The sequence below is a fragment of the Macrotis lagotis genome, chromosome 5, assembly GCF_037893015.1.
Source record: "Macrotis lagotis isolate mMagLag1 chromosome 5, bilby.v1.9.chrom.fasta, whole genome shotgun sequence".
Classification (NCBI taxonomy): domain Eukaryota; kingdom Metazoa; phylum Chordata; class Mammalia; order Peramelemorphia; family Peramelidae; genus Macrotis; species Macrotis lagotis.
Window position 1 is genome coordinate 272,446,476 of NC_133662.1, and position 71,755 is coordinate 272,518,230.

A 71,755-nucleotide genomic window follows, 5' to 3' on the forward strand; every position below is an offset into this window, starting at 1 on the left:
TAGGCAAAGAAGTCATGAGTTCAAATCAAGCCTCAGACACTAATTGTGTGACCCTTGAACATGTCACTTGCCCTCTTTCTGCCTCTGAGTTCTTTCTCTGTAGAATCTTGTGAGGATTAAATGAAATAATAATTGTAAGGTACTTAGCACAGTGCCTGGAACACAGTAGGAGTTTAGTAAATGCCTGCTCCCTTTTCTCTTCCCATCCTAACAGAGGATCTTCCCTTGAAATAAGGAATAAAAATGGCAAAAAATGTTGGCAAAATGACCCAACAGACTAACCTAACCATATTGCTAAGCATACTAGTTCTGCTTACTTCACCCCAGTCAGGTCTCTTCACCAGGCCTCTCTGAGATCCCCTCTTTGCCCACTCTTGGTAATCCCATCTTCTTCTGCATGCATCAATTCATTCAGCCACTTCCCAACTCAGTAAGGAGCCATGGAAGGCTCCTCCTTTGAGCCTGGTATCTTCACTTTCCTCTTCTGTCCCTCTTTTTAATTCCTCTCCAGGATCTGAAAGGTTGTTTTCCTTGTGACTCTTTCCTCTTATCCTCTCTCTGAATCCTGACTGTACCTTTCATCTCATCCTCACTGTTTCCCTATTGAACATAGTTCTATGCCACACCCTCCACTGTTTCTCCAGGTTTTAGACTTTTTTCCTATGCATCCAGTCAGGAGGAACAAAGTTCTACATTCATCTTTCTTTTTTTTACCCTTCCTTTTTTTGTTAGTGATCTCATGAAAAGTGTTGGGAAGGTTATAAAGTTCAGGATAAACTGAGGCTCTATAGGGAGCCCAAACCACTGGGACATGAGGAGGTTCCCACTGCTACTAGAGCTCATGGGCTGATGAAAACAGATAATATGATTTCTTCCAGATCTGGACAAACTCCATCCCAGTTCTGAAATGGCTGGCAGAATGGTGATGAGCCACTGTGAGTGACCTGGGGAAGACTGTGGAGAACCATAGCCCTGGTGCAGAGCTACAAGAGGAGAAATGATGGGCCAAGGCCCCAAAGAAGGTGAATAGTCAGAAAACAGGAGTTGGAAAGATTGCCTCTGATAGTCGGGAAAACCGTAGGACTGGTTATTAAAGGGCCAGGCTGTGAACATTCAGAAAAGGAAGGTGTGATCAAGAGAAGTCAGTCCAACTTCTTCAAGCACACATCTTGAAGGTCTCAGACTGAGCCTGGTAGATCAGGAGATGCTTGCAAAAGTGTGTTTAGATTTCAGCAAAGTCGTTGTCACATTCTCCCATGCTGGTCATTTTGGAGAGAGCGGTGATGCATTCTTAGATGGGACTGGTGAGTGGTCAGACCTACAGAGTAGTTTATCTTCCCAACTACAAGCACTAGTTATACTTGGGAGGGGGCTGTTTAGGAACACTAACATAATAATTACTAAAAGCAGATCAAGGAGCTCGAATAGAATTCTGGGATCATTTGTGGGTAGGAGCAAACAACTAAAAACAATCTTTGTATTATCAAAATTCAAAAAGGCATTGATCATTTAGTCAATCATCAAGTATTCCAGGCACTGTGTTGGCCTCTAGAGATGCCATGACATTTCTGGGGAAGACCTTGAGCCTCCAGTGAAGAAGATGGAGAAATGTGCAACATGTTTTAGAAAGTTTTCCTTGCCTAAAATCAAAAGCAAAAAAAAAAAAAAAAAAAAAAAAACAAACCTAACCCTTTGGAGAAAAAATTTGGGCACTTGAAGGGCAATTGAATAAATAAATTTTATTTCTCTGTGGGGGCCTGCCCTGGAAGGGAAATTATGGGATTTTGGGGATGAACTTTTTTTAATTAGATATGGAAGAGTTCCCAGAGAAGTACTTGAACCTCTATGGAGATCAGGGCATGGGTGCGTCTTGCTAAGGATATGACATAATTAATCAGTCATTGGAAGGAGCCTATTCTCAAATAAAGATATATATGAATCCCAGAAGTCAGAGCTGGCATGTCTCCTTTGTAACCCTAACCAATGGGGTTTCTGTTTGAAGGTCTCCAATGAGACCTGAGGCTACTGGGCAGATCTGATGGACAGGAGCCTCTCTTGCCTCTTCGGTTTACTGCGGCCAGTGTAGCGCCTGTAGGGCTAAGCACAACCAGTTAAATATATCTCCTGTAGGATGGTTTTTCCAAATGCTTAAAGTCGACTTGCATATCTTCCTAGTCTTCTCTGGCTCAAGAATCTTAGTTTCTTCAGTCAGCCCTTTCATGATATCTTCTCTAGTCCCCTTGGCATCCTGCTCATTTTCCTCAGGATAGATTTAAACTTTTCCACTCCTTCCCAAAATACAGTAGCCAGAATTGAAGCCAGGAAGGACAATGATCTGACCCCTGGATTGCTCTAGACTTTGTTTCTCCTTGCAGCTCCTCCTTCCTGATTCCCCTTTGGGCTCACAGTCCCCTGGAATGCTTTCCACCTCCAAATCACCAGATGTTGTCCTGCCCCAGGGCTCAGGGCCGGCTTTGGGCCTATCTGCATCTGTGATCACTCACCAGGCAGCATTCCTGGGCCCCTAACGTGAGCAGAGGCACCTGAGCTAGGATGAGGAGCCTTCCTCCTTCATGGTAATTTATTATCCCCCTTTCAAGCTTCACCTTAGACTTCTCCATCATTCAGAACTTCTACTCTTTTCATTTGGGCTCCATTAATCATGGTGCTTTGGGCACCTCCTTTACAAAGGGTTTGTGAAGGCTCCACCTGCCTCTGAGCCTGGGGGCCCAGGGGAAGAAGGCCCCAGGATGGTGGTTATTTCAAGTGTCAGGCAGGAGCTCCAATGCCACCTTGGTCCTTTGTCTCATTGACCCTGCTGAGAGAACTGTGCATAGGTTCAGAACCCAGGCAAGAATGGAGGAGGGCCTATCGTCTCAGTGGTGTGATCATCATTCCCCAATCCTCAGGGCTTGGAGGTCCCTGAAAGATATCACATGCAGGCAGCCCAGCATGAGCCTAGTCACTGGATGTCAGCACGGCTTGGCTCCCTGGGTCTGAAAATGATACAATCTGAACCAAAAAGCTGTTCCAGACCAGGTACCTTTGAACTCCAAGGACACAGAGATGAAAGGAGCTCACACCCTGCTGGGGAGAGCCCATGGGCATTTCCACATAAACAAAGTGAATTGGAGCTTCTCTAGGGCAGGAGGAAGAGAAGGGGCTTCCTGGAGCAGGTGGCATCTGACAAAACCTTGTTGCAAGAAGTGAAGGTGTGAAGGGAGGGTCCTGCAACCTGTATAAGGGCAAGGGGACAGAGACAGAATAAGGATACCATCTGGGCAGCCTAATCCTCTGAGCCCTGCCTGGTGCTGCCCTCCACCTCAGACTCTGGCAGGTGCCGTTCCCCTGGTGGTGATGTGGCATCTATTCACTGGATGCTGAGCTGGACCAGACTGTCAGACTGTGATCCCTTCAGCTCCCCTTTCCCTTGGAATCAAGGTAGGGTGAGAATCAAGGAATGATTCTTCAAGGGGGAGCTTGGATTGGAAACCAGATTATAATCCTTGACAAGTGAGGAGAGGAGGTGCAAGAGGAGGAGGAGGAAGCGGAAGGGGAGAAGGATAGAGGACTCTTTCTGGAGCCTCTCATGAAGGTGAGAAGACGCTCATCTTTCTTTGTATCTTAGCCCCTGTCCATACTGATTTCTTGCTCCATGTTTGGGGCTGGCTGGCTAAAATGTGGACAGATGCTCCAGGAGCAACCTTGCTCTGTGTTCTTACCATGGGAAGGCTTCCTGCCTGTTCTCTTCCTCAGGCATTTTCCTGAAAAGAAAGAAGGGAGAGTGGAGCCAGCCCCAGAAGGTTTCCTCCTGGTTGGTCCCAATGGGCCTCTGGAGAGGTGTTGTCTGCCCCCCATGCTGCTGCTGCTGAGACAGAAGTCAAATGTCTTCTCCTCTTGGAACCTCAAGTTTCCCAAGCTGGAAATTGGGGATGAGAACAGTGTCCTGCTTCCCTTTCAGCCAGGTGCCTTGTGAGCAGCTAGCTCAAATATCATCTACTACGTGCCAGGCCCCATGCTGGGGCAACTGGATTCAATTCTACAAGCATAGTTCTACTTTAATATTAGTAAATAGTAACAATAAAAAGCTAGTATTTAAGTAAGACTTTACAGTTTATCTGTGCTATCTCATTTGATTCTCACAACAACCTTAAAAGGTATTCTTTTTGTTTTTACAAATGAGGAAACTGAGTCAGACAGCAATTCTATAACTAGTCTAAGATCACTCAGTTAGAAATTGTCTGACATAAAATTGGAACTCACATTTTCTTGACTACATGGTTAACCCTCTATTCCCTAGCATATGCCTATTTGCTTTTTTTGTTTTTTTGTTTGTTAGATTTTTGCAAGGCAGTGGGTTTAAGTGGCTTGCCCAAGGCCACACAGCTAGGTCATTATTAAGTGTCTGAGGCTGGATTTGAACTCAGGTACTCCTGACTCCAAGGCCGGTGCTCTATTCACTGCACCACCTAACCCCCCCCCCAATTTGCTTTTGAAGGGGGCCTGGACTCTGGAAGGTCCAGGATTCCCCAAATATCCCTATATTTGAAGGAGAAATCAGCTAATCAATTTGGAATTTCCTCCAACAATCACAATTCCTCTAGTCTTGAATGAGTTGTGTCCTGATCCTCTAAGAGGCACCCCATGAAATCACTCCCCTTGCAGAGAATTTCTAGGGTGATGACGATCCAAGGGGTCTGGGTCATAGGAATACAGAGTACATGGAGGGAAGGAAGGAATAAGAAGGTAGGAAAGAATAGGTCATGGAGGGCTCTAAAAACCAAACCCAGAGTTTTCTATTTGATCCTGGAGGAGTTAGGGGGCCACTGGCATTTATTGAGTAGGGAAGCAGCAAGGTCAGACTTGTACTTCAAGAAGATCACTTTGATGACTGAGAAAAGGATGAACTGGAGTAGGGAGAGACTTGCGGCAGACAGATGCACCAAAGCCACAATGGGCTAGGGCCAGATAAAAACCTCAGGAATCCGAGGCCTCACTCGCCTGGTGCTTGTGGTACAGAGAGCTCCTAGTGAGGCTACCATCTGCACTGCATCTTCAGAGAGGCTTCCAGGAAAGCCTTTCCACTGAAGATTGCCTCTAGTTTATCTTATTCATATCTTGTGTGTATACAGCCCCCGGGGGGCTTTTATTGTTCCGATTTGTTTTATTTTTTTAGTCATCTAGGACTCTCCAGTGACCCCATTTGAAAGTTTCCTGGCAGAGACACTGGAGTGGCTTGCCATTTGTTTTTATAGCTCATTTATAGATGAGGAAACCAAGGCAAACAGGGTCAGGCAGTTAGTGTCTAAGGCCAGATTTGAACTCAAGAAGAGGAATCTTTCTGACTCTAAGTCAGCCCCCACTATGCATTTGGATAGTACTGCCCATGATACTACTGCCCTACCTTGAGGGTAGAGACAGACTTGTCAAATCTCTATACTTTACCTCCTAATATAGACCTGGGGAGGTGGGTCATACCACGAAGGCCCTTGATGAATCAAAGTTGGGCAACATCAGTGAAACTACATGGAAAGAGCCATGGAGAGAAAACGGAATTCCCCCGTGAGCTGACAAAGATAAGGCTGAGGGTAGCTAGGTGGGGCAGTGGATGGACCACCTGAAGTCAGGAGGAACTGGGCTCAAATCAGACCTCAGACACTTAATAATTGCCTAGTTTTGTGACCTTGGGCACCCCCCCCCACACACACACCCACACCATTGCCTTGCAAAAACAAACAAACAAAAAAAAACTGAGAGAATTCTGTTTGATTATTGACCCAAGCAGGGTTAGTCCCATGGGTTGGCTGAAAGAAACCAAATTAGCTGGTGAATGATGGAGGAATGAATGAACCGGTCTGAAAACAAATGGCAGGATGCCCATCTTCTGTGGAGAGAAAGCCTTCCTCATTGTGAAGATGAGATGTGAGTTTCTGGGGTTCATTACTGATGCAGGGGAAAGATGAAGAGAACTGTGAATGTGGAAATTGGGTGGAGCTGTAAACTGACTGCCATGGAAAAGATATAGAGAATTATGATTGGATAGGAAACAAACTTTGTAATCTTAAAGGATGCTAATCTTGTCAAATTGGGTGCAGATCCCCATTCTTGATGTAAAGATGTACCATTGATTCATTGTTTAATGGAAGATTTGTAGCCTGATCTCCTTAGGCTTCACCCTTTACCTAATTCTGGGGCCAATTAGGGAAAGGGAGTTCCCTTTTTGTTCTCTGAAGGAGAGGCAAGCTATAAAAACCTGGTTGGACTCCCACTCAGGGCTGCCAGTCTTCTCTGACCTGCTGGCCCAGCCAAGGGTGCTTGGCTGTTCTCTCTCTCTCTCTCTCTCTCTCTCTCTCTCTCTCTCTCTCTCTCTCTCTCTCTCTCTCTCTCTCCAACCCCCATCCCTTCCCATGTGTTGTAACTTCTTTTAATACATTTTTGTTTTCTTTCCACCCTTGCTTTCCTGAGTCTGAATAATGATTCCTCCTAGGCAGAAGTGAACTCAAGTAACCAGTGGCTACCATTGTGAGGATGAGATGTGAGTTTCTGGGGCTCACTACCACCCCTTCAGAGAGATCCCAGAACCTCACCTCTGAGGGCACTTCATCCCTGACCAGCTCTGAGGATCTGAGCCCTTTTGCTGCTCTCTCCTTCCTCAAAGGCCTCCATTGGCAGGAAGAAAGGGGGACAGCAAGCCAAATTTTGCTTTTTTACTTAAGAGAAAGAAAAGAAAAAAATTAACCTCTTTAGAGAGCTGCTATTTTTTTTTCTATTTGAACAAAGTGCTGACTGAAAGTTCCCTCAAAGCAGATCTGCTAAATAGGTTTGTCTTCTTGCTTTGTTTCTCTAGGCTAAGGATTTCTTTGGAGGACATGCATGTATGTCTCTGCTCCTTCCCTCCAGGCCATGAGCAACTGGAAAACCCTCTCAGACACAGACAACTGAGCCGGCAAAATGGCCCAGATTGGGAGAACCTAGAGGCACCGGAGCAGGTTGCCCAGTGGTGGGATTGCAGCCATGGAATCCAACTCTCCCATTTCAGAGATGAGGAAACTGAGGCCCAAGAATGTACTGCGACTGGTCCAAGGTCACACAGCTAGTAAAGGTCAGAGACCAGTCATATTTCTGCTGAATCATGATGGGATCTCAGATTTTGTCCTGGAAGGAAGTAGAGGTCACTCAAGTCAGTATTTTTCATTTTTCAGAGGAGGAAACTGTGGCAGTCTGGAAAAGGGGAATTGGACCTGGCCAGGGTCACTCAGGGAATGATGGCAGAGTCAGGACAAGTTGTTTCCTTGCCCTGGAAGTGCCCACTTCTTCTGCTCATCAGAAGCCTAGTCCACCAAGGGTTAACCAAGGCCTTGCCCTCTCATTTCCAGAGGTTCTCACCACTGGCCCAGTCTCACACCCTGATTGGCAGAAGCCTGTTCCTGGCTCTCAGTCACCCCTGGACCTCTGCTCCTTTTGGGAGTCAGCTCACATCATCAGATTCAGCTTCCACCAGGTCAGTGCAGGTTCTGAGGACTGCCTTGATTTCCTCAATCTGCCCAGGCTGATGGGCCCTTGCTGGTACCTGGAGGCAGGGAGCCTGGGCTGCCTCCTAGACCAGGGGATTAGCAGCACTTGGGGGGGGGGGGGGGGGCAGGGAGGAAAAGGATTCCAGAATAAGGAATCAAGCTGGGAGGCTTTTTTAGAAGGTGGAGCCTTCCTAGGGCTCAGCCTGGGGTCACAGACCGGTGGCCTTATTGTCATGAAAAAGGGACTATTGAGGTCCTGCCTTGAGGAGGAGGGGGTTGGGGAAGCCCTAGTCCCTGCCTTGAGGGCGAGGGGGTGGAAAAATACCCCTCTGTCCAGTCATCTTTGGAGGGGGGGAGGAGCTGCTCCAAGGAACTTCTGTTCAATTCCAATGAACTTAGAAACCTCCCGGGCCCCACAGGTCTGGTAAGTGAGTGCCCTAACTCCCAGGCTCCCAGCCTGCTCCTCTGGAGCTGAAAATGATGGATGAGGGTGAAGAGAAAGGAGCAGCTTCAGGGAGAAACATCGGAGGCTGGGTGCTGAGCTGAGGAGCTGGTGCCCATCCCAGAGGCTCTGCCAGCAGTCCCTGCCAAGCTAGGAGCCTCCAAGGGGAGCTGGGGTTGGGCCCCAGGGGCCCACCAGGGCGTCACCAGCTTCCATAGGCAGGTCATTGTTTTGACTGCAGCAACTCAGAGGCAGTGAGGGTGGCCAGGGAGTTGGGTGCAGCAGCCTCCGGTGTCTTTCACCTGGGTGTCCCTGAGCCAGTCACCCAATCTCTTATCTACAAAATGAGGAGAATGACCCCACATCAAATGAGATCGTTTGTCTAGATTGCTCTGCAAACCTTAACACACTGCAAGAACTAGCAGTGATGGGGAGGCAGCCCAGGCACTCCTGGGAGAAAGGCTGCCCACTCAAGGGTGGAGAGCAGAGCAGCACTCAAAAAGTCCCTTCCCTCCTGTTTTGGGGGTGGCGGAAAGGAGAATTGAGGAAGGCTTTCAGTAGCCCATGGTCCTGAAGCTGTGATGAAGGAGGTGTGGAGTAGGGTGGGTGTAAAGGGATGAGGTGAGAGATCAGCCATAGGAACTCTGGTCCTCTGGATGCTGCAGACACACGTGTGTCTGGCTGGGTCTAGACACTTCTCCACATTCCCCTGCCCTCTCTGCCCAGGCCCTCTTCATTTCCTCCCACAGAGTCCCTCAAACCTTCAAGTCCTTCAACTCCATGGCTACTTGGTCTCACCCAAAGACCTTTTCCCACCTGGGGTTGTATTTAGGAGGTTGATATTCATGTCTAGTCATCTGTGGCCACATTTCCTCTCTCTCCCCACCCCCAAGTCCAAGTTCTTCAAGGTGGTGCCTGTTGGGTCACTGCAGCAGGATCCCTATGGTACACAATAAGGCCTCATCGCGTGGCCTGGCACCTGAGGTTTTATATCTTAATTGTGTGACTATGCAGCTAGATCCTGATGCTTCAATAGTCACGTTCTCATCAGCTTGGACATTTCTGCCACACCTGCAGGATGCCACCAGCCCATTTCTTGTCCTGCCCATGTCCCGTCTCTGTCCTTCCCTGGGTCTTCTCTTGGGGGTCCTCTCAACATGCCAGAGGCTTCTTCCTCTCCTCTCCCATCACTCCTGGGCCCTGAGGCCCCACATCTGTTTTCCTCTTCCTTGCTGATCACTATAAAATCTTTATGAGAATGCTCCAAAGGCACACAATGGCCTGGGTAAAAGTATGAGAAGAGAACAAATGGTGCCTGAATTCTCCAGATTTTCTCCCCTTGACCTCGCCTCATCCTGACCAGCTCTGAGGCAGGGGAAAACAAGGTCTTTCTGGGCAAACCAAAGCAAGCATCAGTTTGGATAAGCTGACAGGGCCTCACAAGCCTGGGCCAAGAAAGCATCTCTCAAACTCAAGTTTCACTCCCCGATTTCTCGATGGCTCCAACCCAAAGACAACCATTGTAGCTTTGCATAACAAGCTCTTGATTATTGTTATAAAACAGACAGATCGATAAAGAAGGCAACAGAAAGCCACTTGCTTCCCCTAGATGTCTGCCACCATCCCAAAGGAAGTCTGGGCAGAGTCCCAGTGGAAGAAGGAGTGGTCACGAGGTCCTCCCATGCTCCAGTTTGAAGATGCCATTAAACTGATTCCACCCAGCCCTGAATGGTTCCATCTGACTGGCTCCAGAGAGAAGAAAGGGCAACATGGGGGGCGGAGGGTGTCCTAAAGAGTCCTGAATTGGGCTGGGTGTCAGGAAAGACTGTGCTGCCCGAGGTGGGACAGGCTGCCTGGGCTGGAGGGATTCAAGTAAAGACTAAGTGCCCACTTTCTGGTATGGGTCAGCACATGAATTGGATTTGAGTAGGGTGGGGTGGGGTGGGGAAGGTTGTGCTAAGTCACCCGTCTTGCTTTCTCCTCCGGAGTCATCTGGGTCCAGTGGCCAGATATGAATCAAGGTGACTGGAGATGACCCAGGAAGCGAGGTAATCAGGGTTCAGTGACTTGCTCAAGGCCACACAGCTAGTTGGTATCAAGTGTCTGAGGCCAGATTCTAACTCCTGATCTCCTTAGTTCATTCCTGCAAGACTTGTGTGTTCTATCCACTGAGTTTTCAGTGCATTAGATTTCACATCTGGCCACTTTCTATGGGCAAGTCACTTACTCCTGACTGCCTCGTATCCAGGGCCATCTCCAGTTGCCTTGATTCCTTTCTGACCCCAGGTCTCAGATAACTCTGGAGGAGAAAGTGAGGCTGGTGACTTAGCACAACTGCCCCCCATTCAAATCTAGTTCAAGTGCTTGTCACAATCACCTCCCTGATGTCATGATCTTCTTTGAGAATGAAGGATAAACATCATCATGATCATCATCATCATCATGGATAGACCAGAATGGTAAGAACATAGGGATGAGGACCTTAGCTTCATAGATGGAAGAAATAGTAGGGTCACTTAAGGCAATCCTCTCACATTACAGAGGGGACCAAGGCTGGGAAGTGAGCAGTATGGCCCAACATCACCCAGCTGGTAAGAGGGAGGGCCAGGATTTAAGTCAAAGTCTCTCTTTTCAACACCAAGACTGTCTTTGTGATGATCTATTGTGGAGAACAGCATGTTCCCTAAAGAATCCCACTCATGGGTGATCCAAAGGTTCAAGGGAAGACAGACTACAGCCTTTGACCTCTGGCAGTAACCTTGGGGGCCACTGACCCATCGGTTGAGGAGGTGGCCAATTGTGTGCTAAGCCTGTGTGGGCTATTGGTTGGTGGTCACCGATTCCTAAAATATTCTAGAAGCCTTCCAAGGGTCCCTGGAGTAAGGCAGCAGCTGGTCCACAGTGGAGAAGTGTGGACTCTCAGCTATAGCAGGATCTAGGGTGGAAGGGACCTCACAAACCCCTGAGTCCTCCTTTTGCAAGGAAAGAAACTGAGGCCCAAGGGATGTCCCTCGGGGATGGACTTGAAGCCAGTTTCTCCCACACTAAGGGCAGGGCTTCTCAGTCCACAGCTTATTAAAGCATCCCAAAAGGGTGGGCATACTTTGTAGACTCACCTGGGCATCCTAGTTAGGAGCTGGGCAAGGTCAAGGGCATGCCCTTGAGGCCTCTCAGTCCTTGAGGGCTGAGCCTGGGGGAGGGTTCATCATCAGGTCTAGGTTTGTCTCCTGTCTTGAAAAAGCAAAAGCTTGAGTTGTTTGTCCTTCAATAAACAAACAGCAGCTTGGGTCTGAGGGCAGGCCGTGCCTACAACAATAAACCTTGGCTTTCCTGAGTTGTGCAGCGGAGATGGCCACCCTCGGCAAGAGGCAGGAAGAGGGAGGGGGTCCCGGTGCTGCAGGGAGCAGACGTTCTCTGTCCTTAGGGGAAACCACTTGCTGCCTCCAGGACCCTGGAAAGGGCAGCCAACAGGGACTGAGGGCTGAGGCTGGCCCCAGAAGCCCCTAACTAGGGTGGAAAAGCATCTTTTTGTCCCAGAGATTTCTACAAAGACCCTTAGCAGCATGGGTATGTTACTGGGTTCCATTCAGCCTGCCCAGTCTTTCTTGATGCCTACAATGTGCCTGGCACCATGGGGAGGGAGGAACTGAGGAGCAAAGGCAAAAATGAAATAGTCTTTGCCTTCAAGGAGTTTCCATTCTCCTGGGAGAGGGGGGTCAGGAGGGAGAACAAAGATCAAGAAAGGCAAAACTGAAATACCAGAAACCAGTTCAGAGGCAAGAGTGTGTGTGTATGTGTGTGGGGGGGGGGCGTGAAAACACCAAGGCAGGAGAAACAGCAAAGACATCAAGGAATGGGTAAAGGGGAGCAAAAGGAACTAAGTGTGGAGAGGGGGGTAGGAGTCAGCCAGCCGTCAACAATGAAGGGAGGCTTCAGAGGAAGGAGACCTTGGTTTAGATCTTGCCTCTGACACTTTCCAGGAGGGCTGCCTTCCTAGGTCTCCTGTAACTCATCAGGAAAGTGGGGGGTCCGAGTAGATGACGTCTGAGGTCTCTCCTGAAGGCACCAGAGAGCCCCTGAGGATGTGTGAGCAGAGCAGGGACATAGCTCCATCTGCTCCCTGGAGAAGGAAGAGGAAAGAGCATTCTGATTTGTGAATATTTTAAGGAGCTGAATAAGTTGGAATCACAGTCAGATGTGCCCAGACAAGCACAACAGGCCTGAACCCCACGTCTGACAAGGAGGAAATGGTGGAGTCATGGACCCATTTAAGTTCATCTTGGTACAGGATGTGAGACGTTGGCCATGCCTTGTTCCTGCCATACTCTTTTTCAGTTTTCCCAGCAGTTTTTGTCATATCGTGACAAAACTTCTTATCCCAGAAGCTGGAGTCTTTGGGTTTATCAAACAAGAAATCACTCTAGCCATTTAGTCTAGTTTCTTTTTTATCTAATCTGTTGCACTGATCTACCACCCTCTTCCTCAGCCAGTACCATGGAGTTTGGATGACTGCTCCTTTATAATACGCTTTGAGACCTGGTACAGCCCCTTCATTTGCATTTTGCATTTCACTAATTCCCTCGATACCCTTGATCTTTGTGCCTCCATATGAATTTTGTTACTATTTTTCTAGTTCTATTAAAAATCTTGGAATAGTTTGATTGATATGATGCTGAATAAGGAATGTAATGTGGACAGAACTGTCATTTTGATTATCTTAGCCTGCTCTTCCCATGAGCCACTGACCATTTTGCAGTTGAGATCTAACTTTATCTGGTTTGTAATTCTATTCACAGTTACCCAAGTTTTTATGTTGTCTGTAGTTATTTGATATGGAATCTCTCTCTCTCTTTAGCTACTGGACTTTGTTGAAAATAAGTAAAAATGCTGATGATTTCAATGTGCTGGCAAGAGGCATTTTGTCAAATAAAACGTTTGTCAAAGTCTAGGCAAACTCTTCATAACACTTCTCTTCATCTACAGAGCTTCACTGGTTCCATCACTCCATCGAGTTGGGTAATTATCTCTATGCAGATGCCCTCAGATTTCCCTCCTCCAGATTCTCTGAAGTTCCACCCCTGGCATCTCACTAGGGCCCCTAACTCATCTTGCCCCAACTCAAAGTCAGCAGCTTTCTCCTTCTGGGCACAAACCCCCTCCTTCTGGGCACCATCTCCTGCTCAACCAGCTCCAAAGAGTTGTGACCTTTTTCTTTCTTCTCTTTCCTTCACATTCTTCCCAGCATTTGATCCATCACCAAGTCATTCCTCTCCTTCTTCCACACCATCTCAGCCATCCATCCATACTTCCTCCCTCCCCCCCACCCCTCACCCTACTTCATACCTGCTCATCTCTCACCTTGACCATTTTATCACCTGCTTTGCTGATAGCCCTGAGCAGCCCTTTCCTCTCTCCATTCACCTTACCTTCTTAATGCAAGCTTCCTAAGGGCAGGGACAGCATCATTTCTGTCTTTCTACTCCTGTACCCATCCCAGGGCCAGGTCCATAGTAGGTGCTTAATGAACACTATCTTGTTGTGGTTCGTGTGGGTTGTTGGCCCCTTCCTGAGGCCAGAAGCAGCACTTCCACTCATCTGTTTTTCTCAAAGAGCCCTCTTCATCTCCTATACTCACTCCCTGACTCCTGAGTCAGTCTCAGGGATAGGTGGGTCATGAACATTTCCCAGTCTGATTTAGGGTTGGGAAGCTGACAGATGCTTGAGAGCCTTGGAAAAACCAAGAGGTGGTTGGGAAGCCTGTGGGTACCTGACTCTACACTGCTCTTCTCATGGCCTTCACATTCTAATTTGTTCCCTATCTCTGCTGTGTTCCTTGAGAGGAATTCATCCAGTCTCACATGGCCTTAATTTATCTGAGCAACGGAAATGAGCACATTGCCCCTCTGGCCTCTGAGATGTTCTTTCACAGCCCTTTGCAAAGAGCCCTGGGGGCACTGGGAGAGAGATGCCATTCAAGGTCAAGGATTTTACACAGGAGTGTGGGAATGTCCTGGGACTTGGCAAAGGGCAAGAAGTCCCATTGACCCTTTCCAGCAACAACCAAGAAACTCAGTGGTTTGGAATTCGTATCACCCTCCCTTGGAAACTGGGTGCTTCTTCCTCCTCCTAAGTGGTCTAACTAAACTTCCTGGGCAGCTTCTGTAAGATTGCTTAATTTTCATAAACCATGATCTTTCTACTTTTAATTCCTAGCTCCTAGGTCTTTAATGGGTGCTTCCTAGAGCAGGAAGGAAAGGAGGGAGGGAGGAAGGAAGGAGAAAATGAAGAAAGCTCCAACCTGAGATCCACTTCATCTTGGTTTCTTTGACACAAAGGTTTATTATCACTCTTCTAATAAGCACTGAAAAACCAACCCATGGCACATGGAGGCAGGCATTTTTCTGGTTTCCTGGTTCCCCTGACTTGCTTTACAGCTGAGGAAGCTATGGTCCAGAGCACTTTAGAACCCATTAAGGTTCTAAAGGACTCCTAAGGGCTAAGTCCCTGGCTTTGAACCTAGGTGCCACATTACTTTGCCTGCCCTGGGCTCCCCCTCAAAGTCAAAGTTCTGATGCAGGCAGAGCCCTAAGTAGCCTGAGCACATGCTCAGTGGCCTTTAGGCAAGAAGGAGCAGACAATGGATCATCCAGGGGTGTGTGTGGAAGGGGGTGCATCTGTCAGGCAGTCACTAAGCATTGATTAAGCACCGCTGTTTACCAGAACTGAAGGTAAAAGAAAGGTTAAGGATAGAGCCTGCCCTTGAGGAGCTTCCAGTCCAATGGAGAGACAATAAGCAAATCTACGCAGTTAGTCCATATGGAATATTGTTGTTTGTCCTTTGTTCTTGAAGAAGACCATGACATCAGGGAAGTGATGCCCTGATATGCAAGTGAATTGGATTTGAGGGAGGGAAGACTGTGCTAAGTCACCAACCCACTCTCTCCTCAAGAATCATCTGGGTCCAGTGGCCAGATGTGAATCAGGTTGACTGGAGATATTCCTGGATGCAAGGCAATCAAGGCCAAGTGACTTGCCCAAGAATCAAGTGACTGATTTGAACTCAGGTCCTCCTGACTCCAGGGCTGGTACTCGATCCACTGCATCAATTAGCTGTCCTTATCCATATGGGATAAAGAAGAAAAAACCAGGGAAAACCTGTTGAATGAATGAAGAGAAGCCGGGCCACCTGGACAAGTTAGAATTTTATCTGGGACTTAAAGGAGGTCAGAGAATTCAGTGGTCAGAATAGAGGAGGGAGGGAAGACCTTCCAGGCCCAGGGGATGGCAAGAGAGAACTCCAAGAGACAGAGATAGAGGGGCTTGTTCATGGAGAAGCTGGGAGACCAGCATTATGAGATCCAAGAGTGAGGTGTAAGAAGACTGGAAAGGGAGGAGGGGGTGGGTGATGAAGGGGTCTGTCAAACAAAACATTTTGCATTAGATTCTGGAGATGATAGGGAGCCCCTGGGGTTTTTTGAGTAGGGGAATAACATGGTTGTATCTTCACTTTCAGAAATGTACTGATGTGTGTGTGTATGTGTGTGTGTGTGTGTGTGTGTGTGTGTGTGTGTATGTGTGTGCTGAGTGGAGGGTGGACTAAAGTGGGGAAATATTGGAGGCAGGCAGCCCTATCCATCTCCCCCACCCCCTCCAGCACCTATATCCCTGGTCCAAGTGTGAAGGAATGAGGAGAATGACAGTGTCAATGGAGAGAAGACATCTCGGAGGGATGCCACAGAGGTGGGATCAACAACCCTTGATACCATATTGAATCCTGGGCAGGGTGGGAGGGGGAGGTAAGAGAGTGAGGATTCCAGAATGAACTAAGTGGTGAGAAGCTGGGAAGAGGGCATTGCTCTCAGCAGAATTGGAAAGGTAGAAGGAGGGAGTATTTGGGTAAGGGAAGCTGATGACTCCTGTTTTGGGCAGTTTGACTTTAGGATGTTCCAGGATAGCCAGCTCAAGATGTCAGAAAAGCAGTTGGGGATGCAAGATACAAGACTGGCTGAGAGTGGAGGCCAGAGAAGGTAAGGGCTGAGAATCATCAGCACAAAGAGGGTCATTAAATCCAGGGGAGTTGATGACATCACCAAGGGAAGTTGTCTAGAGGGAGAAGGGACCCAGAAACAGAACCCAGGGGCCACCAATGCTGCAATCTGAAAGAGAATCCAGTGAAGGAGACAGAGGAGGAGAACCAGGAGAGAGGGGTATTCCCTAAAAGTAAAGAGAAGAAAGTATGGAAAGAGAGAGAATGCTCCCCAGCATCAGAGGCTGCAGAGAGGCCAAGGAAGATGAGGACTGAGTCAAAGCCCTCCCGGACCATGACTCCTTCACATTTCACCCTTTCTCACACCAAGAGGAGCCAATGCTACCAGGACTGCACCTCTACCAGGGTGTCAGACACCAAATGGAGCTGACTGAGGATGTCAAAGTGAGTGGGAGTGAGTGTGCAAACGTGACTGTGAATATGAGGGCATTGGGAGCAGAAGTGATGTAAATTGTGAATTGTGAAGCTGAGTCTGGGTTGTCTGTGAGCTTGTGTGTGTGTGTGTGACAGTCTGTGTGAATGTGGATGTTGTCCAGTGGGAAGGAAGGTAAAATGGTGATGGAAGGGAGACAGGAATGTGTGTCAGTGCTGAGCTTCACAGCTGGGGTATAGATGGGTCGCTGCCCAAGGGGCAGAGTGGGTGGCCATTCCCCAGACAGAAATGGGGCCCGCGGCCCACATCCCCCACACATGTTTGCTCAGTAACCCATGAATGAGAGGCTGCTGGCTGCAGGGTGACTGTTTTCATGAGCTGATAACAATGTTTATTCAGCTTGGGATTCTCCATCTTTTGTGGAATTAAACCTTTTCCAATCTATGGATATTGTGGGAGGAAAAAGCCCGTGTTTTTCTGGCAAAGGCTCAATGCTCGGGGTCATGGAGCCCCAACCTCTGAAACACTGGTGGGTGGGGGCTCACATGCTCTCATCCCCTTCACTGTCACATTCACCACCCCTCGGGGGGATATCAACAGTCACAGGTACCTTGTCAGGCCTCTGGGACTTTCAGGCCGCCGCAATGGGCTGGCAGGGCAGCTGCAGCCGCTGCTTCTATTCACTCCTGTGTTCCTTGGCTTACCAGAGTGCCACAGCCAGTGTGCCAGCAGGACATGCAGACACGCACAAGGAACCCTGGCCTGCCAATGCAGAGTTAGATGCTATGAGATTTCTCCCCATTAGGCTTCAAAATCTGGGGTTCCACAATCCCACAGTCTCACTTATTGGGGTCTGTCTTCTGCTGGGACTATCCTGGATTGATCACTGCTGTTAGTATTTGAACCCAGACTGAGTGAGAAAGAGAGTGGGGCCTGGCAGGGGCTGGGGGTGAGGAGGAGAGGGAACAATGGAAAATAAAAGGTATTGGGGCTTGCTGTTCACATTCAGGTCCAGAACCTCTGGGCTGAGGTCTGGGCAGACCAGCCACGTGGCTGTCAGGTGTTGTTCTGACCTTACTGCTTCAGGGACACTGAGGCAGGGCCTTCCTAGGTGTGGCTCCCAAGTCTGCCCCTCTTTCATCAGTGGTCCATGAGTGACTGGTGCCCAACTTTCCAAAGAGGAGCCTCCTTCCCTGCCCTCCCCTACAGCTCACCATGACCTGGACAGTAGGGAACAAAAGTCAGACCAGGAGAACCAGCAGGTGTGAGAGCCCTGACTTGGAGGTAGGAAGATCCAGCCTCAGACACTTCCTAGTTGTGTGCCCCTGGGCAGGTCACTGAACCCTATTTGCCTCAGCTATGAAATGAGCTGGAGAAGGAAATGGCACTCGCTCCGGGATCCTTGCCTGGAAAACCCAAATGGCATCACGGAGAGTTGGGCACGACTGAACAGCATCAGTGTTGGGTGTTGTTCGGAGGCCTGGCAAGACAGAGACAAACATGATGCTGCCTTCTGCTTCTTTCCCTCTTGGAGGTGTCCCTGGGTTCCTGAAGGCTGGCCTGCCAGTGGCTGCCAGTGGCTGCTTTGGTCCTGGGAGCCCATTCCATGTCCATACCAAAATCTTTGTCAACATATCAGAAGCAAATCACAGCAAAGAAACAGAGGAAGAGGATCTGGTTTCCCTGCTCCCATATTGCTGGGGGTGTCTGATGGAGGATCCCTAAATGAGGGTCACCTGGAAGTCTCCTGTGGCCTGGATCCAGTTTCATTCTTTTGGAGCCCCCTTCCTCCTGAGCAGCAGGAAGCTTGGTTCGTGTCCCTCTTGCCCCACCTCTCCAGCCACCATCCACCTGGCCTCACACAACTTCCCTCATTAGACTTCTTGGGGGCAAGGACTGTTTCACTGGACCCCCAGTGTTTGCCATGGCCCTTGCCAGGTCAGGGTAGAAGGAGCTCACTCGCTATATGGGTATTTTTTCCTTTCTCCTCTCACTTGGGCCTGGAAGAGGATAGTAGTAGACACCTGGGGGCAGCCCTTCCAGTTGGAAGGGGCCAGGCAGGCAGGTACCACAGTTGGCAGGTTCTACTGGCATCCTCTGCAGGTCAGAGAGAAGTTGGCCCCTGAGAAATGATTCAAAGATGCCCAAGTGGGCTTTTCCTGGCTACCTGCTGAGTCCTGAGGAGCCAACAGGACAGATGCCCAGGTTCCCCTTATGATTATGGGGACCTAGAGCCTTCACACACACCCTACCATGCCAGCGCCTGGGATGAAGGGAGCCAGAGACTTGAGAAATGCTCCAGCTCCTTTGGTCAGTGCCTTTGGGAGGGAGGCACATTTGGGATTTCACTGGTGTAGAAGTCCCCCTCCCAGTGCCAAAGGTCAGCCTTGCTAGAGCAGATCAAATGACCTGCCCAGGGACACCTAGAGGAAGAGCAGGAGGCTGGGGCTTCCTCTCCACTCACTGGCCTGTGCTGCCCTCCAGAGTCTCTCCTCAAGGGCTTTGCTCTTTACTCTCCTCCAAGAGACAGCTCTGACTGGGGACCACCATTAAAAGGAGGGATGGGAGGGAGACTTGGTACTAGTCCTGAGGACCTGGGGGCTTGTCCATCAATCCACCAGCATTTCTTCAAGCTTATAATGTTCTGGGCCCTGTTCTGAGCTCTGGGGACCCCATGACAAAGGGAACCAGTCCCATTTCCTAGGGATTCTATCCTTGGGTTTCATCATTAGGCTTCCATCTTAAGGCTTCCATCGGCATCCTGCCTTGGAAGAAGGCTCAGGGAACCAGAGACCAATATTGCTTTCAACAATGACCATACCAATGCCACGGCAACCTCTCAGACTGATGTCATGGAGGACAGCACTTCTCAGACTTTGTCCTGGACACCCCGACCTAATCCCCTCCTTTCCCTTGTAGTCATGACTGAGACAGCCCCACCAGATGGGATACATGTATCCGTCCATTCTTCACAAGCCATTTAGGGATGGAGGGTATGGCAGAAGGAGAGGGGAGATAAGGAGAGAGGGAGAATCGTTGACCATTTCTAGGGCATCCAGTAGAGAACCCCTCCCCGTGACTCTGCTACACAAACTTTTCCTCTCAGTGTCATCATTAATTGTTCTGAGCAGATGGAAATTCCTCTGCCCCTGGGAGGGAAGCCTGGCTCGTTAGAGTTGTTCTAGAGGGGAGAGCTCTGCGAGGGGGTGACTCACGTGGACCATCTGAGCTTAGATGAGGTTCAGCGTAGTTCACAGCTTCTCCTCCCTAAGAGCCAGAGGAAACAGGTGTTCGAGTCCCACTTCACTTCTTCCAGGCTGGCCTGGGTAAAGACACATGGGAAGTAACCTGGACCATGACAGGTACAGATGAAGGTCTCCATCACCCCTCCCTACCCCAGGCATGGAGCTGTAGGGGTGGGAGCCAGGGCTGCAGGGGGCTAGCCTGCCTGAGGGACTGTGCCAGGGAAAACAAGGAGGAAGGCCCAGGGCAGGTGGCCAAGGGGCAGACGCAGAGCCCCTGGTCCATCTAGGGGCACATTCAAGAAGGAAATTGGTATCTACCAATGATTGATGTCAGAATTCTATAAGAAAGGGCTGGCAATGAGTCCTCAGCTTCCCCTATCTCCAAGTGTGGCAAGTGGCTGATCCACAGCAGTTACTAAGTCCCTGCTGTGTGCTAGGCCCCATGGGGAGCATACAGAGACAAGGGGAGCAGCAAGAACATCTGAAAGTTACACCAAATGAAAAAAAGACATTCAAGTCAAGTCACTGAGCTTTTACCAAGCACTCACTATAGTCTAGGCCCATTGCTCACTGTGTACAAAATGGTTAAATAGACAGCAAAGTTGGATGATTGAAGAGACAAAGCCCTGGAGTGAAGGAGAAAATAGGCTGAGATGCAGCCCCTAGCCCTCCTCCCTCGATGGGCAGTCATACATAATGGCTGGGCCTTGTGTCATCCTCAAAAGAAGAGCCTTGTGGCCCAGATTGACTGCCTCATCGTGGATTTGGGCACATTGGGGCTGGCTCCATGGGCCATCTCCAAGGACACAAGCTCTCCCACATCCGTTCTGACGATCTCACTTTGATTTATATCTTATGTCAAACATCTGTGATCAACAGTCATGGAAACAAGAATGACCTTGACTTCATGTGTCTCTTTTATCCCTTGGGAGGCTTTGGGGATTTTCAAATAGTTCTCAGAGTTCAGAGCTTGGGAAATCCTGGGAAATATGGCATCTGAGATGCCAAATAGAACCTCCATTCAATGGCATCCCATCTCTCTGCAGGACCATTTGGTGGAAGATATTGTGATGATTAAAAGATTTGAGAGACATAGTTTCAGGTAATTTAATCATTTCATTAATAAGGCCAGCAGGTCACTAATAAAAGGATGGTCACTTGGCTGTCACTCAGACCAGAGACATGGGCTCACTTTACATATCCTTCCAATGAGGGGCTGATATTACCCATTCCATTAAGTCACCTTTGGACAGAGAAATTGTCTTTATACTCAGGCTACCCCAGTTTTAGGCTATGGACTTGAGCAAAACACAATGACTTCCCCATTGTAGAATAAATTTCTTGTAAGGGGTTAATGATGAAAGTTAATTCAATCCCATTATCAGAAATGTCCTTCTGGAAATTAAATTTCAAAATACAGGATTTTGGAAAAGGGGAGATTTCTGAATCCCCCTAAAACTTGATTGTCAGCTTTCATTTTTCTCATTGTGGACGGTGGTCAGAGTCCCATTTAACCCCTAGTCCACCTCATTCCTAAAGGTATCTCCCCTGCCACCAAAGGACAACAACTCCCCTTGTGGACAGCACTCATGATTAAGATGTATTTTTTATCCTCTCTACTGTTTCTGCTTTTTATTCCTTATTCTGCCCTCTGAGGCCAAGCAGAACAGTCATGGAATTTCCAAAAATCTTCAGTCAGTGAGATGGTTTAATAGGTAGAGACCTGACCCGGAAACAGAAAATACTGAATTCATATCCAGTCTCAGATGTGAGGTAACTCTATGACCCTGGACAAATCCCTTCACCTCTGCTTGCCTCAGTTTCCTCAATTGTAAAAAAGGGAAGACAACCCTCCGTTGCAGAATTGTGAGATTAGCACAATGTTGGATACACAGTAGGTGCTGTATAAGTGATCCCTAGCTTCATTTTCCCTTCTCTTATTGAAAGACAGCTCTGGAGTTATGGAGTCTAACCCATCCTTGGTCATGACTCTCCTCAGGGGCTCCCAGACAATTGGGCAAGTGACCTTTGACCAAAGATACAAGGTGTGATGGGTGTAGAGAAAAGTCTGGTGGCCTAATGGATGATCCTTCAAAACATGTCCTCCCAATTCTCCTGCCACACATCCTACTCCCATTGCTCCAATCCTAAGAGATATGGTCTCTAGTCCCTTCATTGTCCTAGGATCACTCCTTTGTACCTGAGTTCAAATCTGGACTCAAATACTTACCAGCTATGTGACCCTGGGCAAATCACTTAACCTCAAATTGCCATCTATCTATCTAATCTGCCTGTCTGTCTTGGAATTTTGCCAGGACTTTGCAGGCAAGCTCATTGGCATCTCAGGTTATGATTCCAGTCTCTTCTCTTTTTTGAAAACTGTGACATTTGCCCATCTCCAATCTTTTGGCTTCTCTTTGATTCTTCATGCTTTTCAAAGATCACCAATGGGGGTTCAGCGATCATATTTGCCAGGATTTTCAGAACTTGATGATGTCATTGACCCTGTCCTGGGGACTAAAATTCTTCAAGAGCAATTTGCTGCTCTCATCACTTTTTGCTTGCTGATCTTAGGTATCAATTCTCTTTGAACCATCTTATATTTTTTCCTGGCCAGTGGTTGTTGAGTGAGTGACTAAGCCAACCTCTCCTGATACATGGAGCAGGCAGACACAAGGCTCCTATTAGTGGGGAACTATAGGAGCACAGGACCCCAAGTTGCTTGCACTACCTCTATTCCAAGAACTCTGAAGGGCTCTGGTTCCCCACCAGCACTCCATCAGCAATGCCGCATTCCCTAGAAGGGAAAGAGAATCATGGTGGGTAATTTCAACTGACACCTACAACAACAGAAGCTATTTGAGCAGCTTTTCACTGATGCTGAAGGAAAGAAATCTTCCTACTAATGATATTGCTCAGGACTGTGAATAAACATTAGCCTGAGGCTCATAGCATTATGACTAAGAAAGGAGACTTCTCAGATGTGATTTTTTTTTTCAGTTTCATTGAAGTTTTTTCTTCTTAAACATTCAAATCAAAGTTTCAGACACAGGATGGGTGAGCCTGCAGAATAACCAAGCTTATCCAGAATTCAATGGTGGAGCTCCCCGGGGTGGGGGTGGGGGGATAGCCCAGGGTCTCAGTGCAAGAGGATGAGGTAAGTTTACAGAACTGTCTGTCTTGGGACAAGGAAATAAGTCAAGTCTCAATTCAGAAGCCCAGGATCAAGAAAGAGCTGTAGAAGTCACCCTTCTGTCTGCTGGAAGCGCAGGTTCCCAGGATGGTCTTCATGAGAATTCATAGGGATTGGATGAATGTGTTCTGGGGTGATGGGGTGTCTCAATGTGTGTGTGTGTGTGTGTGTGTGTGACAGAAAGAGACAAAGAAATAGAAATAAAAGGACAGATAAAAGGGGAGAGAACATGAGAGACAAAGAACTAGAGAGAGAAATATGTATTATATAGAGAGACGAAGAGACAGAGAGGAAGACAGAAAAGAAATACATACACCCGCAGAACAAATCTTGGGCGAGGTCCACTTTTCCATTACCTTCTAGCTTAAAGATTCTGAAGATCCCAAATCAGATAGTCGTCTTATTCATTTATCTTTAATAAACAATCTCACTCCTTGACCCGGACTGACATCACTATAAAGTCAGGAAATTCCTCATTCTCTTTCTCGGAGATCCCACAGACTCCAGCTTGATCCCCATTTCCTCTTGTTAGCCCATTGGTATTGATGGAAAACAGCTGGTCATGGTCTTTTGTATTTTCCAGCTTTTCAATCTGTGACAATGTATGCCTGAGACACATAATAGACTTGCAATGCTGGGCAAGTCACTGTGAGCCTCAGTTTTCTACCCTAATAAATATGAGGTGAATACCCAGGCCCCTTCCTGTCCCAGGAGGGTCATCTCAGACCCCTCAGCTTGAGTTTCTTACAACTCTCCAATCCTCATTCTTCTGGCTCCTTTCAGGATCTGTTCTAGATTCTTCAAGGTGACCTTTGAAAAATATCTTATTTTTTTTCCAACTACACGTAAAAACAATTTTTAACATTTTTAAAAAATTTTGAGTTCCAAATTCTGTCCCTCCCTCCCTCCCCTGCCCTCTTATTGAGAAGGCAAGCAATTTGATCTAGGTTATACATGTGCAGTCATGCAAAACATATTTCCATATAAGTCATGTTGTGAAAGAAAATACAGACCAAAAGAAAAAAAAAAACAAGAAAAATAAAGTAAAAAGAAAAGGTTGTTTCAATCTGCACTCAGACTCCATTAACTCTTTCTCTGGAGGTAAATGGTTTCATCATGAGTCCTTTGGAATTTTCTTGGATAATGCTCGGAAGAGCTGAGTCAGTCATATTTGATCAATGCACAATATTACTGTTACTCTATCCAATGTTCTCCTGTTCTGCTCATTTCACTTGGTGTGAATTTATGTGAGTCTTTCCAGGTTTTTCTGAAATCATCTGGCTCATTTCTTGTATCATAATCATGCACCATAGCTTATTCAACCATTCCCTAATTGATGGTCATTCTCTCAATTTCCAATTCTTTGCTAAAACAGAAAGAGCTATGATAAATATTTTTGTACATGTAAGTTCCTTTCCTTTTCCCTTCCCTTTTTATAAAAATTCCTTTGGGACACAGAGGTAATAGTGGTATTGCTGGGTCAGAGGATATGTACAGTTTTGTAATGCTTTGGGCATAGTTTCAAATTATTCTCCAGAATGGTTGGATAAGCTCACTACTCCACCAACAGTGTATTAGTGTGTAAAAATTTTTCCACATCCTCTGCAATATTTATCATTTTCCTTTTCTGTCATAGTAAGCAATCTGATGAGTGTTAGGTGTACCTCAGAATTGCTTTAATTTGCATTTCCCTAATCAATAGTGATTTGAAATATCTTCATATGACTATAAATTGCTCTTTTCCATTTGAAAGCTTCCTTTTCATGTTCTTTGATTATTTATCAAATGGTGAATGACCAATATTCTTATAAATTTGACTTAGTTGTCTATATGTTTGAGAAATGAGACCTTTATTAGGAATTTGCTGTAAATTTTTTTCACAGTTAAGATTACTAGTTGTATATTTCCCAACATCCTATTTCTCCTCTATTTATCCTTCTCTCTCTCTTTCCTTTTACCCTGTCCATTTTTTTTTAGGTTTTTTGCAAGGCAAATGGGGTTAAGTGGCTTGCCCAAGGCCACACAGCTAGGTAGTTATTAAGTGTCTGAGGCCACATCTGAACCCAGGGACTCCTGACTCCAGGGCCAGTGCTTTATCCACTACTCCACCTAGCCGCCCCCAGCTGTTTCTTTTTTAAAAATATTTTTAAATTAGTTTTTTTTTTTAGTTTTTCAACATTCATCCATCTGCAAATTCATAAGTTATACATTTTTCTACCACCCTCCCTTCCCTCCTACCTCCTCTTGGCAGTTAACACTGTATAAGTTGCAAATATACGTTTATGGTTTCCCTGCTTACACCCTAGTCATTTTGTGTAAGAGGAATTAGGGCTAAAGGAAAAGAAGAGTTGGAAGGAAAAACAGAAGAGAAGTTTTTTTTTTTAAAGTGAACATAGTATGCATTCACATCCTGGGGTTTGTTTTTTTCCTCTGGATGTGGATGGTATTGTTCCTAGCAGGTCTCCCAGGGTTGTCTTTGATCTCTGAACTGTGGAGAGGAGCTGCTTCCACCAAGGTTGATCAGCTCACATTGTTGTTAATGTTCTCTTGGTTCTGCTCCCTTCACTTATTAGCTTATCTAATTCTTTCCATGCTTCTCTAAAGTCCAACCATTCATGGTTTCTTTTAGAGAAATAGTACTCCAGAACATTCATATACCATAACTTGTTCAGCCATTCCCCAATTGATGAGCATTCCCTTAATTTCCAATTCTTTACAACTACAAAAACAACTGCTACAAATATTTTGGAACATGTGGGACTTTTTATATTTTTTATGATTCCTTTTGACTATAAACCTTTCATTGGTATTGCTGAGTCAAAGGGTATGATCAGTTTTGTTGCTCTTTGGGCCTACTTCCATCTTGCTCTCCAGAATGGTTGGATTAGTTCATATTTCCACCAGCAATGCATCAATGTTCCAATCTCACAGATTCTCTCCAACATTGCTCACTTATCCCTTTTGTCATCTTGGCCAATCTAAGTGTGAGGTGGTATCTCATAATTGCATTGCTTTAATTTGCATTTCTCTAATCAATAATAATTTGGAGCATTTTTTCATATGACAAAAATATAACTTTAATTTCTTCATCTCAAACCTGCCTCTTCATATCCCTTGACCATTTATCAATTGGAGAATGACCTGTGTGGCTGTTTTCAGAGCTAGTTTCAGGCATCTGTAATTTTTCTGTTCTTCCAAAATGGTATGATCTAATGAGATATATGGCCACTACTTTTCTGGCCTGTGCTGTGGTCTGTGAGTCTGTGAGGAGTACTCTTTTCTTTCCTGGAACTGTGTAACTGGGTCTCTGCTCCGACTAGTGCTCCTCCTTGCCCTGAGAGTATGACCCAGACCTGCATATGGGCAGTGTAACAGAGTCCTGCAACCAGCAAAGGGTCAGGGTCCTGACCAGTTGTCCCACCCCCTTTATAGTCTGTGGGCTGAGAACTGGAAGTCACTGCTTCTGATTCATTGCCCCCAAGGCTTTGCTGAGGTGTGGTCTGTACTGGACTAGGCTTCTCTCTTACCCTGGTGTAGCAGACCTTTCCTGTTGACCTAAGTAGTCTTGGGGTGGAAAATTGTTTCCCCCCCATCTGTTGAATTCAGAATTCAGTTATTGGGGGGGGGGATTTGGTAGAGTTCAGGAGAGTCCCTGTCTTTTTTCTGTTATCTTCTCTCATGCCCTTTTGATGATGGACCTAAAATGAGGACTTAAGGATCTGACTGAGGCTGAGAAAAAGGAAGGTTTCACCCACAATTCCTGTTGTGTCTGATACCTTAAGTCTCCTTCTTGTTTTAAAGACACTAAACCTTTCTCTAGATCACTGGGATTTCATTTGCTCATGCTTCCCACAAGGAAGAGCTCAGTTATGACCCCCAACTCTTCTGCATTGTCCTGTCCAGCCCCCATCTTACTATGGGTCCTCACTGTCATACATTACCATGCCAATCTCAGCTCTCTGCATCCTCCCTGTTTCTCCACTGCCTCCTTTTTTTCCCAACAGAAACAGGAGAAATTCAGAAGCCACGTGATTTTCTCTGTCTTTGCAAGGAGGCACATACTTCCTTTGAAGGCTGCTCTCTGCTTGGTATTTGTGCTAGTGGGGCAGGGGAGGGCAGTTGCACAGGAAGCCATGAGACCACCTTGCCCCTGGCCAGGACTCAAGGCATTGCCCTGGCATTCACTAATACTTTCTCCCTCACTCTCCTGTGTACAGTCACTGAATCCATCCTCCTATCCAATGTGGTCATTCTTCTGCCCTCACCCTCTTCCCAAGCTCCCCTTAGTAAACAAGAATGCTTTGGCAGCTCCTCTCTATTTATGTCTGGTGGGTTGCCCAGGGGTCCCAGATTCCTCAGAATCAAGAGTGGCTGACATTTATGCATTGCTGGTGGAGTTGTGAACAGACCCAATCATCATGCCTAAAGAGCAATAAAAATGTTCATTCCCTTTGACCCAGCAATTCCAATTTTAAGTCTATGTCCAGAAGAAATTATAAAAACTGGAAAAAGTCCTACATGTTCCAAAATATTCATAGCAGCTCTTTTTTGTAGTGGCAAAGAATTGGACATTGAGGGGATTCCCAACAACTGGGGAATGGCTAAACAAGTTGTGGTACGTGAATACTATGAGGGGAGGGGGGGTGGGAAGGGCAAGTGGAAGGAAATTCTGTAACTTAAAAATATGCCTGTGCAGATGGAGGAAAAAACAAACAAACAGATAGATAAACAAACAGAGAGAGAGAGAGAGTGGCTTACAGGCCTTGGACAGACGTGGGCTCAGTAGATGGGGGGGTGACCCTGGACCGTCATCAGTAAGCTGCCTGGCTGCAGGCCCTTTTAGGATGATGAGGTGGGATGTTGGTGTTGTTGCCATGGCAACACTAATTTTATGGGCAGAGAGTAGAGAAGGAATAGAAGCAGGCCTCTGAGATGCTCAGGTTCAGATTCTCATTGTGAGCCAAGGACTCCCGAGGGACCTGGCAAACACCAAAGCAGGCCTCAGAGGCCTCCACCCACCCAAGACAGCCAGTTTAAAAACGGTACCTGTAGAGTGACTGAAAGAAGTGGAGATGTCGGAGGAGGGGAAGAGAGGCATCTAAGGCAGTGGGGGGCTGGAGAAAGTATGTGGGGATCAGGAATCAGAGAATCTGACTCCACCAAAGACAATGCTGCAATGGGAGGCCTCAGTGTCTTCATCTCTAAATGAGACTAGATAATGCCCAAGATCTCCTCCTGCTTTCAATTCTATGGCCTGATAGCTGTCTACAAGTATTTAGGGAGAGAATGGGGTGTCTTTGGGATTTCCTCTCCTCCAACACTCCCATTTCACAGATCAGGAAGGGAAGTGACTGACTGGTCCAAGGCTTTACTTTGCACTGTTTCCAAAAGAGGGAAGGATTCTGGCTTTACTGACGTCAGGAAACAGGTTCCTAGCAGCTGAAGGTAATCTAAAGTGGAGGAGGCTGTGTTGCTCCTCCCTGCCCTGGAGGTCTCGGGTACAGGCTGGGGAACCACCTCAAGGAGTGGTGGACAGCATCTGCCTGGACCTTCCCCTGACTCTCCTCGACCCTTCACCATCCCCACTGTCCTCCGCTGGGCACCTGACCTCGTCCAGGAGGAAGAGGAAAGGCAGTCCATTTCCAACTTACATGAACATTCTTAGGATTGTTAGTTTTTCCTTCTTACTAGCTGGAGACTGCTTGCACCTTGTGGGCTGGGTCAGGCATAATCATAGATATTGAAATGCTTACTGACTGACTGAGGGATTGTAAATGCTTTTGAATCACATCTTATTAGAATAATTTGGGAAGCCCAAAGGGATCAGAAATCACAAGAATTTTTTTGGAGTATTTGAATGTTATTTTATTTTTTTCAATTCCATACAAAGATGATTTTCAACATTCATCTTTTTTCTTTGTTTTTGCAAAACAATGGGGGTGAAGTGACTTGCCCAAGGTCACACAGGCAATTATTAAGTGTCTGAGGTCGGATATGAATTCAGGTCCTCCTGACTCCAGGACTGTGCTTTCTCCTACCTAGCTGTCCCCAACATTCATCTTTCTGTAAGCTTTTAAGCCCCATATTTTTCTCTCTCCCCTTTCCCCATGACAATGAACAATCTGATACAAGTTGTGCATGTATAATCATGTTGAACATATTTTCATATTAGTCATGTTGTGAGAGAAGAATCAGTACTAAAGGGAAAAACACAGCAAGATTTTAAAAGAAGCACAAGGATTAATAACCAGATCTGATAAATAAATGCCCTCAGTTTCCTCCAAAGACCTCAGAGAAACCTCCAAGGGTTGCTAGGATGTGGCAGCCTGGCTGAAGGGAGCCCACCCACCTCTGACCTCTCACTGTACCCCCAGAAAAGTTTCTGGTTCTCAAGAAAAGCCCACAGACAGACAGACAGACAAAAAATCCTTTTCTAACACATCTGAAGGAATTTTTAAAACGTTCCCAAATCTCAAGCCAACATAGGCTGGTCTTTTGCCCAGTCTCAATTACTGGCTTCTCCCATAACCAGAGGGGAGCAAGAAAGTGGCACACATCGCACAGCTGTGTCATTGTGACAAGGCAAGGAACCTTTCCTCTTTCTCCCAAGGTGAGGGCTCAGTAACTGTGTCGAATTGGGGAGCAAGTCCATCCATAATGCAAATGTTTTCAAAATTTGCCTTCTGCCTCTTGGATGCTTGCATGAGAAGACTTGAATAAGAACATTTCTTCCCTCCCTCCCTCCCTCCTTCCTCCCTTCCCTCCTTCCTTCCTTCCTCCCTCCCTCCCTCCCTCCTTCCTTCCTTCCTTTCTTCTTCCTTCTTTCTTTGATTCTTTCTTTCTCTTTCTTTCTTTGATTTTCTCTCTCTCTCTCTCTCTCTTTCTTTCTTTCCTTCCTTCCTTCCATTTTTCTTTCTTTCTTTTTCTTTTCTTTCCTTCTTTCACTCTACCTTTCCTTTCCTTTCCTTTCCTTTCCTTTCCTTTCCTTTCCTTTCCTTTCCTTTCCTTTCCTTTCCTTTCCTTTCCTTTCCTTTCCTGTCCTGTCCTGTCCTGTCCTGTCCTGTCCTGTCCTGTCCTGTCCTCCCTCCCTCCCTCCCTCCCTCCCTCCCTCCCTTCCTTCCTTCCTTCCTTCCTTCCTTCCTTCCTTCCTTCCTTCCTTCCTTCCTTCCTTCCTCCCTCCCTCCCTCCTTCCCTTCCTTTCTTTTTTCTGAGCACTAAGGTTCCAGCTTGAGTTTTAGGTTAGTTTGGCGCCATTTATGTGCAAAGACATCAGACTTGGCAAGTCCCAAACGCCTTACTGCTGTGCTTGGCCAGTTGACTCCGTAGAAAACTCTAACCAAAAGTGACTTAAGAGAAGTTAGTAGTTTGGGGCTGGGAGGTGGGCTCTGTTATTTTTCCATTATACTGGTGACAAAATTGAGGCAGACGTCTGTTCAGTGACATGCCCAAGGTCACACAGAACTCTCAGGGGTGGGAAGCTAGATCTTCTGTCCCCCAGGTGCCTCATGCCCCTCCAGGGCTCTGCTCACAGGCATGCTGGCCACCCTTGGGCTGTTGACTGTGGCTGCTCCGTGGTGTGGATCTCTGTGCATCCCCTCAGGACCCTGCAATGCCAAGCATGGGGAGCCCCCAAGAACTATCCAGCCTTGGGGACCAGACTCCCAGCCCAGAGGATCTGAGGCAGAGAAGGTGGCAAGGCTCAGCCTCCTAGGAAAGCTCTGGAGTAGTCCCCCCTTCCCCCACACTGGGGGGACAGGAGATTGGGCTGTTTCCTGGGGGGTCTGAGTGGAGACCCTTTGTTCCTGGCAGAAGTTAACAGGCCTCTGAGAAAGGGCCTGTCGTGGTTTTCTAGAGGTTACTTCCAGTGGTAACTCAGCCCCAGCTTGGTGGTCCAGTGGACAGACTCCTGGGCTGGGAATCAGGAAGACTTGACTCTCTCAGTCCCTTTCCAAGGGTGTACCCTGGCTAACCGCTGACTGCCTCAGTGTCCTCAACTGTAGAATGGGAATAAGAGCACCAACTCCCCCAGATGTCGTGAGGATCAGGTGAAATCATAAGCTTGGTAAAGAGCTTTGCTCCTCTGAACATGCTTCTGGGGCCATGTCTGTCCAGGAGGGAGGGAGGAGGCAGCTGAAGAGGGGTTCCCTGCCTCTGGCTCCTGGGGCTCCAGACTGGCCTGCCTTCTGCAATGGGGGGGGCTCTTTCTCTCTCGGATTCCTTCCCCGGACCCCTGAAATGGCAGAAGAAGGCCCCAAAGGGCTCTGCGGGGGGGGGGGGGCTGGGGGTTGGGGGCTGGGAAGGGCTCAGAGGAGGCAGCTGCCGCTGCCCTCCCCTCCCCTGCCTTCTCCTGGAGCTCTTTATCCCCCACCCAGGTTGGAGGCTCCAGGGAGGGGCTTGGGGGGTGAGCTCTGTTTTTGTAACCCCAAAGGCCGGCTGAGTTTTCCAAGACAGAGGGACTGATAGGCCTGAGAAGGAACAGGGCCTTCCCAAGAGGAGGGCCAGGATGCTCTTGGCTCTGGGGGAGCTTGCTGGAGCCCAGGGGAGCTGACCCCGACTGACCCCTGAGCCAGGAGGCCCCGTCCACCCCCAGCCTCGACCTCCCAAGATCAAGCAGTGGGGGGGGGGGGCTTGGGGGCTGAGCCCGGCCCTTGTATCGCCTGGGGGACCAGACCAGGCCGGAGCTGGGGCTGTGCCTTGGCACTCGGGGCCTAGGGGCCAGGGCCTGTAGCCCAGGCTGAGTCCTGGGAGGAAGGTAGCCCAGGCCTGGGGCTCCTCCAGGGACAAGACCAGGACTTTCTCTAGTCCAGGGGTACCTGAGGGCTGGAGGCTGTAACAGCTCATGGGCCCAGCCCAGCTCTAAGCCCCCCAGGCCACCCTCCGGGGCAGCTGGGCCATGAAGGGCTTAAGGGCTGCGGTCCCCTGATGCGTGAAGCCCGACCCTTCCCCACAGGAAGTAAGAAAGGGGGAGGGGGGGATTGACTGGACGCAGTGATCAGTGGCTGGGGGGAGCTGGCAGAGGCCACTGGTCCTTCTTCCTAGACTCCCAGCCGCTCTTCTGCCTCCCCCTCAGCTGCTCCCCCACCTTCCCGCTGCTTCCCAAACCGGGTCTCGACTCTCCTGGTCAGACTTAGGCAGCCAGTCAGGCCTGGAGAGGGACCTGGGGGCATCCTCCCTAGAACAGACTGAGTCGGATGGTCTCCAGGAGGGGCTCAGCAGGGTCACCCCTAGAGGAAAGGGACCAATGGGCTTTCTGCTCCAGCCCCTTGTCTTAGTGGCACGTGGGACACCTCATGGTTAGACCATCTTGGCATAGGCTGGTCCCCAAGGGGTGCCAATGCCCTGGGGGCAGGAGAGGGGGCCAGGTTGGCACTGGGCACCTTCCTTTGGTCTGCCCCCAGAGGGTTTCCAGGGGCCCCAGCTCATGTGTGTTCTCTCATGCATCTTCACTGGCATTCTACTCTCTGTTCTGCCAGGGTAGCTTCTAGGGCAGTCCACTCCCCTCCAGGACAGCCTGTTCCTCTTGGGACAGCCCATTTTCCTCTGGGGGAGCCCACTCCCCATTGGGCCAGATCCCCTTGTTAGTAAGCAACTCTGGCCCTCTCCCCCAGGGCTGGAGAGAGCCCAGGTGCCCCTTCCTCCACAAGCCAGAAGTCAAGGACCCAAGGTGCTTGCCAGCTAAATGGTCCCAGCCCCCCTCAACCCCCAGAGCCCCTCTAGCCAGCTAGTGGCCTTCAGGGCCCCCTGGGACCAGAAGCATCCCTGCCACCCAAGGACCCCTGAAAGAGATTCCTGAGGCTCCCAAGCCAGGAAGAAACCCCATTCTGTGCCCAGACCTGAGACCATGAGCCCCCCCCCATAAAACTGATGAGGAAACTGAGGGTTAGGGTTAGGGTTAGCTCCCTGGGGCTGGTTCTGCCCTCCCCAAGCCAGGAGGCAGGAAAGAGGGAGGGGTTTCAGGACTTTGTGGAAGGGTCGCTGCCCCCTTCCCACAAACACTAACACGTAGACACCCATACCACACACTCACATGTGTCCACATGCCACATGCATGCACTCACCCACACAGATACATAGTCATACACATATCACCCATGAAGCACACACTTACACACACCACACTCACCCATACAGAGAGATAGACAGGATTGGTGCAGATACACACACACACACATACACACACACACACACACACACACACACACACACACACACACTTTGCTAGGAGCCCAGAGCAGACCCTTGGATGAAGCCCCCAGAAGGCTCCACTCCCCCTCTGAACTCCTTGGGGTGGGAAGAGAGTTCCTTCAGGAAATGGGTACCAGATGCTTCCTCCCTCCATGTACGGAGGGGCTCGGTTCCAGCCCTGACCGGCGGGTCGGCTGTTCCCAGGCCCACATTCCTGCGGCCCCCTTAGTGTGGGAGGAGACCTCCCCTGAGGGCCCCGGCTGCACCCTCCCACACCCAGGGGAAAGGGTGTGCGGCTCCCCCCGTCCCTGGCCTTTCTCTGGAACCTTGGCCCTGGCTTGGCTCCCAGGTGGCCATAGGGGGTGGCCCCTCGAGGTCCTCTGGAACCGCACGGGCTGCATGTTACCAAGGAAGAAACCAGTGGGCTGAATGGCTTTGCGCAGGAGCAGCTGCGGCTGGAATGCGCTGGCCTGGGACGGGGGAGACTGGGGCCTCTAGTCGCTTCTCTGGGGCTCAGTTTCCTCATCTGTGAAACGAGGCCCCTTGTTCCCAGGGCTGTGCTGAGCAGCAAAGGAGGTCCCAGAGACAGTCTCTTGTGACCCCTCCAGTGTGGCCTCCTTAATTCTGTTGTCATGGCTCGTACAGGGCCCTGCCCCCACAGAGCCTCATCTTCCTCCTTGGTGGCCTCGGGGCTCTCTGAGCGGTCTCTTGCCCCAGGGGCCCCCGGTGACCGCCCAGGGCCCAGCAGGTAACAACAGGCACCCTTCTTCTCTTTCAGACCTCTAAGGCAGGGTGGCCGCTGCTCCCCTCCTCGAGACAGAATTTTTGGTTGGGGCAAAGAGGTTGGGATCAGGACCGCAGAAAAGAGGAAAGAGAGCCCAGATGGCATCAAGTCTACCAGCATCGCTTCATAGATGGGTAAACTGAGGCCCGAGATTGTCAACCCTTCAGCTCCCAGGTCGAACAGGGCCTGGGTGGGCAGTCGACCCACCACGCTGTTGCAAAAGAGGGTTAACCCCACGGAAGGCCACCCAGGGCAGGGCATTTGTGTGTTCCGGGGTAAGACCAGAAATTGGGACTCCCCCTTCTAAAAGGGAGGTCCACATTCTGAAAGGGGCTCTGGCCTCCTCCTTCCTTTCTTCCCCTTCAAGGTTTTGACCAGTCCAAGACCTCCCGTATTAGCACTGTAGGAAATCCCTTCAGCAGTGCAGGTTGCAACCCACGATGGTTGTCTCATACCCAAGAATCTCTCCTGAGTGCACCGTCATGTTGATGCCTAGAATCCACTCCAAAAGGAGCCTCACAAATCCTAAACATAAATATTCCTCTTGGCACCTCTGGAGAGTGAACAGACGCAGCGTGTAGCTAGGGTAGCCTGGGTGCGAATCCCACCTCCTACGCCGTGGGGCTCATCCAAACCTCAGCTTCTCCGTCTGTAACCTGACGGTAACACCCAGGGTTGGGGTGGGCCTCAGCTGCCGGGGCGGCCCCCGGTCTTCCCTGGACAGCTTCAGCCACCTACAGGCCAGGAGGAGGCCCTGGGAGAGACTCCTCGGCCAGGCCACTCTCCCAGCAGGGCCCAGGCTTTCCCAGGGTTTCCAGAGGCGGGTGGAGAGGGAGGGGGTCGTGGCCAATCTGCCAGGACCGGCCCGTTGTGCCCCACCCCCTCTTGGCCTAGTTTGGAACCTTCAGAGGTGACTTTTGTACCGCATCCTCTGACTCCACAGCTTTGGTTGGGGGTCAGGGACCATCCCTGGGACTGGGGTCAAGGTGGCCTGGGAGACCCCTGGTAGCCCAGCCCCAAGGGGACGTGGGGCTTGTGTCCTCCCTCTGCCTCTGGTTGGGCACCTTGGCACAAGACAGAAGGGTTGGCCTGGGAGCGGAGTCCCCCGGCACCACCCCACCTTGGCTGCCTCCCCTGCCCCAGGAGGGGCGCTCTCCAGCACCCCCTCCCCCAAGTCTTCAGCTGCCCAAGAAGCTCCACTAAGGGCCTGGGTCAAGGGAGGCGCAGTCTGGGCAGCTGCTGCCCCAGCAAGCCCGGGACCTGGGCAAGGACCAAAGGGTTTGTGGCACCCTTTACATGTTTGCACGTGTGTGCCCACACACGTGTGCCCACACGCAGCCCTGATGCTTTAAGGAGATATTTCAGTGTACCCCATAAACTGACACAGACACACCCACTGGCACACTCAGACACACGCACTCACGGTCACACACAGACATCACTCATACAGCTCCCCACACAGGGTCACACATCCTTTCCCACACTCCCCCACATTCACACACACTCACATATTCACACGTCCCACACGTGGTCAGACACATGCGGTCACACACACACACACACACGCACTTGCACACTCCCACCACTGTGATGCTTTGCCACTGGGGTCTGGCTCTGGGAGTTCCCCAAGGGAAGGCCCCTCCCCGGGGCTCCTGTTCCCCGGTTCCTTCTCGGTTCCAGGTCCCACAGCACAGGTGGGCCAGAGGTGCCCGATGGCTTCTCCTCCATGTGCCTACACATGTGTGACCGGGGTGGGGGGGCAGGAGGAGGGCCCAGTCTCTCTCCTTGGCAGGGTGGCTCAGGATGGCCCATCCTAAGGACAGGATGGCTGATGGGTCATTTGTACAGAGAAGGGCCCTAAAATCCTGCTCTGCAGAGACCCTTTCCTGAACTGGAGAACACACTGAAAAGGTGCCTCGGCCCAAGCCCCCCATCGACTCTTCTCTGTTGTCGGAAAGGTCCGCCCCTCCTCCTCTCATCTCATCCTCAGGAAATGGGAAAAGCAGAGAACTCTCAGCTGGCAATCCCTCTTGATCTGACTGGCTATTTTTTGCCTTGGTGAGTCACAAGGATGAATCGGAGGCTCCAGGGGCAGCTGGCTCTGGGTGGGAGCTGGAATCCATGACCTGGGGAAGCTGGAGGCGATCGCCCTCCCTGCCCAGGGGAGCAGACCTCTCCTTTCTGAGGCCCCCAGACCCCTCGCCTGAAGCCCCCATGACCAGCACCTTTCCTCTTTCTCAAGTGGGTTTCTGAACCCCAGTGATTCCAACTTGCCCCAGTCCATGACCCCATCCCTAAATTTCCATCTTTCTCAGCTCCCCTGGGGGGCTCTCCAACACCATTTCTCAGGACAAAATCAGGAGTCACCAGAGAGTTTGGGAGGGAGGAGTAGAATGTGGGGAGGGTCATAGACCCCCAACTATTAACTCTTGGATCCAGGGCAGCCCTAGACATTAACCATTAATTTCCCTCTTTTATTCCTCAAGGGCTCATATGCTGACTCTAACAATGGCAATTAGTGGAAATGGAACCATCCCTTTGGCACCTAACCCAAGCCCAGCCTGGCCAACTGTCAAGGTCAACTGGTTTGCACCAAACAGACCTGGCTTGACTAGGAGGGGAAGCAGCAGAGGTGACTGTTGTGGTCCCTTAAGCCCAGAAAGTAGATAGTGAGTTGGAGGGAGGGAGACACAAAGCAGAGACCAGAGCCACTAGAACAGGCAACTGACCCAGGTCACTGTGACTTTGTGATCAACCAGATGTGCACCAACATCTGGAGAAGAAGGGGGGAAGATGACGCCAGGGACAGTCACAGAGGTGCATCTTCACTGACTGACCACCACCTCTCCCCACCATGGTCATTGCCCAACACCCTACCCCCAGTCCATAAGGTCCAGTCTGGGAATCTGACTAGATTTGGCCTGGCACCACTAAGAAGGGGAAGATGGTGTTTGGACATGGCAGGGATCCTGGGACACTTAAAAAATTCTGTCCATCTTGTGCAAGATGGAAGTTGTTGGATCCCCAGAGTTCCTGGGCTCTCAGGAACTCCGTCGCAATTGTGGGATCCTGGAGAGGGGAAGACTTCTGAATCGATGATTGATCACAAGAAGGGATGGTTTTAAACCTGCCCCCTTCCATGTCACAGCTGAGGAAAATGGAGCCCTGAAGGGGCTAAGAACATCCCTGTGTGTGGGGGGGTCCAGAAGAAGGAGCAGTGACCCAGCAAGGATGGTGTTCACAAGGGTGCTGCCCTTGGCCAATAATGCTTAGTCGGTATCAAGGTTGGATTTGAACTCTATCCTCCTGACTCCAAGGCCAACACTCTATCCATTGCACCACCTTTTGACTTTTGAGCTCCCTCTACTTCTGGGGCTTTGTGAATGAATAAATGAATGAATGCTGGGGGCTAAAGATAAGGAAGAACCTTCAGATCTGCCTGGATGAGAATATGGTCGGTCATCTCTAGAAGTGTGATTATGTCTTAATCCCAAAGTGGAATGGGCCCATCGAGGCTGGCCTCCTGAGCCATCCCAGATCCTGTGCAACCTCAGGCAGGTCCTTGGACCCTCTGGAGCCCCAGGTCATGATCTAGCATAGTCTGAAATCACCTCCCCTCGCAAGGTCTCAGTTTTCTTCTCTGTAACTTGGAGGGATGGACTCTGAGGTCCTTCCTTCCCTAGCTCTCTGGTCTTCTCAGGGAGCTCTCGGCAGTGTAGCTGGGAACCTCAAATGGTTCTATCAGTTACATGATGGAGCAGGCAGGTGAAGCCCAGTTATTTTCTAGGAGGTGTATTTGGGGGTGGGGTGGGATGGGGAAGGTTTAGTCCTTGAGTGAAAAGAAAACAGTGGCCAGAAGGCATTTAGAGTTCTCCCAGTAACACCTGGAAGTCAAGAGTTTGGCAAACACTCCTATGGAAACATCAAGGTGATCCCCTTCCTGTCTCCCCTTCCTTCTGAGCTGTAATTTTACCGTTAGACTCATTAGGGTGGATTAGTTCATGCTGGCACTTGGTAAGCTGCCCAGAATGGCTTCTCAGGCAAAACCCAAACCCAAACAAATCCCAGACCCCAAAGACAGCCATCTCATGAACAACTCCAAAAAGGCTTTCTGGGTCCTGCTGGCCTCCACCCTCACCTCCCATCTCTGGGCCCTGTCGGCCTCCTTTGACGTGTGTGTGTGTGTGTGTGTGTGTGTGTGTGTGTGTGTGTGTGTGGAGGGGGGGGTTCTCAGCAGTCAACTCTCCAACTGCATATTTAAGCTATCGGAGGAATCCTGTTTCAGTTCATTGTCTCATCTTACAGAATTCTAGTGACAAGGAAGCTCAGCGAACGGGGCATGAGGAGATCTAGACACTCCTTCAGTCCCACCCAGTGACTGTGGGGTGGCAGCAGAGTCATAAACAGAGGTGGTCTGTGGGCGCCCATGGAAGCGTGGCCAGTGAGAGACTTTGTGAGGGGGTGCTGGAAAGACCCACTGGCCAAGGCCATCTGCTTGGTCTGTGGCAACACGGAGCCAGGAGCTCTGAGCCCTGAAATCAGCTGGCTAGTTGTCATTGTCGTCCACTTGGGCCCTGGCCCCTCCATTCTGGGCCCACCAAAGCAGGTGACTGTCAGTCAAGGGAGGCTGCTCCGGCATGGCACTGTCCATGATGCTGGTTCTAGGACCGGCCACAAAGGACATGTCCTTGGAAGTCTCCACTGGTCATGGTGCTTAATCGATGCTTATTGGTTAGATGACTTAGTGACTGAATGAATGTGGCTAAAGCTAGATGGCAAGGACCTGCTGGCAAGGTGGAAGGACATTGTCGGGCATCGGAACTGATTCATGGGGATGGATTTCAGCCTTTATCAGCCAGTTCCTTCAGTTTATCCCAAAGCCCCGGTGAAGTGCCCTCCCCAACCTGGGCAAGGTTGTCCAGTGAGCATTTTATTTGTCCATTGAGGCTGATAAGAGAGAACAGGGTCAGAGCAAGGCCTCCTAAGACCACTAGGAAAGGGAAAAAAAAGGAAAGAAAGAAAGGAAGGAAGGAAGGAAGGAAGGAAGGAAGGAAGGAAGGAAGGAAGGAAGGAAGGAAAAGAGAGAAAGAAAGGAAGAGAGAGAGAAGAGACAGAGAAGAAAAAAAGGAAAGAAAGGAAGGAAGGAAGGAAGGAAGGAAGGAAGGAAGGAAGGAAGGAAGGAAAAGAGAGAAAGAAAGGAAGAGAGAGAGAAGAGACAGAGAAGAAAAAAGGAAAGAAAGGAAGGAAGGAAGGAAGGAAGGAAGGAAGGAAGGAAGGAAGGAAGGAAGGAAGGAAGGAAGGAAGGAAAAGAGAGAAAGAAAGGAAGAGAGAGAGAAGAGACAGAGAAGAGAGAGAGAAGGAGGATGATCATCAGAATCAGAGTTTTAGCTAGGTAGTGATCATGGTGACCCAGTAAACATTTAAGCTTTGGAGCCCAGGGGCCATCAAAGAACAGATGCCCTTGGCCACATACACCTCCCCCAGGACTGACCTCTAGGCAACAGAACGCGACCCCCAGCAGTCCCCCTTAACAAAGAGGCTCACGGAAGAAAGGGGTGAAGGTGCAGGATGGCACAGCCAGGATGTATCAGAACCAGGGCCTGAATTCAGGCAATTTCTAAATCCTCAGAGGAGGGCGGGTGCTGAATGATCCTGGTGGAGGCAGTTTCTTCCCTGGGGAGTTCTCTACATCACTGAATCACTCCCACATCATTTCCACTCAAAAATCCCACAGTCATCCTGGGAATCTAAAGCTATTCTTGTGTTTTCCTATAAAAAAAGATGGGGATGTATTTCAAGACATACCTGAGCCCACTGGGACCTGCCTGGGCAGGAGGGCTTGGATTTCCCAAGTCTCTGAGCAGAGTAAGGAAGGGAAAGCTGCAAAGAGAAGGAAAGAGGCAGCAAGGAGGGAGGGGAGGGACATGGGAGGAGGGGAGAGAGTGGGGGGCAGAGAGAGACACAGAGAGAGTCACAGAGAGAGACACAGAGAGTGAGAGACAGAGAGGGAGGGAGAGAAAAGTGGAGCCTGGCTGCCAGGTTCCTGGCCTCTGGAAAGCAGAAGAGCCAGGTCAAGACTCCCTGCCACCACCACCTCCTGGCCCGCAGCTTCATGGTCCAGGCTGCTGGAATGCCCACAGACTCTGTACCAGGAGGCAGACGGGAAGGACAGCAGCCTGTCCCCTCCTCACCTTAGCTGGCCCTAATCCTGGTGGGAGCTTCTCTGCCCCCTCCTCATTTCAGCTGCTGGGGGGGGGGGAAGTCACCACACACTTACATACAAGTATATACAGATGCACATATGTCCACATACCCATGTGTTTGTCTTTACAGAAAGATAGAAGGCCAAAGTTCATTCCCTGACAGATAAGTGGTCAAAAGATATGAACAAACTTTGCTCCCCAAAATTACCAACTATTAGCAATTACATGAAAGAAAGCCCTAGGTCACTAGTACTAAGAAAAATGCAAGTCAAAACAATCTCACCCCCTACAAATGGGCAAAGATGATAAATGAGGCAGATAGTCAATGTTTGGGAGGGGTTGTGGGAAGATAGACACACTAGCACATTGTTGGTGGAATTGGATGTGGTGCCACCATTTTGAAAAGCAATTTGTCACCTCCAGGCCACAAAGACACCAAATCATGGGATATCTTCAGTGATGAACTTTGGCCCAATCCTCCCCCCCACAGATGAGGAAACCCAGAGACATCAGGGGCTTGTCCAAGGCCATCCAGATAGCAAGTGGAGAAGAGGGTCTCAAACTCCAGTGCTCAGACATCAGCCAGATCCCCAAGTCAGCCCTCTAAGGGCTCCCTAGTCTGAGCTCTCTTCACCCCAAAGCTAACTGTGGTGCTTTCTCAGGGTTAACTCCCTGCACCTCCTGCTCAGCAGGACTGGGAGAAAGCCAATGTTGGCATCCCCTTGTTCTCTCTTGTCCTTGGCTTCGGCCAGTTCCTCTCTCCCACATCTCATTCCAGGTTCTCCAGGCTGGGCCAATTCCTCCCACCCACTCTGGCAGTGCTCAGAAGTGCCTTCCCAACAAAGCCCAGGAAGATGGGAAGGTTTTTCAGAAACAAAGGCATGAGAAGCACCCCCCCCCCCGCCTTCCCCCATGGGAGAAGAAATACCGAAGGATACAGAGTGTTTTTCCAAATAAGGACATTCCTCTGGGTGAAAACACCCAAGGGAAAAGACTTTCTGTGGGAAATCCCTGGAGGGGGAGGGGGACAATGATCATCTCGGGGTCTCCCAGCCCTGCAAGTCAGAAGCTTCCCTGGAGCTCAGGTCTTCCCACTGCAAGGTGTGCCAACTACTGGTCACCAAAGTGCCCTGCTGCTGCCTCGTCTGCCTGCCCTGGAGAGCCCATGAACGACTCTCAGCATCTGGATGTTGAGGTGACTGTGTCACAGACCCTGGTGACAGCAAGAAGATTCCAGACTTCCGCAGGGGGTAATTATCAATCAGACCTTCCCTCCGGGATCCCAACTGTTCAGCTTGGGAGCTTGGGCTACAGGACCAATCATCTGTCTCTCTGCCTCTGTTAGAACAGCTGCCCTACTGACATCCATCTACCTGGAGCTGCCAACAGCTCACCTGGCACCTGTGGGATGAGGACCCTGGAGAGAGACCATGCTGGGGAGGAGAGTGGGCCCCACAATGGTCCAGCTGCCAGTTCAGCCTCAGTACACAGAGAAGAAGCACATGTGTGTTTATCCAGGCTCCCCCCTTTTCTCCCCTTTTCCTCCCCTTTTCCTCATGGAATGACTCCCCTTTGCCAGAGGAGCATGGCTGGTACCTGGTGATGGCAAAGGGAGTCTGGGGTGGGAAGGAAGAGAGGAATGGAACATCAAAAGCAGATTCTTCTTGGGGAGCTGGCTGCCTTCCAAAGTGCTGTTCACTAAATAGCAAGACATCGACTGATCCTCCCCATCCACCTCCCAGTGTGGGAAATCACTGAGGTTAGAAATGTTTTTCTAAAATGCTGCATTTCAAGACACCAAAGTCCTCAGGAATCCAGCCTCTGAGGGCTCCCACTCAGAGGTCAGGAGCTAATCTTCCCAGGGCTTTGGTGTGGTTTCCTGGGTATTTGCAGAGAAATAATGATGCAGGTTTTCTAGGGGCTTAGGTGAAGCATCAAAGAGTAAGGAGTTAGAGCAGCAGGAATGGGAATCTGGGGCTCAGGGCTGTCTGACCTTTGAGGGGGAGTCATTAAAGTGATCAAAATTTGAGGGACTCTAGTGTGGCTAAATATGGAGGTTGGAACTCAGGTTCCACCAACCTCTCCTCTTCTCCAAGTTCTGTAATTTTCATCTTTTTGTTCACAGACTTGCCCCAATATAAACTTCCCACATACATTCTCTCCCCTGGGAACTGGAAGTGGGGCAGAGATGCTAAGCTGAGGTCTGAGAGAAGAGATCCTGGGAATGGATATTCCCAGTCCCAAATATGGCAGGAACCAGTGATAGATAGATAGCCTGCAGAAACACGTAGCAGAAGTAGAGAGTTGCCACCGGCTTGGTGTCATAGATGGTCTGAGCTTCTACCATCTTTACAGAGGAAAAATCATGGTAAGTTTTTAGATGGTGTGAACACAGAACCCAGGTTTCTAGACAAAGAAGGAATGTTCTCTACCATCCCATTTAGAGGATTACCTGATGCATAACCCCAAAATTACACATTTCTAAAATTTCTTCCTCAGAGGCACCTGGAGAAGGAAGAAGGTCCTTCTGCCTCTGCTGTGGAAGGGGCAAGAGATCTGGACCTTACCATCATTACTCATGAAAGTTACTGAAGTTGGGAAGGTTCAGTAAGAAGATTGTTCAGAAGCCATCCCCCAATGTCTTGCCACCTCCATCCATTAACATGAGATACTCATCCCTTACAGGTCAATTAGAAGACACTGCTTGCTTCACAGCCCTGCAAACCACATATCTGAGAGGATATGGCTAGTTCAAAAGCCCTCAAAATCTATAAATCTTTCAGAGGGAGTCTAGACTACAGAATAGTCCTATGAGTTTTGGGATGACTTTGGGGAAGAGGGACCCTAAGTAAAGAAGCTGCCTTCAAAATCATGGAAGGAAATGAACTATTTGAAGACTTTTAAAAATGTCTTCTGTATTATCCAGGGCTCTCCTGCCCACATGAACTGCCACCTGGAGAGCCTGTACAAACCCTTTTGCCCATTTTGAGGAGATCAAGAGACAAGCCAAATGGATGCCAGGGTAAGGGAATTTTTCTGGAATATATCCCGGGGGCATGGGGGGGTGGAGACAGTATGCAGTCAACAAGGAGCTAGCCCCAACTGGTAATACCTGGGTGCAAGCTCCACCTCTGATTCATTCTAGCTGTGTGACCCTGAATAAGTCACCTGAGGTCTTGGTGCCTCAGATAACTCTCTGCCTCTGTTGTTAGGTAGGTGCCAATCTGCACTGGTAGAGGGAGTTCTTCAACAGGAGTTCTCTACACATAGGAAATCATAGGTCTGCTCCAAAGTCAATTAACCTACCACACCTCCTTGTGGAAGATGAGTCAAAGACAAGCTACTGCGCCTGTGGTTGGCCCCAGGTGGGGTATGATTCCCTATATTACAATTCATATATTAAAGTGCCAAGCACAGGGTCTGACATGTAGGAAGCTCCATCTACTTGGTAGATATTATTGCTATTATAATAATGATGATTATTATTACAGGAGCCCAACACTTAAGGCCTCTCCATCTTTGGAGAAGACATATGAAGGAGACATTCTAGGAAGGGGAAGTTGGTCTTTTCAGGACTTTCCAAGCTTCTCACTTCTCCTCTGGCCTTCACCTCCTCTGTGTCTCTCATGTAACTGAACCCACCGTGGCTTTGGGGAGTTTACCTTGAAACAGCTCAAAGGATAGGTTGGCAAGAGGTGTACTCTTTACTTAGAGGTCAGGCGCAGAGTAGGGTCATTCACAGCAAAGATTCACCAAGCGGGTAGCAGCCCCAGCTTTGGAAATTGAAGGACCATAGTAGGGTCATCAATAACTTCCTAGGTTGGTTTTCCTGGAAGGCTCAGGCTAGATGGGTTTTCTGAGGTCATCTCCACCATCTCTCTCTTTTCTCAGGTAGGCTACAGTGATACTAACTTAGAGAGATGATAATAGTGGGCTTTCTCTCTTTCCAATTCCAATGCCATCTTCAAAGGAGGAGATGCCTATTTCAGAGACTCTCAGCCTTTAATCAGAGAGCCCCATGCCCACACTCCTAAGCCCCAAAGTCTTCATTCCAGAGAATCCAGAAATGAAAAGTCATTCCTGGCACATTCCTGCTTGCATACAAAGACTTCATCTTGCCTCAGTCTTCCTTTTTCCAGACCAAAGGAATCTCTTATTCATTAGGCATTATCCTAGGACTCAGTCCATAAGACCTATTTTTGATTCTTTCCTGTTGAATTCTTTCAAATCCTCTACATCAGTTGTGGGAGATAAAGTGGAATATTGAGGGAGAATGACCTCCTGGTTCCTGGTTCCTGGTTCCTGGTTCCTGGCTGCTGGCTCAACCCCCTCTCAACACATTGAACTCCATCACCCTTCTAAAGCCATAAAAACCTATATCATTTAGGGGGAATGTAAAGAATGCCTCCAGCTGCGTAAGATCTGTGATTGCTCATTAATCTTCTACACTCACTTTCTTGGGAATCTCAGAAGCTCCCATAGGCACAAGGACCCTCTCTGGGCAGATGGGGTCCAAATCTGCAAAACCAACCCTTATGGCTCCCAACATTTCTTTTTTTTTTATGTTTTTGCAAGGCAAATGGGGTTAAGTGGATTGCCCAAGGCCACACAGCTAGGTAATTATTAAGTGTCTGAGACTGGATTTGAACCCAGGTACTCCTGACTCCAAGGCCAGCGCTTTATCCACTATGCCACCTAGCCACCCCGGCTCCCAACATTTCAAATCAGAAATCTCACAAATGTCTCAAACTGGACATGTCCAAAATAAAACTCATTGCCTCCTTCCTCCACCTGCCCCTCCTACTGCCAAGAGCACCCCCCCCCCATCCTTGCAATCAGCCCAGGTCATTATAGTGCCATTCTCTCACTCCCCCTGTGAATCCTGCCAGTTGTTCTGCATTCACAACCCTCCTGCCATCTGACCCCTCTTCTCTCCTCTCCCTTAGCATCTGCTCTAGCCTGGACTTTCAGAGTAGTCTGCCATGGCTCTGCCTGCCTCAGTCTCTCCCCACTTCCATCAGGATGCTATTGCTCAAGCCTACATCTGAACATGGCTCCCCTATTTCAGAAGCTGTGACCAGGGGCAGCTCTGCCAGCCTTCAGGGCCACAATTTCTTCACTGGCAAAATGAAGATTTGGAGCTAAGTTCCTAAGGAGGTGAAGCAAATTCTATGGACCTGCCCTATAAATACCCTCTGGACTCCAGCAACCCCATTTAGCAAAGGGATTTGATTCATGATTGAGCATGCCAGCAGGGAGCTGATGCTGTGACAACCAAGTGAATTGGATTTAAGTGAGAGAAGACTGTGCAAGGTTACCAACTGCACTTTCTCCACCTTTACCTGCAGGAACTCTGCCGAAAAGACTGGAAACTTTGATTGCTAAAACCTGGGTTGATATCCTGGGTCATATCCAGACCCCATATCACTCTGGTTCTCATTGAGTGGACAACCTTAGGTCCTGGGCCAACCCACTTGGTCATTGTTTGGCTACTGATTGGCTCACACTAAATTTAAAAAGCAATTGTTTTTGCTTTGGTCTGAAATCCTGAGTCTTTCCCTCCCAGTTTAATGTTTGTTTGGTTTGGGTTTTTCTTTGGACTAGATACAAGACCCCATTTCTACCTCATTTCTTACCTAGCCTAGATTACTGAATGGATATTGCCTCAGTTAAAACTGAGACCTGGAAAAGACCTTAGCTTTAAAGGTCTCCCACTGCATCCAGAGGCATCTCCAGTTGTCCTGATCCGATCTGACCACAGAACCCAGACGACTCCAGAGGACAAAGTGAGGCGGGGACTTTGCACAGCCTTCCCCTCGCTTAAAAAAATCCAGTGATGAGATTTTTATCTGTTCAAACATTTATGTTCATCCAATAAGACGTTTTCTCAGCCAGAGACCCACACTGGCTAGGGATGGAAAGACATAGATGGGCTTCCAATAGGAAGTGACAGGAGCTGAGACTCCAAGGAATCTGAAGGGAAGATGGGAAAAGAGAGGGTGTGATGCACATGGGAACCGACCAATGCAACGACCTACAAGTCATCTGGTCCCTCCTCCTCAGGCAGCAGTCTTTCCCCAACCTGGGGTGATAAGAGGGCAGACTGAGGTGTCAACTTCCAGTTGAGCCAGTATGTGAAGAAGGAGGAGGAGGAGGAGAGTAGCTGGTCTCCAAGGAGAGGGGGAGGAGCTATGGCCAAGCGAGTCCAGAAACTCAGGGAAGCAACTTTTAAGGGGACAGGTTGTTCTTGCTGCCGCTCAGGCCCAGGTGTCCACATAGAATGGACCGAACCTGCTCAGAAGGCTTTTCATCTCCCCCATATTTGGCCAAGATGTCTCAGGGTTAGACTTCAGCAAGCCTAGCACCTTTCAAAGGATTGGGTCATGAGGGGAGCCTGCCATCACTGCCAGGGGCAGGTGCTCAAGATGAGAGCGATTGGAAGGGCAATGTTCCGAACAACAATGAGGGAAATGTGGAACTAGTCAAAGACTGGAAACAGAACTGTAATCATTAACAATTTGCTTTTGACTTGGCAGGAGGGCTCCAGGGGAGTGCCCCAGGGTGTGGGGCAGTTTCACACAGGTATATGGGTCATGCGTTCATGAAATTTGTCATTGAAATACGTTCCAAGAGGGATAGTTGAGCCACACTATAAAAGAATCAGGATCCCCCAAATCTTTATGGTTAGGACATTGATCTGAATCAAATGAGAAAAAGTTAACAGCAGAATTTTAAAAATCAGTTTTATAACACTAGATAAAGGAGATATGGATAACTCTAAGGTCATCTGACAAAAATCTGTGTCCTTAGTGGACCCACAAGCTCAAAAGGAATCTGCTCATCAAACCCCATTGGGAAACCTAAATGCAATTCTGGGCCTCATTGTTGATGGATTCTGATGATCTACTACATGGCCTGGTGCATCAGCACTGAAATCTTTAGCTCAGAGAAGAGAGAACTGGGAAGGAGAAATGAAGCCTTGGACTATTCTCTGTTCCTTGGGGGCAGGGCCAGGAGTTGTGGGGAAAGACATAGACAGGCCCAGCAGTGAGACCTCTCCCATCTGAACTCTCTCCCTCTCTGTGTGGAAAGACAGTCTCTGGGAGGGTACTTTTAGATAGCTCTAAGCCTGAAGGAAGGTTTGGGGCCATCAGCAGCTCCAAGGAATCCAAGACATTGGCACCACTTTGGGCTGCCCTGATAGAGGGAGAGCTTTCCAGAGTCCCTGGATCCTGGGCAGGACCTGCTCAGACTCCCTTTTAGGTCTTCCTTGGGTGCCAGAGCTGAGCAGTGGAGGAAGACATCGGGATGGGGATGGGATGGGGACCAGAGTGGACCCTGGCCATGAGGGAGGGACTGAAGTAGCTGGGACAGGAGTTATCTGTCTGCAAAACTTTGAAGAGTTGCCATTAGAAAAGGAAAGAAAGAAATATTCACACACACACACATCAAGAGCATATGTATTCGGTATATTTATATTTGGCTCTCTAGAAATATAGCTTTGAATAGCAATACATGAGTGAACATAACCATTTATTAAGCATCTAGTGTCTACACAGCCCTCTCTAGTTGCTGAAGATGCAAAGAGAGAAAAAAGATGGTACCTTCTCTCCTGAAACTTTCTTTTGAAGCAGGGAGAGATACAATCCACTTGGATGGCTTCCCCCACCAGGTAAGGAGAAGGGTCCCCTGGTCCTGAGGGCCCTACAGCAAAGCCAACAGCCAGGCCTCTTCTCTAATGTTATTTCACCTGATAGCATCACAGCATCTTCTGATGTGGAACCAACCATATAATAAGACCAACGATTCAGATGATGCTGAAAGCTCTCCTTTCTGGGTCTTCAGTAGCCGTAAACATGGTATGTGTGAGAGGATTCTCCAGGTTATACCTTGACAAGGGCTACTTCCCAAGAGGATGGTTGAGGGTTGGAAGCCTGGCTCATCCCAAAGTTCTTGGGTTCAGGGTCCTAGGAAGATGATGATCATATCATCTCTCCCTCAAGGTCCCCACTGCCCCACACTCTGTGACTGGCAGTTGATTGGCAGCTGGGAGAGATGGCTGGTTGCTTCTCTGTAGCCAGAAGCAGTACAGGTGATCTGGGAGGTGCCATTCCCTCAAGCCCTGGATGTTTCTTCATAGTCTCTTAAGATCACAAAGGTTTTGTAAGTAAAGCCTAAGGCTGATGTTAACCCTAAGTGAGCGTTGGTGGAACTGGTTTGTCTGTATTTCCATAACACTCCCCCTTCATCCTCAATAATAGTTCAAGTACCACTTTGAGACCCCAGTACCAAAGTCCCTGCTGGATAGGACATCCCTGAAGGAGCCAGAGAGAGGGATCACCAAAGATATGCTTGTTTTAAAATAAGAATATTCTACAGTCGTTACAGCTGTGTGATGACCATGTAAGAAGGGGTCAGGCTGGCAAATAGGTGCTGTTATTCTACTGGAGACGCCCCCCTCACAGTCACAGAGAGAACCCGGGGATCTCCTTAGCCCATGTCTGTCAGTTGATTTCAAGAACACAACATTATTCCCCTCAGTAGAGTGGGAAGATCTACTCACATGTGTCTGTTAAGATCATACATGAGTCCTTGGCAAAGTTAGCCCCAGAGCTGACTTTTGTTAAGGACCCTCTGAGTCTTCCCCATAAATAAAGATCTATGTTCACCCCCAAAGCCCAAATACAGGAAGGGTTCCCTGGTGGCAAAAGAGGGGTTGCTGTGGACGAAAAGGCCTTCCAGAGACAATGTTCCCATGATGTGTTCCTCCAGAACATACAAAAGGACTGTGTCACTGAGATCCAGGGTAATTCAAAAGACATGGACCCTGTGACCCCCAGAGGAAAACTATTGTCAGACTCAGATGAATGTGTGGATGGGGAGCTCCTTGGGGCCTGTTCCTGGGAGGGGCCCTGCAGATAGATGAGGAGAAAAAAAAGAGGAACTGAACATACCTGGAAAATTGCTCATGTTTTCTGTCACCCAGCTCAGAGAGGTTTGGAACCTGGCTTCACTGAAAGAAGAAAGGTCTAGATGCCTGAAATGTATCTACTGGGTGGGTAAAACCGGGCTGGCCAAGGAATATACCCAAACAGCATGGCAGAAATGGACCTTTGAAAAAGGAGGGGGCCTTTGTGGTGAGAGGGAGGGACCTGGGGCTCCCCAGAGGGGCTCTCAAAGGGGCTCTCCTCTGAGAAAGTGTGGATGGACTGGAGAGCCAAGCCCCCTGAGGAACTCTTCTGAGGGAAGAAAAGTGGGATGGAGGAGTCACCCCAGTCCCCTACACTGCCCTGCCATGGCCCGGGAGGCCTTTGGGAGAGACTCAAGGGGCCTTAGGGAGAGGCTGCATCTCAGGGTAAATGCTCCCCGACCAGGACAGCCTCTGAGGTTCCGTCACAGCTGGGGATTCAGAGATCCCACCCCTGGAGCCATCGCATTAACACCAAAGCCAGGGGAGGAAAACAGTGAGGTTTCTGGTATAGTTTTCTTGGCTTCAGATTTTATCTAGATTATTTATTCTCCTGCAAAGGAACTCAGCTTCCCTTCCTTAGAAGCCAGGAAGAGGCAGTTCTCATCTTGCCACTCTCAATCCCTGCTAATCTCAGCTCCTTTGTTAGCAAGATCCCCCCAATAGCACCTCTGCTTTTCACTGGGAGAATGTCTCTCTTTGAGGGTGCTGCCTGCAGGCATCCCCTGCAGGATCAAACAGTCTTCTTGTCTCCCTCCTGGCCCTCTCTCCCTCCATGCTTCCTCCCTCCCTCCCTTCCTTCTTTCCTTTCTGCTTCTTTCTTTTTTACATCTTTTTTTTCCTTCTTTTCTTTTTCTTCTCTCCTTCCTTCTCTCCTACCTTGCTTCAGGTTAACCTTCCTCAATTTACAATGGGAATAATAATAGCCCTCCCCTTCCCAAGACTTCTGTGGCGATCTCATATTTGTAGAGCTGGGCACACAGTAGGTGCTTGATGAAGGCTCCATCTCCTAAGAAGGAGCCTAGTCAGAGCTGACACAATTTGCCCAAGGCAGTGAAGCCCACATCCTTCTCTGCAAGTTCTCTCTCTTCACTGTAAGATGCCAACTTCCCCAGCTGCTCCTCTGGGCTGGCATCGTGTCCCCTGTGCCCAATGATTTCCATTTGAATTCTCTTTCTAAAACAAGATGATTCCTAGAGCCCCCTTCCCCCATAACCCCAGCTTCCTTTGAGAGTGACTTACTTTCCCCAACTGACTCCCCCCTCACCGAGGGAGGCATGGGGCTTCACAAGAGTTCACCATGTTACGGTGGGCTGGACATAAGGCCTGGTCAAAGGAAAGCCCAAGCTGATTTCACAGGCTGTCAGATGGCAGGTTGGCATTGCTACTCCTACAAGAGGGTAGTATGATGGCAAGTCCCCAAACACCCCCAGTGGAGCAATGATATTCCAAGGGGTGACAAGGCAGGGTCAAAGACTCAAGTGTTTTGTTTCTTTCTTGTAGCATAGGGGATAGAGCACAGACCCTGGAGTCAGGAGGACCTGAGTTCAAATTTGACCTTAGACACTTAATTACCTAGCTGTATGACCTTACCCTACTATCTTGCAAAAACCAAAATGTAAATAAATAAATAAACAAATAAATAATGGCCCTATCACTCCCTGTTCAAATGGAAGCTCCCTGAGAGCCAGGATGGGTTCACTTCTATCTCCACACCTGGGCATAGTAGGCATTTCATGAGTTCCCACCTTGATTGAGGAGCTTCCAGGCAGACACAATGTGTTGTCTTTTTTTCTCTTTAACTTTGGCTTATCTGATGTTTCCTTCCCTCACTTAAGAAGCATTTTCTTTTCTTCCCACCCTTCTCTCCATTGGAAAGAAAGAAAAACAAACCCCTTGTTTTCAAAAAATACATAATGTTCAGCAAAATGCATTCCTCCATTGGCCATGTGGAAATCTGTCTGCTTCCTTCTGTCCATTGGGTCCCCCCTCCCTCTGTCAGGAGGTGGAGAGCAGCCGTCCTCCTCAGCCTCTATGCCTTTTCTCATCATAAAAACCTCTCCTTATTTTTTAAATAGAAAGTTCCTTTTGTTGGTGGAAAGGTGAGTATTCCCAGCCTTAGTCCTGTAGAAATCCCACACTTCACAATCCATCCATTTTGCCTTGCCCTGATGCCACCCCCTGCTTCTCTGCTACCATTTGCAGATCCAGAGACAAAATGAAAGCACGACCCACCAACAAGGCCCTCAAGTTCTTCTTTGGAGCATGGTGCCTCAGAAGGTGAGGCTTCCCAGGACAGTGCTGGGACAGCGGCCTTCCAATTCTTCCCCAGTGACCTCCCTCGATTCACCTCAGCTACACACAAAGAAAGTCCACGGGTACAAGAAGGAGATGCAAAGAAAGTCTCCATCAAATTTGAAATTGCCATTTATAGCGCCATATTTGTGATTCAGAACCGGCTGATTGGAGGGTGCCTGCTAGAGAAGATGGAAGTCACTGATCTATGGGTCCAGATTATCCAAAGACACATGGATGAGCGTCTCTGCTGGGAACTTGTTGACTATCTCTGTTAAATGAGGATGCCAAGAGGAATGGACATCTACTGGTAGGGTGGTTAGTGAGGAGATGGACCAATGACAGTTGTGGACCATTATGGCCTGTGATGACCTCTCCTGTTCCCTGGTATTTGGTGCTGCTGTTGATCGTGGTTGAGAAGGCTTTCAGGCCCTCCTGTTAGGTGGTATAGTGGATAGAGCTCTGGTCCTTGAGGCTGGAAAGGCCTGGGTTCAATCTTGCCTCGGACTCAGACACTTACTAGCTGCTGGAACCTGGGTGATTCACTGACTGTCTCAATGCCCTCATCTATAAGATGAGTCTAACAACAGTGCCAGTCTCACCTTGTGGTGAGGATCAAATGAGATAATGATAATAATGAAAGACTTAGCACATTCTTTGTAATGTTTAGCTATAACTATTTCCCTCTAAGAGTATGAATTGCTCCAAGTTACCCCAGATTCTTCCACATTTTCTTTAGTGGCAGCCTTCAAGGCCCCCTCCTCTTTCCTGGCTTTTCTCCATCCAGCCCCCTCCCCAGCCTGCAGGCCCCCAATGAGGCCCAGACTGGGGGAGGAAGGAGGGGGGGGGTGTTTTCCAGTTTGTTTGGACTCTGTGATATGATTAGCCAGGGCGTAAGGAATCTTCCTCCCATGAAGATTCCAAAGGAACAAACAATCATGATAAAGCCTCTCTCTGCGATACGGCGTGGTTGCTGAATGCAGGCCTGCAGTGAAGCCCAAGGCCTCAGATTCCTGGGGCCTTCCCCTCTTGCACGGTCCATGCTCCTAGACTCAGTGGACTTCCCTAACACCACAACAGCAGCCAACTTTGCCTAGGGACAAGCTCCCTTATAAAAGTACAGGAGACAGGTAAGTGAGATTGGAGGGTAAACAAGCCAGGGCATCGGGCATCATGGAGGCAAAGGAGGGGAAGAATGGGGAGAGGCGATTACAGGGTCCCAGTGTGGTTGCAAAATCCTCCGGGCAGCTCACTCCTTAAAGTGGGCAAAGAGCCAGACAAGCTTCACCCACTCACAATGACATTCATTTGGGGGAGCAGGGCCCTTCCCTTTCAGTCCAAGGTCACTGGCTCTAGGCACCCCCTCCCCAACCCCTGTCCTCTCCCCAGCGCTAGAAATGAGGCAGCTCACCCCATTCCCTTGGCTTGACCTCACCCTGTCTTTCTGTTCCCTCTCCCTACCCCTCATTAGTAATCAATAATAGCACAAGCAGGACAGGAAAAGAGGTTCAGGACTGAACTGAAAGTTGGGGACCAACAATCAATCAATTAATTTATTTATGAGGCTCCTGCTGGGTGAGTTCCAACCTCACCTCTGACACACTCATCAGGAGACCCTGGGCAAGTCACCAAACTTCTTGGTTCCACCGAGCACCTCTTGGGGCCTTGAAACCACCTGCACTAGTGGAGAGAATGTCCTCACCGGGAGTTCTCTCTGCTAATGAAATCGGTTCTGTGAAGAAAACATTCCAGCCAATGGCAATCTCCACAACTGTTTTAACAGTCAGAAGGCCTCCTTAGAATTACACAGCCTGTGATTCAGAGTGAGGAAACTGATGCTCTTGGTCCCAAAGTCCCATAAGTGGGGCATAAGTCTATGGACGTGAAGCAGGAGTGCAGACAGGAGTATCTTGCCATGGTGGACTTCCCTAAGCTGGACCTAGACTGTGATCCCCTCCCTGGGGGGGGGGGCTAGATTGGGTAGAGGGGTAGAGCTGGACTGGAGCAGAGTTCTCACCCAGCCCTTCCTCTGAGCACGGGGACCCTGGCACCATCATGGCAAGGGAAGGCAGTGGAGGACCTAAGGAAGTCTGGTGCGGGGTGCCATGTCCTTCTCTGTCCAGCAGTGCCTGGTACTCTCTTTGGACCCTGGGGGCAGGGGGATGTGAGGAATAGACAGTGTGTCTGTGCTCCTCTTGGGATGGGGTCAGATCCTGGGCTTCTGCAGAGTTCAGGCCCAGAATACTCATGGCCATTTGTGCTACAGGTCTGACCCAGGGTTTGGGACCCTTGGCCATAGGGCGAGCCTTCAGATCAAATGTGCCAAGCTGTCTGCCACAGAAAGGGGAGGCCCAGGGATCTTAGCCAGTGGGAAGGCTGGGCAGCCTAGAAGAGGCTCTGTCCCATGGGAAGACCCCAAGACAGCAGCCTTCTATCTTAAGTTTTAAAAACAAAGCCTCCCATCGACTTCTATGTAAAACTTTCATAGCCTCGTCTCCTTTCATTTCAGACCCAATGGTTCTGGAGACTCAATGATTCCCAGGAACCACAGCAGACACAGTGGATGGATCTAAGCTGCCATACATAGACAGAGCACGGGCAGCCTGGTGACTTAGCACTGAGGGGGAGGGATCTCATTTCTAATCTCAGCTCTGGTCCTTAGTCCAAAATAGTCTGACACTGAAGCTAAAGGGCAAGATTTGGGCCAAAGTCTGGAAATAGATTGTCCCTGCCCTGCCTCCAACATCCCAAAGCCTGGACAAAAGATGTCAATGTGTCCAGGCCCACATGGCCAGGAGCCCTCTCACAGATCCTGCTGACCTGGACCAAATCCCTCTTCTGGGGTCTCCCTATGGGGCTGCCCACTGTCCTCCCTAAGGCCATTTACTCAACCATCAAAGCTGTCTACCAAGGATTCGAAAGAAGGGAGAGAGAATGGGTTTCTGAGCAAATGCAAAGATTTTTAAAAATGACTTTTCTTGCTCATACAAGTGGAAAAGGAGGAGAAAAGAGGTCTTGTTTCAGCAACCAATTCACCACCAGTGCAGCACCATTCAGCCCATTCAATCTGGTCATTGTTAGGCCTCCACCCACTAAGTCTGAGGCACCAGAGAAGAACTGGTCTCCTTTCCCCTTTCATCCTCATGCTTGTTTATTATGTTTTTCCCAATTAAAAACCAAGGGAGGATCGCTACCAATCACACATCCCACCTTCATGATATGAAGGAAGAGTAAAATCCTCATGGTGTACAGGGGGAAAAACAGGAAGATAACCTCAGTATACCGTTTACTGCAAGAACAATGGCTCACTTCCCAAGCCTTAGCAAGAGGCCCCAACCCCTGGCAGGAGCTTAGCAAAATACTGGGGAATTGGGAGGCCCTCTCTTCATGGGAAAAGAATGTGTGCAATGTTAATCCCAAGGGCAGGTGAGGTGCCTCTGTCTAAAAGGATAAGCGATCAGAAATTCCTTCCTTCAGGAAAAATAAGCTCTGGGCAAACTTTGAAATTCTGGACTAGACTAGGGTCCATCTCATTCAGCCACGGATCCCCCAAGGAAAGCTGTCAGATAAGAGAGATGATTGTGCTCGAAAGGAAATTTCTCTTTCCCTAGCCCAAGGCTAGGGACTCCTAGGCAAAGCAGCTCTTCAAAAAATGTTGTAATTGTGGTGGTGGGGATGGTGGGGACAGCAAGAAGAAAAGAACCCAGGTCTGCCGTTGGATGCTTGGACCTAGAAAGCAGTAGTCTCTGGAGGAAATTACCAGGAAAACATTTTTAAAAATGTTTTAAATTCACAGTTTAATGATTCTCTCTCTCTCTCCCCCCAAAGGAGAGAATTTTTCCATGTTCTTGCAAGGTAGCACAGGAACAAAGGATCTAAGGCACCATCATGCATCTGACAAGATGTGTCCTTCACCTATTAAGTTACTCTCCAAGCTGTCTTGGGGGTCTCTGATTCCCTCAGAACTTTTCTCATGTCCTGCCTGTTTTAAGTATGCTTCCCCCCCACTTTTGCCTATTCCTTCCGCGCCCCCAATAGAAAAGGGGCAAAAGCATGATCCTTGCAGTGAAGATGTGAAGTCCAACAAAGCCAATTCCTCCATTAGCTGTATCCTGAACTGCCTGTCCCTTGTGCCCCTTGGCTCTATCACCTCTCTATCAGGGGCAGGGATCTGGCTCTGCCATCCCTCCTCCAAGGCATTATCCCCAGCAGAGTGTTTCAATCTTTCCAAGTTACTTGGGGTGCTAGTGTAAAAACTGTCCTGGCTCCTCTCACTTCATCAGTTCAAACAGGCCTCACCGGGTTTTTCTGAATCCATTCTCTTCATCATTTCTTGTAGCACACTTAGTTTTCTATCACATCACACACTTAGCCATTCCCCCATCAAGGAGCATCTTCTCAGTCTGGGGTCTTTGCCATGGCTGCTATCTCTGTTTTTGCAAGCCAGGTCCTTTCCCTTTTCTTTGATCTCTTGGAGCTCTATAGATCTACTCCTCAGATCTCACTGGGTGAAAGGGGATGCAAGGCTTGGTGGCTCTGGGGCATCATTGCCATTGTTTCCCAGAATGGTGGGGCCAGTTCAAAGCTTCAGCAACAGCTCAGCAAAGTACATGTTTTCCTTCAGTATTTGTCATTTCCCTTTTTGTCAACTTTGCCAATCTGATGAGTGAGAGCAGGAATTCTGAGGCGTCCCATTAATTGGCATTTCCCTAAGAATTTCTGATGGGTGTGAACTGCTTGGATTTCCTCCTCGGAGACTTTGGTCCTGTCCTCCCAGCATTTATGTCTTGGGAAATAATCAGCATTCATTTCTTTGAACCAGGTCTTTATCTTGGACACAAAATTTTTGTCAGAAAAATTCAAAGCAAAGTTTTTGCCCCAGTAAACTGTTTCCCTTCCCAGTTGAATTGAGGTGATTTTGTTTGAACAAAAAGTTTTCAGTTGAGCAGAACCGCAGGTTTTCAGTGAGCCTCTTTGTGTGTGGCTGAGCTGGCCCTAGCTGGCAGGTACTACTGCCCCCTTACCCCCCTCACTTGTTAGTCAGGTGCTTCTGGAGGCCATGTCATCCAGGGCTGTCTGTTGGGACAAAGCCCAGGGGCGCCACCAGGTGAAAAGTGGGAGGAAGGGAGCTGGCAGAGGGAGGGCTGGTGACCCCCAGAGAGGGCTAAGAAAATGGAAGGTGAGTCTGGAGAGGGGGGTTGGCCAGCTCCTTCCTAGGCTGACGATCTGGGGACCCAGCCATCTGTTATCGCCCTCCAACAGGTTTTTGCAGAACCCCACCTAGAGCTCCAAGAGATCAAAGGAAACGGAAAGGACCTGGATTGCAAAAGTAGAGTTAGCAGCTACTTTTATGATTGCAAAGAACCCAGACTGAGAAGATGCTCGTTGATGGGGGAAAGGCTGAGTAACCCCATCTTCCATGCTTTGGTCATTGGGCAGGGAGTTCTAGAAAGTGTCCTCCCTCCCCAGCTTTGCTGACTGGCCACTCTCCCAGAATTCCCCAGCAGGAGCTGAGAATGTGGCTCTTCTCCTCCTGGGGCATTCATGTAGACATATCTATACATCAATGTGTATGGATGCATGGATGTCTCAAGCACAGACTGGGGTGCTGGGCTCATGGCTCACACATGGCCTGGCCATAGACAGGGTTCCGTTGGTTCAGAGCTGGGACATGGGACTCTGGGACCGGCTCCAGGACAGAGGCAGCTGGCCCTGCTGGGGCCTTCCTGGCAGCCTGGGCCTCCAGGGCTACAACAGCGCATTGCTAAAGTCTTTTCATGACCCCTCCCCCACTCCACCAAAGGCCAAGAAGACACAGAAGGCTTGGGTCACAGGCCATGGGGCAGTGGAAGGGCCCTTCATCCAGTTCAGAGCGGGTTCCACGTCCCCTCTGCTTCCAGTCGGCCTCAGACACTTTTAATTGGCCACTGAGCTGGCAGGCCCCGGATGCCTCGAGGGACCAGCTTCCAGGCTGAGTGTCCACCCTGGGCCAAGCTGCAGATCCTGGCTGGATGCCCTGTCTCAAGGATCGTCTACACTGCTCTAGACCCAGAAAGTGATGGAGAAAAGAGCAGCCGTGCTCATCCAGCTGAATTCTTCTCTGTTGTTTTTTCAGAGAGCCAGTTGTTCAACATTTTCGAGGACATCCCTTAGTGCCCCTCTGCTGGTGGTCAGCTAGATAGGCAGTGGCTCACTGGCTAGTGGATACAGATAACGAGAAAACTGAATAGAGATCGCAAACTTATATTCTTGGTTTAAAAAAAAAGTCTGATTCTTTCTGTTGTAAGAAATGGAATAATATCTCCCCCGATGCTAATTACAAACTCAGGAAGACAAATGATTGGGAAACCAGAAAACGTTCAGGAAGAGATAACATTCATCCTCATTTAGACCAGATAGCATTGTAGAAGGAACTGTGCAACCCAATAGACAGGTCTCCAAAGAGGTTAATGATTTCCCTTATCCTTTTTTTAATGCATAAATTATTTCTCTGTCTCTGTCTCTGTCTCTCTCTCTCTCTCTGTCTCTCTCTGTCTTGCTCTCTCTCTGTCTTTCTGTCTGTCTCTCTGACTCTCTCTCTCTCTCTCTCTCTCTCTCTCTCTCTCTCTCTCTCTCTGTCTCTCTCTCTTTCTCCCTCCCCTTTCTCTTCCCCCTTTCTCTTTCTGTGATGGTCAAATCAGCTTCAAGTTTCATCTATATTTTCTGTCATTTTATTTTAACTTTACATTTTTCAGATTAAGCACGGAGTACGTCCAGGTTCAGTGCCCAAACAAGAGCTGAAGGAGGTAGATTTTAGAAGTGGATAGAGTTGTGTCTGAGTGATCATTGAGCCAGGCTGGCTGCATGCCTGCAGCCTGGCAAAAGGGCATCACCAAGGCCGACCAGAGACAGGCTTTCCTGGGGGGGCTGCACTGGTTGTTGTTCCTGCTGGCCTTGGCACCAAAGGATCATCCACTGAACTTCTCCTTGATCACCAAGGACACTGTCCATGAGCTCCAGTCGTCTAGGCCAGCCCAGGGCTTGGTGAGGACCAACACTTGTTTTTGTCATCTGGACTTGGAATCAGAAAACTCCGAGTTTGAATCATCCCATAGAGAAATGGCTAGAGTCTTGCCTGGCCTCTAACGGCCTCTGTTTGCTCATCTATAGTTAGCAGCCTGGCCTTGCCTGGCATTGCCCCATTCTATTGTGGCTTTGAATTTCCCTTCCTGGGTGGGAACCAAACTGTTTGACTATCTCAACCCCAGGAGCTCTCGGGGTACATGTAACCCTTCCTTTAGACTAGAACCCCAAAGATGATTGTCCATCAGCAAGCTGAAGAGAAAGAAGTGAAGATCCCGCTGATTAGACAGAGCGCCTTGGACCCTCGTACCCAAGTAAGTAAAGTACGGCCGGAGTAAAGGACAGCTCCTGATGGAGGCAGCCAGCCCCTGTAGTCTCAGAGCCAGGCCTTGGGGGGAGACATGCCACCTCTCATGGATGGTCTAGGACTTCTCGGTGAAGCACCACAGCCAGCTCACCAGACCCTACTTTTTCTGTCAGGAGCAATATTTTCTGACCCAGTACCCCCGAGAAAAGCCCACCAGCCCCAAGCTCATTGCTGCTCTAGCCTGTCTCTCCTGTCCCTTCCCCACAGATCCAGATGGTATTGTGTAAGACTGGCAGACTGACAGTCACTTCTGCCTTTGCCTCTATACTCCTTTTCCCCCAAGGTTCCCCCTCCCCAGTTTCCCAAGGACATGACCTGGAGAGTCAGTGCGGTTTCTGAAGTGATGAGACCTTGAAGGGTCACAGAAAGTTGCCTACCAACCAAGTATCTCCCCCAGGGTGCAAGGCTACCAGCCAGATTCACCAGGCTTGTGGCAAGTCCCAGGAGGCTGCATGAATATCCTTGATATGATAACATCACCCCTCGTGCCCCTCCAGTTCACCCACAGACACTCAAATTATAGTAAATATTTGCAGAAAGTCTGTGTGGCCAAATGAATAGGGAGCTGGCCTGGGTGTCAAGTGGGATCTCTGATCCATAGTGCCTTGTGAGCCCGTTTCTAGAGTCCCAAACTCACCAAGACTATACCTGGTGAAGAACTAGTGCCTCTCTGCATCACCCATTTTAGGATCAGAGCCACTCCTAAGAAGAGCTGGCATGGGCTTAGCTCTGGGCCTGAAAAGGCCAGAACTCTTGGTACCCATTTCCTCATGCCCTTTGGGTGTCATTGTCCCAATTCCAAAGATGAGAAGACTGAACTTCAGGGAGGCAGGCTCCTAGCTCTTCCTGTCCCTCCAGGCAGCAGGGGTAAGTCATGGGAGTCACTGCCCCAGGGGAAGGGACACAGAAGAGAAGGGGCCAGGGAGTAGCTCCCCAAGTTGGAAAGGGAAAGGGTGTGTGTCTGTATGAGATGACCTCCCAAGATGGATTCTGCCCATGGGGCACATTACCCCAGGCTGCCCTGCCTCAAGCCCTCTGCACCCCAGCAACAAGGGCCCATATTTCCTTGGCTCAGTTTTACTCCGCTTCAAAAATAGCCCAGGCAAGCTGCAGCATCAGGTGCTATGGAGAGGGAGCTTTTAGGTTGGAATCTGCTTGGAAGCATGATTCTCATCGATTCTCTTTCTGTTATAATAGCAAACAGTATGTTCTCCATTAGCCAAAGGAGGAATCCTGGAGAAAAGGCTCCAGCTAGGGGGTGACCTTGTGGGGCCTGAGGCCAGAGGCTGGACCTGGAAAATAAGGCTTTGAGCTGAAATAACCTCTGGAGGCCCTTCTTGGTCCAGGGCTCGCTGGCTCAGGGGGTCCAAGAGACTGAGGGGCTTGCTCCAGTCTTGGCATTGCAGAACCTCATTTTTCTCTGGACTTCCTAAAGTATTTCACCAGCCAGAGGCATTGTGTGTGTGTGTCTGTGTGTGTGTGTATCTATGTAGGAATACATGCATGCATGCATGTATGTGGGTGGATGACTATTGGCTATATTAGATGAACTTTGCTGTTGTTCAGTAGCTTCCATCATGTCTGACTCTGTGACCCCATTTCAGATTTTTTTATTATATCAATATTTTGTTTTCCAATTAAATCCAATGATAATTTCTACCAATTAGTGTTTTGGCCGGGTTTTGAGTTTCTCCCTCCTTCCCTTCCCCCCCTCACCTCAACAGAAGGCCACCTGATCTAGATATTACATATGCATCCATGATAAGCAGAGATGGATCCCATTTCAGATTTTCTTGGCAGAGATAATGGAGTGCTTTGCCATTTCCTTCTCCAGCTCATTTATAGATGAGGAAACTGAGGAAAACATAGCAGGGTGAAGTGACTCGTCCAGGATCACATAGCTAGGAAATGTCTGAGGCTGGATTGGAATGCTTGAAACTGGTTCCAAGCCCAGTGCTCTCTCCATTGCATGTGTATGCATACTATGTGACTCAGTGAAGAATACTGGTCTTACACACACACACACACACACACACACACAGAATAAAACTATACAGCTCTCAAGGAGCTTCCATTCTAATATATAGGATTCCATTAATATGAATAAACAGTTAACATTTATTAAGTCCCTACTCTGAAGCTAGGCAATGTGATAGGCTCTGAGGATACAAGGTGATGCACAAGACAGTGCCTGCCCTTAAGGAGTTCCCAATCTAATAGGCCACAGAAGCCATCCAGTGAGTGCCATAGCCAGAATGAATGAGAGAGGAAGGCCGGAGAAGAAAGGAACATCAGGAAGGACAGCATGAAAACATAGGACTTTGGGGCTCAGTGGCTGAGTAGAGGAGGGAAAGTGTCCCAGGTAGGGGAATGGAAGCCAGGGAAGATGGCCAAACCTGCAGAAATGAAGCACCTTGTTCTGGACTGTGGGGAAGGAAGAGGTAAGAAGATTGGAAAGTGAGAAGGGTTTGGAATGGCATCTTTGCTCCTGGAAGCCCTAGGGAGCCCTTAGAGCTAACTGAGGAGGGGGCTGCAGATCCTACACTTAAAAAAACACTCCAGGGGCTGGAGAACAGACTGGAACTGGGAAAGCCCAGAGGCAATGATGCCCCAGCAACAGTCTAGGTGGCAGAAAGACATAGAGAGCAAAACTCTACTGCTGGGGATCTCAACCTATCTCTCTCAGAATTAAGTCAGTCAAACCATAAAATAAACAAGAAAGAAATTAAAGAGGTGAATAGAATGTTAGAAAACTTAGATATGATAGACCTCTGGAGAAAATTGAATGGGAAGAGAAATGAATATACCTTTTTTCTATGGTTCATGGCATCTACACAAAAATTGACCATGAACTAGGGCATAAAAACCTCACACACAAATGCAGAAACCCAGAAATATTGAATGCATCCTTTTCAGATCATAATACAATAAAAATCATGTGTAGTAAAGGTCTATGGAGAGATAGACCCAAAACTAATTGGAAACTAAATAATATAATTTTAAAGAATGAATGGATCAAACAACAAATCATAGGAAGAATTCGTGATTTCATCCAAGACAATGACAATAATGAGACAACACACCCAAACTTGGGGGATGCAGCCAAAGCAGTTATGAGGGGAAATAGATATCTCTAAATGCTTACACGAATAAAATGGAGAAAGAGGAGATCAATGAACTGAGCATGCAACTAAAAAAGCTAGAGAAAGAACAAGGAAAAACCCCAATTAAATCCCCAATTAGAAATTCTGAAAATTAAAGGTGAAATTAATAAAATCAAAAGCAAGAAAACTATTAAATTAATAAAACCAAGAGTTGGTTTTGTGAAAAAAAATCAATAAAATAGAAAAACCTTTGTTAATTTGAGTTAATAAAAGAAAGAAGAAAAACAAATTACTCATATCAAAAATAAAAAAGTTGAACTCACCACCAATGAGAAGGAAATTAAAGAAATAATTTGGGACTATTTTGCCCAACTGTATCCCAATATATTTGATCATCTAAGTGAAATGGATGAATATTTACAAAATATAAGTTGCCTAAGTTAAAAGAAGAGGAAATTAAATACTTAAATAACTTTATCTCAGAAAAAGAAATTGAGTCACAGTCTAGGAGGGAGAAATGGGGGGCCAGATCAGGGTGAGGTAGGATCAGGAGAGGAGGGAGAGACTTGGAGACATGTTGAAAGATGAGGCTTTATTCCTAATATTATATGATAATAAGGGAAGCTCTTTAAATTCTGACTTTCAGACTTTCTCTCCTCCCCTTCACTGGTGCCATCTTTGTGGATGAGAAATGAATGACCTTCCTAAATCTTGTGATGCCATAGGCAGAGCTGGGACAGGACCCTCGCGAGAGTCCCTTTCCTGTATCACAAATTAGCCTGGGGGAGTCTGAGATCACAGAAGGGGAATGGTGTTTGCTGGCCCTGTGGGTGATTTACTAGCAAAGTTGTTATTTCCCTGCCACAAGAGGATGGCATTAAGAGAGAAGGCCCTAGTTTCCTTTGGCCTATAATATCTGGAGCTCTTGGACAAGTCACTTCCCTTTTGGGACTTGATTTCCTTATCTGTAATATAAGAAAGCTGGGCTTGGTCACCCTCCCAGAGACAAGGTCTAAGGTGGAACCTCAGTGCAGCATTTGGAGTTGATTCCAATCTGGCTCTGGCCTTTCCTTTTGATTTATTTCCTATCATTCCCCCTATACACACACACACACACACACACACGTTTCTTTATTTTCCCAACTTCATGCAAAGAGAGTTTTCAGCATTCATTTTCTGTAAGATTATGAGTTCCTCATTTCCCCCTCCTTTGCTTCCCTTCCCTCCCTCCTCCCCTTGGCATCAGAAATCAGATTTAGCTTATACATGTTTGCCTATGTTCAGAATCAGAACAAGAAGGGGAAAAAAACCCACAAACCAAATCTGAAATTTTGAAAGCAGTGAGCTCTGGTCTGCAATCAGACTCCATGTCTCCTTCTCTGGGTGTGTGGAGGACATTCTCCAGCCAGAACTCTCTTTGGCCATGCTACTGCTGAGGTCTAGAGAGCAAAGTCCATCCTGACTGATCATCACACAGCCCATTATTCTCCTTAGAGCCAAACTGACTTTCTCAAACCTCTCCCACCTCCAAGTATTTGTACAGTCTGCCCCCCGGCCCTACCTCCAGCTGGAGTACTCTCATAGAATCATGGATTTGGAGTCAGAAGGAGCCCAAAGGATGTCCTAGTCCAGAGTCCTCTTTTTACAGTTGAGAAAACTGAGGGAATCCTAGGATTGGAGCTTCAGAACTGGGAGGACCCCAGAGGCCAACTCACCCAATCTCCTCATTTCCCAGGAGAGGAAACTGAGACTGCCCCCATACATAGTAAGTGAATTAGTTCTTTCCCTTGTACCCTCTGCTCAACTGGTAGCTAAGGGGTTTTGTGATGCTGATCTTTGTATCAAGGTTCACTACAGGACCTTCCCTGACCCCCTCTCTCAGCCCCTTGAGGTCAGTGGCCTCCTCATCTTAATATCACCAGTGGCCAGGCACCCAGGACACAGATGCTTCACCCAGATGCCACCGATGGATTTGGCCCTATTTTCCTTCTCAGGAATTGGGTCAGACTTGGAAGAAGGCTGATTAAGATGCCTGCTCCCCTTCTACCTATGCCTTTCTCCCAAGATGGGGTCCTGGGCCAGCAGGTGAGCCCTTAGGAGCCCAACTGACTCTAGGCTTCCTGCACCCTGGCCCCCCCTCCTTATTCCAACTGGTGTGAATACCCATGCCCAGCCAATCATTTTCACAAGAAAACACAAAACCAGCTTTAAAGATGCTCATTTTCCTATGACTGTTTCCTGGCCTAGCCTCTCTTGACCTGGGGGGCTGAACCCTCAGCCTAGGCCCATCCAGGAGAAGGGGCTGCCCTCAAAGCCTGGCCCCAATCAGAGCAAGCCAGTTCCTCAGTTTATTTTCTTTGCCTTTGACCCAGATGGGCCACTACCCCTGAGGTGCAGGGGGCACCCAGTCTGACTTGGAGCTGGAGCCATATTGACACCAGACTTCGCTGCCTGGCTCTCCAAGGACAATGCTGCCTTTCTTCTTGATTCTGTTTTCTCCCTTTTGTCTATTGGAGCCTCTCGGGACAGTGTGCCATCCAAGGAAGGGGCTGGGAGACGGCTCTCAGCTCCTTATTGCCAAGGAAAATAGCTGGCTGGAGCCAAGGGTTTCCCTGCAGCAGTAGGTCGTAGTCACCAGCCCCCTGGGCCCACAGCACCTTGCTCTTCCTGCACACTCAACTCCCAATCCACCAATAATCATTTATTAGGTGCCTCCTCTATACCAGGCCTGAGCACATTCAACTGTACTCAGTAATTAGCATCAGCAATCATTTACTAGGCACCTCCTGTATACTAGGCCCAAAGCCCAGAGTGGGGAACCCGGAGACAAATGGCTCATCGCCCAGGTTCTCCTGCTGCTTTCTCTTGTATGAGTGGGCTCCTGGGAGACATAGTTTGGCCCAGATGAGGATCCCTGTTCAGTCTGGAGGGTAGCAGACAACGCTCACAATGGGAGTTTCGCTGCCCTGGGATCTGAGTCTAGATCCCTGACTGGTCCAACTGAAGCTGGTCCAACTTGGACCAACAGGCAGTCCCTGGATGAGGAGGCTGGAGGAGCTGTGGGGGCATGGTGGTCTTTGGCAACAATGCTATATCACCTTCTAAGCGTTGGAATGGAGGGTATGAGGCAGCATGACATAGAGCACCCTAGAGGCTCAAATCCTACCTCTAAACTTGGGGCAGTCACTTACCCCCTCTAGGCTTCTGACTCACAATCCCATGATCCCTCACTATGGCTTAGGGAGAAGAGAACACTGGCTCTTTGGCTGACCAGGCCCAGGGAGGGCTTTTTTGTTCATTCCTACTCTCCTCCAAGCCTGCCTTGTCCTCTGGAAAAGGGGGTGTTAATCTTGGAGCTAGGGAAAGCTCAGAATTAGAAGGTGATGGACTTCATCATAAAGTGATGGACTTAAAACTGAAAAGTACCTTAGGAATCATGGGGCACTCACCCCTGTCTTTACAGATGAGAAAAGTGAGTCCAAGAGAAGAACCTCACCTCCTGGGTCACGTGGAGCCTCTGACTCCAGAGTGAACCTCTCCTTTGTACCCACTGCCCACCGGTGGGCCTACAACAGGAGTGTTCTGCTCAGTGTTCAGCAGGCAGCTCTGGAAAAAGGCTTACCACACACCTGTAGCTGAAGCACCAGCACATCTGAACAGTCAGCAGACAGAAAAGCAAGACCTGCCATGTAGAGCTGCCAGCATAGACTGAGATGTAAAGACTCATCCTAAAAACTTTAGCAGCAGACTCAGCCAAAGACCTTCATGGGCCTGGGGGCTCAGATATAAGGCACAGGCTGTGTCTGTCTGTCTGTCTGTGGGCCACAAAGACAGCATGTCCTGGTACTTAGAACAATCAATATCATCATTATTAGAGTTAGTTACTATTTTTATCACTATTGTTAGAAGAAAGCAGGACTTTCCATCTGTCCTGCTTCTCTTCTCCCTGATGGGCTCCTATTGATTTCTCAGGCCTACCTGGCAGGCTCCACTGGGTGCAGGGCTGGCATCAATGGCCAAGCCATTGCCAATCTGTTTTAGAATAATGTCTTTAGGATAATGAACAGTTTCTATTCTCATTATAAGATTCATCTCTCTTGAACTGGGGTGTTAATATTGCAGTCCCCATTTGAGCCCTTCCACAATCTTTCTCTTTCCCTTTCTCTCTTTCTCTTTTACTTTTTTCCTTTCTCTCTCTCTCTCTCTCTCTCTCTCTCTCTCTCTCTCTCTCTCCCTCCCTCTCTCTCTCTCTCTCTCTTCCTTTCCCTATCTCTCTTTCACTATTTCTCTCCCTCTCTTTCTTTTTTCCCCTCGCTCTTACTCTCCCCTCAAGTTGTATGGGTTTGTTTAGTGGAGTTAACTCTGGTCTAGTGGCTTGGGAAAGTTTACACCTTGTTCTTCATGATGCATGGGAAGCAGCAAACTCCTTAGCAGGGTTCTGCCCCTGGGAGTGGACAGCTGCATTCTTGTTTCTGAGGTCCTTGGTCTCTTATTTCAACCTTTGGCCCAGGCTCTGACCTCTGGAGCTTTGGATTGTTGAAACCACATTCTTGACCTCATATTGGCCAGATTGTCTGCCCTGGCCTACTGTCCCTGCCTCCTGGTTGGCTTTCTGGTCCCAGGCTGATCCAGCTTCCCTGGGTTTGGCCCCTTGCCTGTCTCCAGCTAATATTGGTGATTAGTTATTTGTCTCTAGAGCTTGGAGGAAACTTGGGGGGGGGGGGAACCTATGGGTTTATCTGTACATGAATTTGTGCTTTTGGAAGTTTGCTCAAATCTTCCTTTCTTGAACATAGGGATTGGTGGGGTATCTCAAGCACTTGGTGGATCATCTTGTATATAGTTAGTGCTCAATCAATACTTATTAAAAGAATGGGGAGCACCTCTTGTGGGGAGATTCCCTCAGCCTGCATTGCATTACAAATTCCATTGCCAGTTGCATGGCAAACTTCTAGTTTGGAGTTTCCAGAGGCTGGCTGCCTCTAGGAGTAATCAGAAGGCCAGGGTATCTAGGATCCCTGCTCACAATCCCACTCGTCCCAATCCCGCATAGGTGTGCTTCTCATTGATATTAGACCTCTAATAATTCATCAATTATTAGCCTTAATTGATTTTTAGAAAAGGGATTTTTTGAAAAACCATGATACAGACACTAAAAGCAAGATGTTGAGATGGACTCTGGCTAGTCACTGGACAAAGTCATTCTTTGTCCAGGGGGAATCATTATTTATGAAGTGTTTTATAAAGCCTTGCTTTCCTGAAGTGGGACCAAATTTCAGTGATTTTCTGATACTGGAATTGGACATGGACAAAGGAACAGAAAGACTTCAAGTCATTGTGATGTGTCAAGTGAAGGAGTGATATCCACTTCTATACTTGCCAAACTTTTCTAATTAATTTCCTCAAATTTGTTGTTTCTTATGGTACAATTACATTAGTGTTATAAATGGCTCATGAAAATTTTGTCCAGGGTGATTAAAATGCCTTTTATTAAGATGGTCTTAACAAAAGGGTCACCTTTCTCGAGGGGAGAGGGGCACCAAATCCTGGAAATCCTAGGTCTTATATGCACTTTGAAAGTCCTTCCCCTTCATGCCAATCATTGGCTGGGGTCACAACTTAATTGATACATTTGTCCCCATACATTTTCCCCACCATGCTAATTATATATATATGTGTGTGTGTGTGTGTGTGTGTGTGTGTGTGTGTGTGTGTGTGTGTGTGTGTATACTAATAATATACTAACAGCTCCTTGAGCAAATGCAAAGGACAATAGCGCAGACTCTCATTCAACCCCTGCAAAATTATTTCTTTAATAGCCTTTTCACTTTGTTGAACTCTCTCCTTCCTGTAAACAGGTTGGCATTTCTTGGGTTTCCACAAAGACCCGACCTCCTAGCTTTTGTCATGTTTTATCCTCAGACATCTGTGAGACTCTGGCAATACCCTTTCTCACCCTTGTGAAAGCAAAGCACTTGATTCTTTCCTGCCATTATATTACATTCATAAAGCCCAATTTGTTTCCCCATTTCTCAATCATTGGGTGCCCACTTTATTTGTATTTATTTGCTCCTACAAAAAGTGATAGAGTAGAAGAGGTCTTTTGTCCTGATTTTGGGATACATACCTAGAAAGTGAAACCTGGAGTCAGAAGAGGATACACATAAACCATGATTCCCCCAGAATAATTCAACCAATTCACAATTCTGCCAGTAGTGCATGTATAGATGTGTGTATGTGTGTATTTACATATAGACCCATCTTTTTCCATCTCTGCCTGTATTGACGACATCCAGCTGAAGCTTTTCATCAACTCAATTTCCTTTGAAAGGAAGACCTCTAATTCTTCTGTCTACATGCATTTCCTCCTGGCCTCCATATTTCACTGGTATTGAGGCAGTGCCATGTCTTCCAAGGCCACTGAGAAGTGAGGAGGAAATCCTTGCAGGAAATGAGACCCTGTTCATTAGAGCACCTGGCTCAGGAAGCTGCATGTTTGTGGGAACAGCATGAGTGTTCTCTCCTCCCTAAATGTCATATCAGAATGCTGTATTTTGAGGGTTCCTAGAATAGCCACCAAGATACATGTATTCTTTGGGCCCATCCCAGGTAGATGAGTGTAAGGGTCTCTAAAAATAAGGTTGTTGCAACTTGCCACTAGAGACTTTTTGCCAAATCTCAGTGACTCAGACTCTGTTAGATTCTCTTTATCTTATAAGGATGTTAAGTCTGGGTTCTGATTTGGAAGGCCAAATCTGGTCTTTCATTGGAATTATTTTTTCCTGCTTCCCTCCCAGCTTCTCTTAAGACCAAAAATGTTGCCAAATGGATTTGCTTGCTGGGTAAAAAGTCACTGAAAGTGTATTGGGGACTCATAACTGGTAGTGAGAACAGCTAGTTATGGCCTTTGAAAGTCCCTAAGTGAGGGCAGGGGCAGAGTGACATTGGTCATCATTCCTTTCTGAAAAGGGCGTGAAAAAAGCATGAAAAATTATGCCTTTAAAAGGAATTTTCTATAACCACCCAAAGCAGCAGGAAGGTTCTCATTGAAAACTGTTTTTAGAGGTATTATAGAATTCACTTTTTCTTTTCTTAATCTATATTAATCATCTTCCCCATTGAGCAATTTGTTTTAAATGAGGGGGGGGAACCTTCTACACATAGATGCACCCTCTGGCAAAACAAGTTCCCCCATTGATCAGACTTGAAAATATCTCGCTCACTCTATCTCATGTTCATTTTTCTAATGGAAAGACTGATGTGTTTCATCTTGATTCTTTTGGACCCATGGTTGTCCTGGCATCGATCAGGATCCTAAAGTTTTTCAAAGTTGCATTCTCTTGGTTTTGCTCACTTCCTTCTGCATCAGTTCTTAGAGATCTTCCCAGGTTTCTCTGAAACTGTCCATTTTGTCCTTTGTTGAATTTCATTACATTCACCTGCAATGATTGGAGGGGGATACCCTCATAGTTCCCCATTTTTGGCTACCACAAAAACGCTACTATAAATAATTTTATGCAGACTGGTCCTTTCTCTCCTTCTTTCATTTCTTTGGGTTTATGCCTTATGGCAGTATAGTTTTAGGACAAAAGTCCAGTTTATTGACTTTGGGGGCACATTTCATAATGACTGGACCAAATGCACTGGAGTCCAGTGGACCTGTTTTCCACCAGTGGACCTGTTTTTGACAGTCTTTCTTCCACTAAGAGTAATACCTTTGGGCAGCTGATAACTCCAAGACACAAGTATCTGTAAATATATCACAGAGTCATAGAAGGAAGGAAGGAAGCTCAAAGACTTGTAGCCCATCCTGAACCTTGCTAAGCATCCCCATCCCACATGTCCCAACTAAGGGACATCCAACTTCTGCTAGAAACCTTAAGCAGAGGGGAGCCAACCCTCTCTGGGGCAGCTCTCAGAATTAGGGAGGTCTTGACATCTAGCTCAAATTGGTCTCTTGTTTTTGCCCTGGAACCCAAGTACAGAAGACCCAACCCCTCTTCTCTAGGATCCCCTTCATATCCTTGAAGACCACCCTCCTGTCACAGAGGCACAGAATTTGAGAGCTAGAAAAGACTGCTAAAACCACCTCATCCAGCCCATGCTCTAAAGGAATCCCCCACCTAAGTCTTTTCTCAAGGCTAAGCATTCTCAATTGCCTTGTCATTACCTTGTCAGTCCATAGGGTTCATGTAAACTTTTCTTTGAACTGAAAAAATCCCACAATGGGCAGCTTCCCAGGGGATAAGAAAATTTTGGTAGTGACAGTTTCCAGAGAACAAGGTATAGCTCAGGAAAGGTGAAGCCTAGATATACAAAGCAAGGAAGGAAAGAAAGAGGTGGCTAGGGAGTGAGAAAAAAGGGAAAGGAAGTAGCAGGAGGAAGATTCAACTTTTCAAGAGAGCCTCCCCCTGCCTGTTCAACACAAGATGACCTTGACTTTTTTTCTTTTTTCCTCATTCCTCTGACAGTCTGTGATCATAACTGACACTTCAGGTTCCAAACCATGAAGAGGCAGAGAAGGTCTGATCTCTAAAAGTATCAGCTGCCCCAGGTGTCCACCTGGTCTGACGTGGGAAAAGAAACAGTCACTGGGGATGGCCCTCTGGTGACAGAAGCAGGAGAGCTAAATTGGGATCAAGAATAGATTTTCCTTCTTTGGGCCACAGGGATGCCATTTCCTGACTTCATTGTGTAGGAGACCAGGCAGTGACTTGGCACCTTTCAACTCTGCCCTCATTCAACAACATGGTATATTCCAGGTCTGCTGGAAGGTACTCGAAGCTCAGATCTGGGGCTACTGATACCATCATTTCCCTGAGTGAAAATACAAACAGAGAGAGGCTAGCAGTTCCCCAAACCTCATACTGGGAAGTTCCTGGACTCAGAGGACCAACTGATAGACACTGACTGGTTTGGGCAGGAAGTATTCAGTGCCACCAGAAGGGCTGGGCTGGTTGGGTCTGAGGTCTGAGATTCAGCTTCAAAGGAAAGCTAAAATAACCACAAAGCATCTCTCTGGCCCCATAGGCCTGTGAGGGTCATCTCCTCTTCTTTGGATGCAGGGATTTAGCTTTGAGCCTTCCCATGCCAGGACACCTCACTCATCACAGCCTGCTTGGAGATCCTAGGAAGCTCAGTATCCCAAGAATCAGAAGCTCCAGACTCCAGTCCTGGGCAAGTTCCACTGCTGCTCAAGTGCCCATCTGGAAAGTATGTTGGAAATTCTTAAAGGAGAAGTATTGGCTGGTGGCCAGCCACATGAAGTAGTCATCACTAGGCTGGAGGAAAGAAGGGAGCAAACTTACCTATAGTCTTGTTCTGGTCCCTTCCTGAGTTCTGATGGGCCTCATCTCCCTCAGCTCAGGGCCCGGTTTTCCTTAGAGTGATGTAAAGCAGGATGCCTCATTCTTTTCACCTGAACCCAACCTATAATGGAGTTTGTTGTGGTTCATCAGAAGACAGTTTTTCCATGAAAACCAGTTTACTAATGGTGAAGTATTTCCAAGGCTGACCACAGAAGTCATCTTAACTCAAAGTATGGCTTCTGTAATCCCCCAAACTCTCAGCCTCCATAGCAGAGCCCCTTGGAGTCAAGAATGCCCATCTGAGAACTCTGGCACTCTTCCCTCAAAGGCATGAGCCCAGATCACTGGATCACAAGACTTCAGAGAAAGATGGGGTCTCAGAGGTTAGCCAGGCTAGTCTGCTCCTCCTTATAACACTTTGTCCAAGGGGCCAGCTGGGCTAGGCTATTCCTCTTTGGCTTATTTATTTATTTATTTGTTTGTTTGTTTGTTTTCCCAATTACATGCAACAGTAATTTTTCCAATATTTTTTTGCAAAGTTTTGAGTTTTACATTTTTTCCTCCTCCCCTCCAAGAAAGCAATCTAATAAAGGTTTTACATTTATGATCAGGCTAAACAAGGATCAATAGTGATCATATTGTGAGAGAAGAATCTTCCATCCAAA